Genomic DNA, 66,010 nt, shown 5'->3' with positions numbered 1-66,010 from the left:
GATTTGAGCCTGGAAGAATCGCTATTGCACTGCTTATGATTATGAATCTAAGTTTTCATCGTAATCTCGTTTATGCCGTCGATTAGGAGGGTCCTGTCGTTTCGTTGTGTGTTTATTTTTTTCATAATATCCACTGAGTACAAAAAGAGTAGCAAATATATTTTCCTGGACAAAAATTCTATCGATTCGCATCTATGGCGCCAGATTCAAACTCTGGACCCATGGAACTATTTCAACCCAACTATCTCACCCAGTTTACGAACACATGGTTTATACATGTTTTATGTGTTTATAATTGTTTAGAGACAAAAATCATACACGTTAAGGTCGCGCTGGACGGTTCGAAGAGGAAATGCGGCTGTCAGTCTACTAAGATGGGCACATTACTACAGTCCGCATTCGGTATCGCATCCGCAATCATAGACCGTAGCGAATTACAAAGTCATTATGTTCTATTGCCATTGCTATAGAAAGCTCTCGATTCCTATGTAACGTTGATGCATATAATTTCACCAGAGTGACGTTTTACGTAGGATTAACGTATGAAAAACAATGTACAATATATTTCTTGCGATCTCGACGACATCGAAGCGGCTAAATAAAGTCAGGACCGTCAATTCAACAACATCTGCTAAATGGTATGTTTCATAGTTTTTTTGTTTAATGTTGTTTTGAATCTACATCTTGGGTTTGCATAACCACCGTCACTATTTAGAATTCGTCACCCGATATAGTTAAGTTACGGAATTTACGGAATAAGTTAGTAACAGGCTATAGTCCATATTAAACATAACAGAGCCAGCAGATAGATTATAATTGACCACAACTAACTTCGTCCTTCGTATTCGCTAGTAGCACCTCTAAGCTGAGCTGGGATACTACCATGACAGTCCCTAATGCTAACAATAATTATAGTTCGGGCATAATGGTAGTTTGTTAACCGATTGTATCAAACAGAACAAACCAATATTTTCGCTGAGACCTACTCGTAATACCGCAAATCATTATTCTTTCCTATTTTACGCACACGCCATATCACGACAGCCTATACACCATACATATAATAACAGCCTCTTCTGCGTTCGACAAGAACCTTCGATGACACATCATTGTCAGCTTTTCGACCGGTACTTTTCAATAGTAAGCACCATAAACTGCCAAAGATCTTCTCGAAATCTTCATGACCTTCGTCATCGTCGATCTCAGTCCAAGAGGCCGTTCGACCGTAGGTGCGACGATTTAGAGCTCTTCCAGGGCCCTGTTTCCTATCAGGCAGCTATCGTTCACCAACAAAACAAAGAACTGGTCAGTTAATTGATTCAAACGTTCAGGTGTCTTAGCGACCGTCTGTGGCTATAATGGTCATGACTCTTCTTGCCAATCTTAGCTTCTATGACAATTTCTTCATGTCTGTTCATCTCTTCCTCTTGAATAACAGTACACTGTCATTAAATTTCCCATAACCAGATGTTCCCAAGCCGTCTATTTGGAGGGTGATTAATTTTCTCCTACAACGGGCATCAAACATAGCGGGAACAGACCAAGGGAAAAAAGGTTTGTAACTATTCTGAGTGTATTGCGCCGTCAGAAACAGATGTAGCACGTACCTTCGCTGAGCCTAACTGCTCTTTCAGCCACTTGAAGTTTCCGTTGGCATCGATCAGACACAACGGTAGACAGATACTACCTGTGATTATTGGCGAAGATACGAATAAACTTAATAGGCTAATGATCATTCCATAATAATTGATATAAAAAATCGTCGCCAACTGTTAGAAGATTCGGTTGGCGTCATGACCAAGACCAAACGACATAAAAGGGCAAGTGCTAAAAGCACGTGATACGTTCAAACTGGGGAAAACTTTAGTGGGCTGTTTATCGTCACTGGCCATCTGTGCATTTGCCGCTCAAGATATGAGAAAAAGATCAGTTCTTTCTAGAACAAAGTAAGAAGCTCATTATGACAAAGAACAGCGCGCAGTTTTTGGATATTAAAAAAAGGTCAGTTGTTATTTTATCTTTTCTCGTTGGACGAACCCCCCGCGAAGATTGAAGACATCCCTTTTACACGACCAATTACGTTATTGACAGTTCCCATACACAATTTAAAAGTTCATTTTCATAAGGAAAGCCGCAAAACCCTAGATGGAGGTTAGATCTAAAGAACTCCAAAAAAAATGGCTCGAAAATTCATTTTTGTTATGCCTAATTATACTTCATTATTACAAGCTGTTTTTTTTTTATAACTTTTTGGCTGTTTTAAGATTTTGAATTTCAAAAACTTCCAGCTTTTTCACTGTTAAGTGAAGTGTAATTCCGTTAGAATTTCTTTGTATATTGCTCATTACATCAACAACTTTATACCGGCCAGAATCATGAAACTTATGATTACCGTTAAAACACGATACATAAAACGTTAAAACGAATCAAGGAACGAGTATTTCAAAGTAGATTAGTTAATAGTTTAGTCCTAATTTGAAATTGTAATCGCTGTAAATGGCGGTAGCATTGGGCAGACATGATGGTTAGGAATAAAATTTTTGGCACACGCAAGAAATTTCGTTGAACTATTTGTTTTTATTTAGATCGAATTTTATACATGAAAGATAAGAGATATTCATATTTGGGAAGAGCTAGGAAAAGATTGGAAAGTTGGACACATCAATTACCTGGGCTGTAACCATGTTTATGAATGAGCTCGCAAATGTAATCGTGAAGTGTTTTGAAGGTCTATGCCTTTCTTACACTGTAGCATATTGTTGAATTGAGTGGGACGAATTAACGTAAGCATTTTAACAAGCTATTGTATACTTTAGTATTGTCCTTATGAACGGCTACCCTGAGGACAGACAATTCTTGTCTCGTTTACAGGTTCCTATTGAATTATTTATTGCGGGTTTTATATATTGATTCTAGCGCCTTTTCATCAATTCGCGCTCTGATAACACCATTAGGTAATTATTAAATTGTCCGGAAATGTACCGGTATTTCTGTTAATCGTTTTTCTGTGTCGGGCCATTTTTGGGTGGTGGCCAGGCGTTACATGGCACTGCAAAGTTCTCCCGATAGACCTAATCCAGTAATTTTATTTGTACCACAAAACGTCAAGTTCAATTAGGTAAAGTAAAAAAAAAGGATGTTTCGAGTGGACAAAAAAAAAGTCTTCAATGCCGTCTTATGTCTTTTCATCAACGTCAAAACTGCCGAAACAATGGGCGTCAGTCGTCGTATATGTGACTTCGCCGTAGATGCGAGTTCTGCACGGAAACGTCTAATGAAGTTTATACGCTTTAGGAAAGGTTTTAGAAAAATAAAGAAAAGCTATCCGTGGCTGCTGCAGTCTAAAAGACGTAGTACCTCGTCTTTCCGAGTTCGTCAATTATCGTGTTAAGGATTTTTCTAACAACGATGGTTACCGAATAACTTCGCGTCTTTTAGCTCTATCTTTAGATCTAATATGGAATAGATTCACCTTCTACATCGGCAGAAAGTCACTTTTGTTTTTTTTTTGCAATCAGGGTTACAGTAAAATGCTGTAATATAACAAAAAACAATTTCAGACAACACATTTATAAAATCTATTCTATAATATATATACACTTATGTAAAGCAGTACATTTCAGTTAGAATAATATGAAAGTAAAGGATGTCAAAGTCCATTTGCCATTTGTATGGATTTTTCTCTGTTTAATAGCATAACGTTCGTTATTAACAACTACCTGTAGCATTGACATCGAATTGGGTGAAAGCTGGCCAGGCTATAGAAGCAACAGAATTAACACGGAGAGAAGCCTTATCATCCTTGACCAAAATAGATACTGGCTAGGCTCATATAGGCGTAACAATGGGTGGCACTTGCACTCATTCAAAGCAAACAGCTAAATCGAAGGCCGCGAAGATCCCTGTCGCGGTCAACTCCTCAGCCGAAAGATCTTGAAATAAGGGACATGGCCGCATGTTGATCATACGACAAGTACCTAGATAACTTTAACATAATACGCTTTTCACAGGTCTTCGGCATTTACTTCCGATTCAGGAATCAGAAGTTAACAACATCGACTAAATGTTTGCTCTATACGATCGAAAGCCTGGCTGGGACCTATCACTGTTATGATGTACACTCTTGTTAAAATTGTACTCCTCTACTCCGTGTTCGCTTCACACAACATATAATAATATCTGGAAAATCAGCACCGGAACATAGTTTCGGAAATACGTGTCCGGTAGTTTTTTGCTGCTAAAACTATTTAGACAAGCTTTGAAGAACGGTTCAGATTGATCGAGCGCCGTTTCGTTCACAAAGTTCCCACTGCAGGAGTTCCTGTAGGATGACCTTTTAAGCGATATACGTTAGTCAGCTAGTAATAACAAAACCAATGTATTATTTCAAGGGTTTTGTATCATCAGGTGTTATTATCAGCAGCAGCCAGAGCAGCTCTAGCTCGAACAAGGGGTCGCGACTGTCGTACGAACAGCATAATTTCGAATCGGCCCTTGACACTTACCGTAGTAAATAGCAGCAATGCGGTGTTATACAGTACGCGTGCTTAACTAAGCATACAATAACTACCGCACCTGTCAACGGTCAAAGTGCTAGCAATAAGTACGTATTTGAATGTTAGTAAGCATTTACGGAAACCGGTAACGAAGCCTGTTCACGCAACAGAACCACACCAGTCAACACTATTATAGAATCATATTGATGAACGCCAACAGCAACCGCACCGAAGCCTATAATTTCACGTTTGTATTTTGCATTTATTTCTAGTCTGCTTTATATAGGGAACGCTATTGACAAGCATGCGCGGCAATCTAACTACTCTCGAGCTGCTTCACGTCTTTGGAAGTTTTTCTCAGTCACGGTTTTTTTTCTGACAGTGCACATTTGCCATGGGAGATATCGCCATCAAATCAGAGATCCTACATCGTCGAAGGAAAAAACGAAGACCGAGACTAAGGAAAACCTTCGAAGATGTGATGCAGCTCGAGGTAGTTAAATTACCGCGCATGCTTGTCAATAGCGTGCCTTATGTCCGCCGCCAGCATAATTGCTTTGTTTTCGTTGTTTGGGAATAGAGCTAAACACTTGCACTATCATGGCCATTATGAGCAGTACGTAAGTAGTCTAACAGGGAACTTGGAACTGTTCATGTTGAATACTGATGTTGCAACGGTCAAGTGGATGGGAGAACTTAATTTTTTTTTTTATCATTTACTCTTTTTTGAAGATTATATAGTACTACGTAGTGTGGGGTTCGTTAGCGTCGTCATGAATGCGCGATTCATTGAAAAATGGTGCTTATCTTCAAAAGGTAGATGTACATGGCATATTTAATGTAAGTACGTTCATCCAAAAATTTTGCAAAATCCGTATGTAGCGTCTTCTATCTGGAGTACTCGATCCGACGATGTTTGACTGACCTAACGTCTGTTGCTCTGTTCGGGCAATAGAATCCTTAGTGCAATTGAACCTACCATAAAAGCTTTTATAGTAGTTTTTATGTACTCGATAATTTATTCTGTTGACTGTTGTTAGATTTGCTTGTTGGTTTATTGGAACTTGGCAATAAAGTGAGTTCTCATGTTTGCAAGCTAGTTCCTCAAATAACCGATATCCTTGCTCATATGCCCTTAAGCAGATATGCAATCATAGAATAACCAAACTGAGGGCAAAATGCCAACCATGAAATGTTACGATGACCGGTAGGAGCTTCTGATATCTAAGAAATAACTCAAACGAATCTCGGCACGGTCGTTCTTTCTTCTTTTATAATACGGTTCTTTTAAAAGTAAAGAACGCGTTTAGAGTGATCGAGTAGGCCAAGGGGCCCCGGGCTGTGAACTGTAAATCTTTACGTAATCTATTAATAGATAATAATAGTCCAACAAGAAGATAATAACGTTACATTTGTCGATAGTTACATTACTAGTTAGAAACTTCGCACTCTAAATAGTAGAAACAGGAAAATTTTGAAATTACTTCCACTTATTGATTGGAATGCATTTGAGTAGCTGCCCTTCATTGTTTCTAATGCCGTTCTAGTAAATCATATTTAGGTAATTTACGTAGATAAAGCTTCACTGGTTAAGTGGTCGTGTCTTCGATGTGCCATTAGGGGGGTAGCAGGTCATCGCATCAGGAACAACCCCCTACGCGTTCCATTACGTACATTCGATAAAAGTTCTGACGAGTATTAGTTCCAGTCGACACCTATGCATAACGTGCACACTCTAGCGCACGTTACCATTACTACTAATACGAATTGTTTAAAGAATTGGTCGGGTACGAAGACGTAGCGATTTTTTTCAATACGTCTCCTTTTGAGCATCGATGCAGTGCGGTGCTTCCTTATACTACCCCATTTTCTCCTATACTGGATCCAGCGATTACGGTCAGTTATTAAAATCAATAGGGACGGAGCGGATTTGTAGTCGACAGTCAAACGTCGCTGATCATTTTCATTTGCTGCTTTACCAAATCAAACGTTCACTATGCATATATGCGCATATGGATTCAAGCATGGCTTTTAGAACACAATTTCTACTAGGTATTTCGTGGCGAAGCTCTTTAAAAACGCGCTGAGTAAGAGCGTCGTCGAAATTGCGTTTCGTATTATAAATAAAGTCCAACGGACTATAATCAGTGACGCTCATAGCGTTGTGCACACGCGGCGATTACCGGGAGCCTACCGAGCGTTCGTGCGTGGGCTAGTGCGGCCATAGCTGCGATTACAAGAGTCTTGTACGAGTCTGAAGAAAGGGGCGCAGTTGCCCTTGCCTGCTTCGGCATTGCGACCGTATAGTTTGTTTAAGATATAATCCTATCACGGCGTGTCAAGCCGCTTCATAGCTGTGAGGTGCGTGGTCCCGTGCACGCGGAAAACCGGTAAAACGGTGAGTTAACCTCACGAAAACGAGTGTTATCAGCAGCATAACGATTTAAAAAAGGTCAAAAACTACATTAAAGAAACCGAATAAGAAAATTGCTGTGTTGCTGAGTTTTGATCCACTTCGAAGATCCTTCAGGAAGACCAATGTCGAACTCACTGATATCGACTTCAGTGAGCTCGGTGGTCTGTGTAGGAAAGCTAGAAGCGTACCTAGGCCGAAAAAAAATACACGCCAACATGGGAACGAAACGAGTTGAATGGTATACGACACCAGCAACTGCGGCGTTCCCCGACGGCAACAATGACTGCTGTCATTAAGATCTACACAATGCCAAAACTCTATCACACAGTGGGACGATGGTCATAGGACATCTATGGTGCTTAAGTGTTTCCGCAGTGCGGCTGAAAGGATACTTGCGTGTGTCGTCATCGAGGAGCTTAGGATACAACAGTCTCAACGGCAGTGGCATTTTGCGGCGGCTAAGGGCTGCCGCACCAATGGATAACAGATAAATACAACGACGATTTTCGTGTTTTCTCTAGTGTAGTCGAATTTAATGAGCACTTTGCCAAAGCTGAAGCTTCAAAACGGATAATCTATTTGAAGTGGTCGGTGAAATTTGAAAGGATAGCTTTCAGGCGGCAGCAATAAAAGAAGCAGAGCAAAAAGGTGCAGAAATATTATTAGATTTATGAGGGGTTCGTGTTTTTGCCGCGTTTCTCTGTTCAAGCTCTATTAATTCGTTCAATATCGACTGCTAAACTAGTTAGATTTTAATTTGTTAAAGGAACATCAACGAATTAAAGGCAATATATATAAAAAGACTTTTAGCTACTCGCGGTACGAGGCTAACGTACCACAATGACGAATCTGCAATGCCAACGAAAATTGTACGGTAATAAATGCGAACCCCCTTATCGTTTTTCGGATCCGCTCAGATTCGTCGGTGACGTGCTGAAAGAAAAGTGCTGCCCCAAAATCCTCGATGACCGGACGCATCCTCAAGGCCGGCACTGATCTGATACTACCAGCAGCTAATTTCTCTTTCGGTTTCTTTACTTCCATCTATCTATTATTATTAAGCTTCCCAGGATATAGACATTTAGTTTAGAAACATAGGAAACATGTTGTTTTGAGTGTAAGTTCAAATTCTAACATTTTTGCAGGCCTATTCTTACAATCATCACTGAATAGTTTTGAATTCTACTAAAGACATTCTAGCAGAGTCTGCTAGAATGTTTTACTACACATATATATATCTTCATATCTTACTTTAGGTGTCCTTAGTGCATTTTTATGCATAGTTAATCTGTGTCTGAGCTCGAAAGCTGTTCAGCGGCCCTTTCAAAGCTCTCGGGAGCTTTCCTCAATCGAAGTTTTAATGACTCACTCATCCGTGTTAAGACAGCATGACAAAACTAGTCAAATGATTGCCAAACACGGGCTGAACTGCTACCAGTTCTGCTAAACCGTATTTTTCTTGACCTCGTATTGTAACATCATACACCGAAAATTAATTTTTGTCGCGTCTATAAAATTCTGTCACACATGACGGATCACCCGCAGTGTCTATGATAAGTTACGTCAATGATCAGTGAAAATAGTGCGTCTTCCGCAGATGGAGAATTGACTTAAAAAGTTTCCGTAAAAAGATCCGAGGAATTACGAAAGGAGAAAGTGAATCTGAATTTGGGATTTCAATTAACATCGTCTGATGCCGTAACTTTCTGCATGGCTATTCAAGTAGCCATGCAGAAAGATAGTTCCTATCTAAACTGAACCAGTTAACGAAACTTTCTAGATGAGTGAAAGTGCCGAGCGGTTTTTCGGACTTGTCATAATGAACACAATAAGGAAAATCGTATAATAGAACAGTCTTAACTCAAATTGTTTCTCACGAAGATTTTGCAGTGGATAGTTAAATTTAACAACTATTACTTTGATAAGTTTTCTTTTTTTTTTTTTTGATAGTAAACTTTACTTACTATAAAACGTACTACCCACCACTGATAGACCTCTTTGATTCACGCGTGTCCTTCAAGACAGTGTGAACTATTTGTGTTTTGTCATTCAAGCAGAACATTTCTATATTAAGAACCATTTAAAGCGCCGATTCCGCAATATCGAAATCGAAAACGCTAGAATAACCGAGATACCGGTGGGGTTTTAAGTGGGACCTAAGTTAGCGCCGTTAAGGTTAACACATATCCAAACTTATATTGTCGGTAATGTATCCCGTAGTAAAATACAGCATACGTTAATTCAAGAGTAGGCCAAAGCTACGTTTGATAGCACACAATATTAATTCTCTGGTCTATGATGTATACTATAATAACGGTCTACGATCTACGGTAAACTGGTATCCACACGGACGAATGCTATGCTTTCTCTGTTGTTATCGATCACTCTTTATTTGGTAAGTCCCAATGGCTCCCGCGACCTGCGTCAAATGTCGGACGCTTTGTCATTTGGTAATATCTGCTCTTCTGAAAGTGGAAACATTAGCTATGGCCGTCTGTTGCTATTGCTCGACCTAGCAAGACTCATTAGCTAGTAGTTAATAGTCGTTAGTGTATGAATGAATCAAAGTAGGTCTATTTGTTCTTGTGAAACGAGCCTCGCGAACAATCAAACCGACATATTAGGACGCGACGACCGTAACAAGTGGTAGGCAGCTAAGCAGCGTACCGATTTTATTATTGGGGCATACCGTCGTGGGATCTTGCTCCGCCTGTGATATCTTCAATGTAATGAATGCCGCATTGTGGACAAATTTACCGAGAGTAACTAGCACTATTTCGAATAAGCACACGTTTTACGGAATCGACATGCTGCGCACAAAATGTAGCGAGCTCAATTTTTTTCAGTTACATTTCTGTCCCCTATATTGAAATTGCCGGCAGGTACCGACAGCTTTTCTGGTTTAAAAAAAACGTTAATCAATCAGTCAGCCACGAACTGCAGGTTTACGAGGGTGTTCCTACCCTCCTCTACCCCGGCCTTCCCCCCCGTTTGTCATTGTCCAGTCGTTACGTAGAACTAATGCATTCATGTGTAGTACGAGTTCTTAACGTTGTCGCTATCGCTACGACTAATCGTGGATCTCGCTAGAAAGACGTCAAGCGATCGCAATTGCCACCACTGCCATGGCACTACCAGAATTCTAATGATACAACACCTAACCAACATATTAACCAATATCTAATTAGTTGATTACCGTTCTCTATCAATCAACCGATAGTTCTAATTATAATAAAGTGGGTAAAGCATGGAAAGCAAGGGTTGCACGTTCGCATCAATGGTGCCGCGGTCCGTCTTGCCCTCTTGGCCAGAAACGGGTCACAATTCCACTGATTCCATTGATTTTGCAAAAGAAAATAATACCAAAATATTGGTCACACATCGCCTTTGTTACCTCTAGTGCTACTTACATTTCTCACTATTGCTATTAGGTACGCTCGCGCCATCTTGGTCGCACCCGTTCGGGGGCAATCCGCTAAGCCAATTTAGCTCCTGATTGTTTCATAAACGAAACGAAAGTTCCCAAACTTCCTGACATCGAATATCTGGATCGAGCAGTGCAGAACGATGTGGTTACTTTAATTACTATTATTATTACCTATTTACCTGTTGTGGTTAAGTTGATCCATTGATGACAATGACAGCTGATTATTTTCGTCGTGGTTTATCGCCATTGAGCTTCCAAGGGGCCATGTGCACAATACGTTGAAAATTTCCTTTCTACAAGGAAAACAATATAGTGAGTATGCTATTCTGTACCATATAGCAATAATCCGGCATTCTACATCGATTTACATGAATATATAGAGACTAACAGGCTCATCTTTCGGGTTATGCAGACAATAGAATCGTTGGCTTGTAGTTGACCTTAAGGGTTAGTAGAGACATGCTTTCGAATTCGATTTACGTCTATATTCCCCTGGCGTTTTCCACATAGCATACATAAAAAGTCTATTATAAGCGTATCGGTTTATTTATGTAGGATATTCGCTGTAAGGAAGTAAGGGTCACCAACTGAAGAAGAACTAAATGAAGCAATACCCGAGAATCCTTAGTTATCTAGGCTGTAACAACTGATCACGATGTTGGACGTGACCTGATAGCTGAGAAATTATTCGCTATTGAAAATTGCACCTTTTCTTAAAATGTACAACATCAATTTTATGGAACGAAGTTTTCCAGATACGAAGCAGCTGGATCGCACTAATCCATATTTCTCTCTGGACCCTTATCCAGACCCAGCAAGAGGTACCTGGCGGAACAGTCCTAAATAATAAATCATTATCAATTTGCACAATTACTAAAGCTTAGAAATACAATTATTTTATCAAATGACTAAGAAATGTTTTTTCTTTTTTTTTTTTTTCTTAATATTTTCTGCGAATTCTGTAGAACAAGCCCTATAAACGCAGTAAATTGTTTTTGCTTTAGTTGGCTTTGCGCATCTGTTAATGTGGGTAACGTTGACCACAACGAATATTTTATTCAGCCAAGCGGCACTGCTATATAATAATATGAATGGGTCTGATAACTGTTTGTATTGTTTCTTATGGAAAGGTGTTATCCGTGTATCGCAAAACCTATAAGTTCATTGATACGCATTTTATTTCACGTCTCTCTATTTGGCTAGAATACCTAGCACACGTTGGACGGAGAGAGACATGTCTGTGACGACTGTTGAGATAGGTGAACGGTAAAACAGCCAGCCAATCTAACGCATTAGAGATGTATGATCAATCTCTTACTGTCAGCTGTACAGCGAAATCTGTCTTTAGCACCTGTCCGTGCAGCTCTTACCATGTACACCTCTCTATGGCAGTTAACTAGTAGTAACAAATGGGTACGACCTTGGTTTCGATAAAAATATAGAGTACCTTATCTGGGGTTTTACTTTGTAGTTGTCTTTATCTGTCCGTCCACATCGATTTTGAAGGAAAAAAATACCATGTCCGTCTGCGGTGGTCGCTAAGCGCGCTTCTTAATGGAATCACCAAATTAACGGTGAACTATCTCGAAAAACACTGAAGGACAGAATGCGAAAGGCTGCTATTAGTTACAAGGTTTCAATGATACCTGAAAAGAGCCATGCTAAGTTTTTTTCCTGCAACTCAGGCCATTGTTTGCAATAGCAGCCGTTTCTCTTTATTCGTTATACCGTTTCTGCGCTTAAAAGTATAGTACCCTGAAAACAGTGAGCTAGCTTCTTTTACTGGTAAACGTGCTCATCGCATGATACATTCACGACTGTGACTTGAACCGTATCTCGATTTAGTCATCCTCTCCGATGGCTATTTACCGTTTCCGCAGACAAAAAAGACCCTTACGTACGTACCTATATATACATATCCAGTACGTTCTGATCTGCACACTTAGTGCTTCATGGACGCTTGCCTTCAGTGCGGATTCTCCTATATTACTGTGTATGACAGGCAATCAAGTTATAACGGTCTGGCAAAAAATTTTACCTACCTACGACACCAGATGCGTGGTCACGCCCGCAATTTTCGCCGCGACGTGAGCCGTCAAACGAATTCCGTTTAAAACGGTCGATATTCGATGGACTGCTGCTTCAGCCTGCCGAGGGGGACATTTCTACCATTTACGATCTTACCTACGATACAAGCCGGAGGGGCAGCTGCAGCGATACAAAAACAAAGGCTATTTGGCAACAATAATTGTATCCTCGCCGACAACGTTTAAAGTAGCATGAGCGGGATATGAAAACGTAATGCTCGGGGTGTGCGAAACATGAGGAACGACCTTTAAGTTCACAGATTGTCAAGCTTAATACTAACAAACAGACGCGACGCATATTATGGCCAACTACGTCCCGTCCCGTACTTCTGTCCACAAGTAGCAAGGATAACAGTACAAACTTACTAATGATTTTTAGCGCTACCTTAGCGGTTAGAGATCCCGCCCGTCGTAGATACAAAAATAGCTGCGATTCACTAGCTATGATCACACTAATAGTGAAGGCATTTTCCAACGTGTATTTCTTTTTACCGCTGGTAAGACAGAATCAAAGGCACATGCATCCATCTTTGTTCATTAATTTTGTTTTGTATTACGTTGATAAGGAGATATTAAACGTTGAAAGGTCTAGTCAAAGCTTCAGGCACAATTTAAGTATTGAATTAGGAACACTATCTCTTATTAATGTGAGTTAAATTGTGTTTTGAGAGGAACTTTCGTTCCATTAGATAACCAAGTGACTAGTTAAGCACTTATGGCTTTAGCGGAAATATTGAAAAATTCAAGAAATATGGCTCCTTGTTGAGCCGCAAATGCCACGTCACGTTCCATATACAAATATAAGAATAATAATACATCACAGCTGCAAAAATACACGCGTTAGAGTTCCTTAACAGTTTTGCTTGAAACATCAAGCTCTTCTTTTTGTGTTCATAAAAATCTTTTTGTGTCACTAAATGTGTTTCTTACACGAAATGTGTGCACATTGCGCATACGAATCGTCTTTTGGCCTGTGAAATACGCAAACATAATAACACCGACTTATAAATTAATCTCCATGACAACTAGGCTCATTGTCGCTAGAAAAGCATCTAAGGCTTCGTTTAACCTCGCCTCGTTCCGATATGAGCGACTCAAGAAAAAATCCAGCAAATTATTTTCAGATTAAAAAAAAAGGACAAAATCACGTAGTATGAGAATTCCCAAAGGCCCAATCGAACTACTATACAACTCGATATAAATAAGTCCTTTTGCATGGAAAATAATACTTATTATGAACCCGATTCGGTGGGTTGATTTGCCCAATCCAACATTTCACCGCTGTTAGATTAACCATAAAAGTGCCAATATTTGGCTGGGTAACGGCGGTGTAGATAAACATCGCAAATTCTACTTCCATATATATTTCTATCCAAATCGTACATTACATGCAGTTATGCTACGCAAACGACTACGGTCGACTTACATACAACTGATGTATGCACGAATGTAGATATTCCGATATGATACTATAATTTTCTGTTTCGAAATTAATCCTGTCACAGCTGGATCATTGTCGTAGTGCCCAACCTGTCAAGTAGAAATTCTGATGTGATGAAAAATTATCTGGATTACCTGACCACCTAAGATGGTGCCCATTATTAGAAGCCCTGATGGTTGTTATAGGCTTAACATCTTCGGCAAAGTCGTGCAGCCAGGATAGCTGCACGTAATTCCAACAATCTGTTTCTTGTTCTCGAACGGACACGCTCTGATTACCGCCGATATGACCATTGGCAGTGTCATCGTTATGTCATAATCTTTTCCACTGCGCATGAGAAAACAGCAGGAACTGACGATACCTAACGCAGTACATGCTGACCTGTGGCGGGCCTGTATCACCAACATTGCTTCACGTTCACTGATTTCCCTCTCACTGATCTGATTGTCCTCTATCAGTTCTATCACTGGAGCCTGTGCCGTCTCCGTTGTACCGGCTCACAGATTCTGCAGCTTTACCGGCGCTGATCTGTTATCATTGCACTGCGTTTACGTAAGTGAACGCCTCGAAGTGACCAATGATTTAAATTCGATAGGTGGATAAACACAGCTATTCCGAGGGTCGCCACCGCTTCATGTCAGGTACCATCTTGTGACAGTTGCTGCCATGATGATCATCGGTTTTAGTCAAGCGACCGGATCGGCAGATGGTGGTGCAGACGCCCTCAGTTTCCATTGTAGCTAAGTCTATTTCAATCACCAGTGAGTTTGAATTCAGAGCACCTCGTAGCTGTAACGGCTCCAGAAAGAGTCGTTCATATTGCCACGTTCGTCTTCGTCCTTGTACGATGTCATCGAAAACATGCAACATCCTATATCCAATACAGAATCCGCTGATGAAGCAAGGGCTTCGGTGATGGATCTATGCGACGAAACCTGCCGGGATACGTTAGCATTTTTTCCCCAAATTTAAATATTGGAACTCGTTTGAACGGAATGAAGTAAACACTTCACCTAATCTAAATACTACAATGATCGGATGTCCGTAATTGGAGCTTCTGCAAGAAAAAATTGAAAGGAAAAGACAACGTAGCTGCCGTGCCAAGTATTTGTGGGGCACCTCATTTGGACATTTGACGAAGGACATGGAGAGCCTCACGGACTTCGTTGTTGTCAATGGGCAGATTATAAAGAAAAATTAACTGGCAAGAAGCTGATAGATGAAGTCTATCTTACGCCGTTAGTCTAATTAAAACTGATTAACAATCCTATAGATAACATGTGAGAGCATGCAGTGATGCCATGAACGAACGCCACGGCGAAACACTTTTCGCGTTTTTTGACGCTAAGCACCGTCAATGGGCAACGCTTTGAAACATAAATTCTCGTTCTCTGGCATTCATTAAAATATTAAATCGCTCACTACTCATGTATAGTGTATATATATATATATATATATATATATATATATATATATATATATAAGATAAGCACACAACAGTTTCTAATAGCATAATATGCTATGCTATCTTATGCGTTCGGCGGCTGCAGGAAGGGTAGCCGCCACGACCCAACGCTCGGTAAAAATCCACTCCGTCGTCAATCCTACTATTGCGAGAGCTATCACGGCCAAGATGATTATTTTTATCTTATTATAAATATATTTAGTCATTCAACAGCTAAATCTAAGCCTATTCCATTCACTGCTACTGATAATCGACGATCCGGCAGTTAAATTAGTGTGATGTACGCGTCTACATGGCCAAATCGGCTAGCGCACTGCCTACTTTGGCCTGTGAGCACTTGTCTTTCGAATCGTTGAGGCCAGCCCCATACCGTTGTGCCGATAACAGGGACGGTCATCGCCGCCCTATGCCTCAAACTTGCGCCGCCATCGACAGCGCGTACGAGCCTCACCGGGCATCATCACAATCAGAGTCGCGTAATATTATTCCATTAAATTACAAGCGGAATACTGAATTCTCTCTGCCCACCCATTTCGCTCTTAAGACAAACAAATAAATACGTACCAGTGCACACGTATACGCGTTCATAGAGAAGTGTGCGAGTTACCCACAAACGAATCAAAAGGTTTACGTGACGCTTCGCCAAGTGATCACGGTGGTATTGTTCTTTTTCTGCTTGATAGCTAGTGCACTGGTGAACCGGAAAAGATTGTTAAGGATTGTCAAATATTGTTACACAGCGTGGTACAAGCGGTTTAAGTGCGAAGCTGTCATCACTATAACCACCGTAGACCTTACCATTTACTTTGGCTTGCCTTCATGCTTAACGGTTTGTTACGGGAGTAGCTGATAGCATTAAGTTATTTGATTTTCTTTAGAATACGGCGCTATACAAAACCGAGACAGAGATAGTACGATAATAATAATAGCAATAGGGTAACCAATAATAATATATTTAAATCTGTTCACTGTGTTTCCTTATACGTATGGCGGGTGTCGTAAGAGAGGCTAGACCATTGGCCCGATAGAATAGATTGGATAAAATGGTGCGATCGAAAAACGCCAGCTAAATGATATATAGCTAAATAACTTATCAATTATAATAAGCTAACTGGGAAATCGTACATGAAATAATGATAATGCGGCCGGTAAAAAAGAAAAGGAAAGGGGTTACATCACACTATATGTGTACACTTACCCGCATATAATATGTGCATCCGTACAGGTTGGGCAAACTGTATTATAGTCTGAGAAAACTCATTGCACGGTTCACCCTTTTACCTGATTTCAAACTATCGAAAGATTTTTGCTTCTGCATAATGTAGCTGATTAACTCCTAACTTGTGTCCGAAAAAAATGTTCTAACACATCGCAGTAGAAGCAGCATCTCTATAATTCCACTATATACTGAAGCATATAGAGAATGCACACATGATACATAAATCACTGGTGGTCCTGCCCAAGGACTTGTCAGAAAGACCTAGTTTACGCAGCCTGAAAGGCGTAACCATGGATGTGACGAATGGTCGTTGTTAGCGCTTTCGCAAACATAAAAGCACCCGTAGGCGGAATAAAGCAAAAGCATTTTGATGGCTTTTAAGCACATAAGTACGTCTAGTTAGAATAGACAAGCAGTTGTAGGACAGAAAGTTCATAGGCTGCGACGCACCGTTATAATCCCGTAGAGTTGTACCGTTTTCTGGACGATGAACCTCCTGGCGTGCCGGGCGTCAAACGTAAGGGCTGTTGATGATGATTATTATTACTACTGTTTTTATTTAAATATAAGGATTAGATGGTGTTAAAATATAATATATATATATGAGCGTTCGTCATATGTGCAAAATCATTTCTGTGACAAAAAAAAAAAGTCCATACGGAGGCATTGATCATTTGGTATAAATACCTATTAAATAATATAGTGCAGAGATATAACTAGCGTGCGCCGAATCCCGTTCACATGCAGCGATATCGTGCTTTCGTATGCTATCATTTGATTACATATACAGAAAAATTATTTATTGAAGTTCGCAGGCCCTGAGCGGGCACACTGCGCTGGTATAAGCATAACATAATTGCCAGAAGAAAAATCTAAACTATCAAAATAGTTCAAGAACGGTGTGAGACAGATTGTGATAACCAGCTGTGAAATGGTGAAACTAACATATCTGGCCTACAGTTTAGACAGTATCTGGCCCAGCTGCAAACTTACTTGTTTCCATAGATATACTTTTTATTTGTATATAGATCTAAACTTTCGTTTCCTCATTATAGAAAGCAGGCAAACGGGTAGTATATTAAGGCTATATAATTTAGCCGCTGTACCACGCAGTGTCAAGGAACACTTACATAACAACCTATGATTTTTTTTTTCTTTTTTACTAGAACGTAGCTAGCCTTCTGCATCCTTCAGGACTTTTGCTTTGTGGAATTATTCAATATCATAAGTTACCCGCTAACTTTACAATCTGCTTGCAGGCACGTACGGCCTGATCTCAATTAGAATCAGTATCACAGCTAACTGCAAATCGTTAACTCGCCAGGACGATTGCAATAGAGGACAAGCTAAACATTTAGTCGCGGTCGTAAACGCAATGGTAAAGAAATATTCTAGTATAATGATTGCTACAAACACACTACATGTTTCACACGGTTATACATATGCGTGTGTGTTTTTGTCCTGCTTATCTTAACCGCTCTATGATTGTGGTTGTTGCTGACATCATCGTAAGCACGGTCCTTGTGCATGTAAATGGACGAGGGTCGCCGGGAAGGCAGATCGGGCAAATACTAAAACTTTATGCCATCCTTTTCGTGCCGGTGATTATCTACTGCTGCAATCAAACATTATACTAATTAATCAGCATGTAAGCTTCTGCGACTGCGTCGTCCGCTAAGTACAGTCGAGCAGATGGCGTAAGTGAACGACGAGTGCCGGAATGAAGAGATTTACACCTTATTTGTGCTGGGTCGTCATGACCCGTGTCATCCAGCCTTTTTCGAGCAAGCGCAGAACAAGAAATCCTAGTCGAATCTAACTCGGGGTAACGAAACGTGGCGGTGAAGGGAGAGGTTAGCGTTTTGTGGCCATGAAGCGGACTCGTCGCCTCTCTCGCGACGCGACAGTTGCTTTGACAGCGCTCCCTGCTAAAATGGTGGAGCTTACCTTTGTCGTCATGAGTGCGGCTTCTACCACAATTGTCATGGAAATAAAGATAGCAACATCTAGCAAAAGTAAGTAGATTCGGTCCCTGGGATATTCCATTCGCCATATTGACACTATACGAATCGTAAAGATAGTGCCAGATATGGCCGGCAGATTGACTAGTTGCATATATCTGTGGCATAAAATTGCGACAGATAACAACCCTAATTGTCGTATGAGTAACAACGCCACTCGGGCTATATAATTTCGGTGAGCGTCACACAATAAAACGAATGAACATTACCTCGTTATTTTCGCCACATATTAATCACTTTAATAATATTACGTTTATTAAGTCGGTGCAAGAAATTTTTCGAAAAACATATAGGAGGACAAATTCTTCGAAGAGGAATTTTCTTGTGTGTTTAGTAACCTAGTTATGTACGACGCTGGATAATTTCGATGGCAGACAAATACATTTCATTTCTAGTATTTGTTTACCTACTCGGGATTAACTTCTAAATATCATCATGCGGGTGGCCCATCGGGCGTGCCTCGGAGCACGGATGGAAACGAAAGTACGTATGAACTGGAAATTTTTTAAACGTAACTACATCATTGAGTATAGTATCTAACTGAGAAGATTATTCGGTAGCGGCGACTTGAAAACATAACGGAGTACAACTTTAACTAACAGCAGTAATAACGGTTATCGCTTGACAGGCTCGGATCACGATAAAGAAAATAGGCTTTAGGTGAGCATTGTTGTTACTTCTAGTCACAAAGCAAGACGCGGTAGTTCCGTAACAGTCTTTAGCAAAAGTCGAACAAATTGAACGAACGCCGAAACAATATGTCGTCGGGTCCGGATTTTTCTTCAAAAATCTCAGCTCTATGCTACCGTTTTTCACTTAGCATCTATTGACGCCTTTGTGTGCCTCAGTCACGATGCTGGTCTGCCGCTCCAACGGGTTTTTCAATAAGAGTTGAAAAAGACCAATGAACGAAGTAGCTTGCTTTGGCTCCCGGACCGACGCCAAAATTTTCGTTCCGTTTGCTCCAGACGATCCGGTCTCTCATCCCCGCGCCGGCAGGTCCGTCCGACGTTGGCAGGACGGCAAAAAAGTACCCATTTCAACTACGATCGCTCAACAACGAATAGAACATCGTAAGCTTATCCTGGCCGGCTCAAACAGTTGCATACACTGCCCATATCTGCCGAAGGTGGAGCAGTAAGCTAGCTAAGGCCAATTGAATGGCGCAGACCCCCCAACCGGTTGCTGAGCCTCTTGCATCGATATTATCTTACTGCTGCCTCACAAGGACAAGCAAATGATGAGACTAATATGACCGAAACGCTTCCCTGCAAACAAGTCCGGAGCGTAAAGGAAGAGGGGAAAAATGTCTAAAACGTGATGACCTACTAAATTCGTCTGTAAGCACATCCGCCCTCAAAGCTGCTCCAGAACACCTGGACAGCAGCCCCGGGATTCGTTGATTGCTTTTGTTAAGGCGTGTTAGTGTTTACCTGTGGACTCGGATGCTAACAAGAAGAACACCGGTCAAACGAAGTAGGACAGGGTTTTCGGAAGGTGCGGAATATGCAAAATGCTGACTTTCTCGTAAACTGTATCGGTAATGAGAATAACATCAGTTATTTGGGGAAGTGAAGTATAATAATATAAAGAGCATGAAATAATATAACATCGTATTTACAGCCATTGTGTATGGCCTTCCAAATATGACAAACGACATGATAAATCGTGCAGCCGGTTCTGCTATGTTGTGAGCTGGAAGACTTCAAAACAGTACAAGACTTCATCACATTTGGAATTGACACACATCTCCAGGCTATCATATATTTCATTGATCGGGATAGGGAGTATTATTTGTAAACGATTGTATGGTACCGAAAATAAGTAAATAATAACCTTATGATGCAATAACATAGATTGGTATTTTTTTTTTTAATTTTCCCCTAGTAACCAATCGCTATATTTATTCTCTGAACTTCATTAGTCTTTCTCAGACAAAAGTACAAAGATATTATTACGGCGGGACAAAGTTATTCATTAAAAAAAAACATCTTTCGGGCCAGTCCCATGATTATTGCATAAAAATAATCGGGATGCAACCTTCACGATGCTAGGAATCAGCCAGATCTACTGCAGTCTTACCCCTCCCCCCATTAGCATAGGTTCATCTGGCTTAATGAGACGTCCCCGTATGCTTGGTGGCAAATGCGGGGTACCAACACGGGTAAGATTTTTGCCCTCAACAATATCTAGCCGAACCAAAAGCAGCCATCACAACATAAAAAATGAAATTTGTCAATATTACGCCATGGGTACGAAAAGCAGATGATTACCTCCCTGTCAAACTAAAATGTGACTGTCAAGACGGAGGTTCAAAGCGTAAACAGGGGATTGCCAGATTAGCGGATCCACCCCCCGAAACGTGAAATTCAGTATTCAACCGCAATTCCTGCCAGAGAGATTAGATAACGCCTAACTCAACGAAACAGGTGATTCGTCCCACCACGTCTGCTTCTAGTTGCATTTCTGTAGGCAATTTATGATGATGATATGAATGTTAGTTGTATATATATATATATATATATATATATATAGTACTATCTCTAATCGGCCAACTTAGTAGATTTCCGCAGCATCGATCCGACCAGCGAAAATTGACCTTTGAAAAGATCCTAAGCCTAACAGAAAAATTTTATACAGTGTTTATCTCTAATATAAAGTGATTTTGTTGACAAACTACAGACCAGGCCTCTATTTGCGGGGCTCACTGATCGTACGTTTTTAACATATAGCAGCACTTCACGAAACCAATTTACCAAAGCAAAAATTCGAAAAATGAAGATTCCTTCAACAACTCAATACGAACTGCTATTCCTCCCCTAGTTGACAAGTCACTTATCGAAGTACTCCATTATCATCACTTTCTCTTCAAGCTTAGATATGATAAAATCGCTTAATAGTATTGCAGGACTTCCTTTGGCAGCACGTGGCTCGGTAGTGATCGAGCTGATCTTGTAGAGGAACCTTTACATTTGAATAATATGTTGATAAATCGATGACAATCTTCTCCATACCTATTACGAATAGGGTAGGGTAAACATGAACTATATTTGTTTTCAAACTGCTTGTTATGTAATAAGATTGGGTCTCCCATCGATGGATAATGCTACATTGCCAAAAGTTTTTTTATTTCTATTTGCCAACATCCTTCAATATATGATGTTGCTTTTAATATTCTATTAGTTTCTTTCTATTTGTACAAAGTCCTAGTTATATTATCAAGCTAATTTTAATTGGTTGTGAGTTCCGTTCAAAGGTCGTGACACGTGTGGCCTTAAATCGAAGTGACAGCTTGAAGACAACCTAATAAGATACGTCAAGCCTTTGTTAATCTATTTTAGGCGGGCTGATCAAAACGCGAAAAACATATTCCTTACAAACTAATACTTGTAGTGATCGGAAAATTGTAATATACCGTTTTCGCCAGTGGTATTAAAGAGCTCAATCCCGTTTCGTTGACTCCCGCTATTGAACGCGCCTAAGAGACAGTACCGACTATTCGATCGATAGCCATTGTGAATTTTATAGTAACATCACCAGATCCGACGTTTCGCCAAAGATGCTCCTAAAAGACAAAATGGGGAACATTATTCGATTTGCCACAACCGACTAAGTTTTCGTAAGCCTTTGATTCTCTCACTGCCGTAGTTCAAGTCTGCAACAACTTCTGAACTGCTCTATTCAAGTTACAGACACGCACTGAACGTATCGCCGAGTCGATCAACTAGACCCGGTTATAAAAACAGCTCGCTACTTCGTGCCTCATCATCCATACAGTCGATTAAACTTTCTTGAGATGAGCCACGGGACAGTTTTAATTAAGCTGACTTCCCGTACTTATCACGTTCTGGTTTATTCTAAACGTCCTGCAAATACTACGGATACGTTCTGTTGAATTATTGACACGCTCCAACGTAATTTTTACGGGACGGTAGCATATTTACGTATTTTATTTAGGTGCATGCGAAATTGCTTTGTGTTAGGGGTCTGACCGCATGGGCTCTAGCTACTCAGCTGTTTCTTCTGTCACCAACCGAGATGACAGGATATTTACGAGACTTTGGTTACACGAATGCAACTTATATACTATAGTATTCGTAATTAATTTCTTCATGCACAAATAGATGCCGCCAATATTTCTTTATCCGTTCTAGCTACCAGCACATATCGTTACTTATAAATTATTTAGTGCCCTATGGCTGTATCGATTTTGGTGTGCTTAAATCCGACCCTTTAAACCTTCGGCGTAATTACGCTAATAAACAACATGCAGTTACGGTCTGTGTATAGCACCCCCCACCTCCGCCCCACTCAGAGCTGATTTTGCGGCGGATAGCTAGAAAACTGTACTGAAAAGATATCTGTGTCAGATGGTCAATTGGCACGACAGGTAATAGCATATCATAATGTCTGTGAGCTCAACAGCAATACTTTAGGCGATAAACAAGGGCGGGGCACCTTGTCCTATCGGCGTGCGACTGGAACCTGCTAGCTTCAAGAGTCTATACAAAAAAATTCCGTGCGTGCGTGCGTGTGTGTGTGCAAAGCAGGTGCTGCAAGAATAACGTCGTCCTTGAATTAATCAAGCCCCTATCTAAAATCTGTGCGCTTCAAAGCTCTGTTATTGTAAATGAAAAAACCCAATGCTCATGCAGCTAACGCCGGGCAACGAAGACCTCCGGCTAAATAATTGAGTGCTATATCGAGCTTGGCGATTCAGCGAATCTGCCATGATAAAGAGGCGGACTTGTCACCGACCTAGGTGTAGTGTGATTATAATTACTATAATCACCATATGTTTACTGGAAATATGACGCACCGTACCATGTTCAACCGAGTTGTTCCGGTGGACCTTATCGATCATGAGAGACTTCACAGGCAACAGAGGCAGATTTTTCTGTTTCTCTAGACTAATCCTTCACCTGCAGTGTCAGCTTATGTCTTCGGGGCAGAAGGGGCTACATTTGTGGGCCGCCAGAGGGCTGTCTTTCAGCCACAAACTCCTAAAATACATAAACTGCTAGGTTAACGAAAGTAACCTTTTTAAATGAGACGTCGATTGTTTGCATACAGCTAGTGTGTACATATATGCATACATATATGTACACTGATGCAATGAGACCATCTGTATATGAGTGCTTCCTTCTCAGATCCTGCCAGTAATATCATTATTTTATCTAACTAATAGCAGAGCGCTCGTTGATTTGTTCATTATTGACCATTATCATGTATTACGCCATGTTTATCGACAGTTAGACCCGCATGCGAAATGCCACTACCCAGGGTCGTGTATTGTGTTGGGTTTCGTATATGGATCCAGTAGGGGGCGACCGAGTAAAAAAGGAAATTCTGACATAATTTGTTTAATCAGCTGTGCCCGATAGAACATCATGAATCACATTAGAAGTATTATGCGCAATTTAAATCTACCTCCATCAGCGAACAACTACAGACGGCTATTTCACCTGGTATCTTTCCTTCACCCGTATCAGCAGTCGGTCTTCCTTAGACTCTTTGACACACAGAAGTTCCATTACTACCAGCGCACACTTCAATAGGCAGAATAATTATTGTGATTCCTTTTATTTTAGGTATAAAAACTAGCGATAACGATAGCAAGTCAGTGGTACGATACCCATCGATATAGGCCAGATATTGGGTAAGCGATATTAGCTTAATTGCAGCTTGCGGTCGTCTGGACATTGATCAGCTTCGATGCGTATATATATATGTGCTAAACTTTAATTACGTACGTAAACACTCAGAGCTTACTGTCGTCGGATACAGATACATCTATGATTATTAGTATATGGAACAAAACGAGCAGTCACCGTTCAATTCTCAATGCGTTTTCATATGTGTGGGGAGGGTCTCGATACGTGAAAGTCTATCGAACGATATATCGCAAAATGATTGGCACAGATCTTGCAGCCGGTGCCGCTTTGACCATCAAAAATTCCACATAATATTTAACTGTGCCTATGGATGTTTTCCTGAATCCGCTGCTGTCGGTATGTTTGTTTATTATCATTATTAAATTCGCTGTAATGGTTGTCGGCGAGATAGGTCTTGGTCCTAACTGGCAGTGGTAATCGTGATAACGATCATAATTATTTTATTACTAGCGCCCGCCATCTTTAGAAATGTGCCCACCTTTATGATACATAGTGGCCGTGGCCGAAAGCAACAGAATCAACGGTTTGCTTACGTGGGGCAGTTTGGGCGCTTTTTTTTACACGATTAGGCTATTGTGATCTTTTTTGCGTTTCGTGGTTTTTCTCACACTTGTTTCATTGAATTACGTTTTGACTTTAGCAATCGCTAACTAATTCGTTACCCAGCATATCTTGACCGCATGCTTCTGATAAGCAAACAGCAGCTATCAACTTTCAACGTCGAAAATCTTGCTTGATTTCCCTTATTACATCTAGTCAATGATTTTTTCCAATGCGTCCGTTGTTTGCCGCGAGCTTGGTTGGCTAGAGGTTTTTGACATTAGTATATATGTGCGTCAGCCATCGTTGCTTGGGGATCCATATGTTTCGAAGTCCACGTCAATGCCCAGCCCAGAATAATTCTAGGTTCATTCGTGTGTCCGTCTGTCCATCTATCGCCTGTTGTTAATGCGACGGTTGATTGGACGCCAGTGCACACGTACACTGGGACAGAACGCTTTAAAGGGTCAACAGCGTCCTGATTGATCTCTTTTAGTGATTTGGCGATTGTTGCATCAATCGTAGAGACTTAGCAGCTGCGACAGTTCCTGCGACTCCTGCTGCTGGCCGAGTAGGACCGGCATTTATCAGGACAGTCAAGCGTTCGATCGGGCTGGGCAACGGACGTATTATAGTCTGTGTACGTCTGAGTTTGTCTATCTGTTTCGGTGCGAGCACAAATTGCGTTGCTGAGAGGTATAAGCAAATCGGCTCCTGCCGCTGCTATGTGCTCGTCTATCATTACACTGTTCAATCGTCACAACTACTTTTACCCACTACTATCTGTATTAGGCCTGGGCTTTTTAAAAAAAAAGAACTCTTTTTGCCTCTACCATTGCCTAAATGGCGTTGTTAATTTAAACTAAATTAGAAATTTATTCAAGGGCTAGTGCTTAAATTTTCATTAGACTAATTCACGTTATTACAGAGTACTGTTATTGTAAAATTCAGCCCGTTCAAACGGACTAGGTGCTCGATATTAAGGGATACCGTCGAAATCGGTGCCTCATAAAGTGAACTGAAATAACGCGTGCACTAGCTAACGTTTCTCTCGGTTGATCGACAATTGATATCGACCGGAAGAAAGAACTTGAAGGACGGCGCAAGTTTAGAAAATTGTATGCTTGTGTATCGTCTCTATAAGGATCATAAAGAAGTGTGTGACACGCTTTCTTCCAGTCAACTAGATTATTAAGGGGCTTCGAATTTGAGATCGGCTATGGTGGTCTACTGTATTATGGCCATAGAGAAAAAAAAAAAAAAACGTATGCCATTTAATGTCGTATTGACCATGTAAACTTAAATGCACACTAACTGGCGAAAAACTTATTTGGGCGTTGTTCACACAAACATGCCGACCCGGTTCGTAGCAAAAACTGTACATGGCCTGCGGACTAGTTCTGTGCCCTATTGGGCGGCAGTTACTTCACTAGCAAAATAAACAACTATATCACGAAATGATAACAATAGAACTTGATTGATATCAATTAAGATACTAATGGCGCAATGCTGTCAGAGGCTTGTCAATAGGAAAGAAGAAACATGTTATCGCTTGCTTTGCGGGACCCCATTGAAGCTTAAGCTAACTTTTAGAAACCCAAGTTAGCTCCAGCTTTGTGAACCGGAGAAAGAAATACATGAGTTTCCTTCTTTTCAGATCCTTCCCCGCAACTACATGATTTCAAATTAACAATTACATGGCGTATTTTGAGCATTATAATCTGTTCCTTCGACACGCGGCTTGCGATCCCCTTGTCAAACATGTTTTTGATTTCGTAACTAAGACACCTCGCACAAAACCTAAGGCCTATATACACAGTCGTGCATCATGAGGCTGTTCATTGTACAAATAGGCATTTAAAGCATATGCAAATAATGGCTTTTACAGAACCATTTAGATCTATTTACAATATTTGGTCTATAAAAGATTACCATTGATTCTCGATGTCATCTTGTCGTAAATAGTTGAAACACCTCCTTCTTGTTGCTTTGCTGATTACCTAATGCGTTTGCTATAGCCATCGCATATTTAACAACTCTTTACTATTTTTCCGTTATGAGATATGTAAAGAGGATTTGCCGCAAGAGGGCCTAGTTCCCAAAGTCGTATGCAGTATAGCCAGTATCTCAATAACTGCCCTGCAATTCAGGTAAGCATAGCTCCGATCACTCCGCCTTAATGACGGACCATTAGAAGGCCGCGACATATTCAATGGTGCTGCACTGTCACTTCATTGGCCAACTAAGTCCCTACCTTTTCACTCACAGCTGCTGCGTACGATAACCTGGCGTCAAATTATGCGATCAGTTTTTCATACCATTGACGATACTAGTCCATATTTCGACTATCGTAGCGAGCAATATCAAACCGTTGGATCGCTCGTCTACGTAAATACAAGGAAAACCCCCTACTTTTTTTTTCTGAAAAATATCTTCAAATCTTCTTGTTCAGAACCCCGAATATCGACGCAAAGTCTCATCGATTGGGCCCTCATTTACCTCCAACAAACAATCGTCAATTGTATTTTTCGGCTACTTAAATCACTCCGCCTCACAGTTCCCTGACCCGCTTTGAACGAAGCAACAAGAAGTTTCGTGGTTACTTCGTTTCACGAAACTTCAGGCACAAGTTGATTGCTACTTCACGTGGCCCGCCTGAAACAGTTATTTGCCATAGCGATCGGGTTTTGCCTGACAGACGCAGGGAAATTTGCGAAGAGTTTTTAGATAGCCGTCGCTGGCGTAAAACTGTGGCGCTGGTTAAAACAAGCGTACAAGTGGCGGCTGACGTCTTCACATACCTTTTATCGCTTGCAACTATAACGACAGCAACAGCTTCGAAGCAGTGATTATCGGTAATGTTTCACCTGAAACTCTTTACCTAAAACGAGTGACTACTGCCAGAAGCCGAAGTCGATGGTGCCTCAGCAAGACGAACATCTATGGTACCGTCTTATTAACAGTACAAAATCATGCTATAGCCTACGAGATACCACTCACAGATAACGGGCTGGCGTGATCCATGGACGACGTCACCATCGTCGACTATAGGACTGGCTTCGAGGGCTTTGCTGGCTGTATAAGCCTGAGGAAGCAATGGACGGAATGGCTATTGGCCAGTGCCACAGAGATTGGAGGTTTAAAAAGTTAGAAAGCAAACATGGCAGAAAGTGCTGCTTCACAGGGGCGAAACTTCGTTTGTTGATATATAACGGAGAGTGCCTTTTTCGTTTGGGACGATAGCAGTTTTTGCTTTTTCTGCCTTTTTTTAATCGAAAAAAGAAAGACGCATCGATATATGGAAGGAGCGTTTATGCCGAGGAGCCTTCATTGTCGACGGGCAAATTATCAGCGGCATAACCTGGCGACAATGACGCTTGGTACTATACCATCAATGACTAGTAAACATAACGACGGTTATAAATAACAACAACAAACGTCAATTGTTATCCTACTTTTCCAGGTCAAAATTGGCAGAGTTATAAGTGAAACATGGGTCGGTCACGATTGGTGTGGTCCGCAAAACATAAAAAAAATAGAGTCAAACATGGCATACTACATACAACAATACCTAATTATTAGTGTGGTGGAATAGATGAAAACAAAGCCTCGACAGGAAAACTATTTATAATGGATATAATAGAGTTAGATCCATTAATCGATTTTTCGTCTGTTGTGGGGCGCCTACTACAAGGAGGTACATGTAATACAAGGACGCATTGTACCACATATGTTACTTTGTAGAGTTGCAATTTTTTCCTACAGGAGAAAAGGGTCGTGAAATGTAACAGTTAATATAACTTGTGTGTAGTTTTCAGTGTACTTATGGAAACCTAATTATACCCAAAACAACTGATGAATATTCCTGAGGTAGTCTATAGCTTAGCGTGCATTGAACACCTGCTTGCCTGCAGTGACTAATAACTTCCAGTTTTCGTTTATAGTTTACCTTTTAAAGACTTGTTCCCGTTTGAGAAAGGAGCAATTACAAAATCAGGATACTATAGCCTTTTATAACTTCAAATTACGTACAGTTACAAATGCCATCTTGTTACCAGTGTACATATCAGTTACCTACTTGACAGTGTACCGGCTTATTTTCTATACATTTTCATCTTTTTGATGTTCTTATCCATTCCTCTAACCGAGCATCTGCCATCATTTTTGATGCTAAGAATATCCAAACTTTTTACATCTTTTGTTATAATGTGTTGTTTCTTTATGCAAGTTTACGGCGTGAGCAACTCCGCTTGAACTATACACACACACACATATATATATATATATACGCTAGTATATGTATATCTGTTGTCGATAGCGCGAAGTAAAAAGTAATATATATATATATATATATATATTACTTTTTAATCAAAAGCATTTTACATACTCGTTATATTAGTTAACTTCGCGCTGTTGTATGCGCGGGTATTTTAATTTTTTTAATCCAGTTGTAAAATACCTCGTAAATCATTCGGATGACAATAATAACCTATAAACAACTGACCAAAGTGAAAAATATGCGAAGGGAAATTATTTTGAACGTAAAATATTGCATTTCCGATATAAAACAGATGTTTTTTCCTTGCGTGTAAACTTTGGACCATGATATTGTAAGGCGCCAATTCGCTGGTTGATGTCAGTGAGCTTGAGGGCTGTGTTCTACATCAGCTTCTGATCTGTTCAAATCTAAACGTTACGCGATTACAGTGATTGGTTACAATTGCCATAGCACATGGTAACAATTCAAAATGAGCGCTTTTTTTGTTGTCTTCCCCGTTACTTATCGTTTTCTCTTCCGAATGCGACGGCGGCGTCACCGGCAGCCGCTTCCACAAAAACGATATTCATATATGGTAACGAACAGCGACCGCCCGGTGGCCGCTGGCGTCAATTACCGTATTTTTAATAACGATATCGTTTGCTACGTTTGCTATTTTAATATAGTGGTATTGTGTCGTCCCCTTGCGAACGTTAATATATATATATCTGTTGTCGATGTTCGGCTTATAACAGCTGCCCCGTTTTCTCGCGCGGGCATCGAGCGCCAAGCGCTCCGAGCAACTACTGCCCCTGTTAATACCTCTGTTCGCTACCGTTGCCCACTACAGATAGTGCCGGACTACCAGCGTAGTCTCGCCTTGTTACTCTCTCAGCCAGTCCTGTATATATATAATATATATACATATGATATAGTAGCTAGTTGAAACAATCATTTTCACACGACGCGTGCCGCCGCTACAAACATCACCAGCACAATCTGTAGTGGCAGATGAAATCAGCTACCGTAGTGATTAGACAACCGACTGACTCTCGTACTTTTTCCCTCTTGCTATGTGCGTGTCCGTATTATTTATACTATTTTTATAAATATTTCTGCATATCGATCTGTTTCTATCCATCCTATGTTTTGTTGTTTCTATATATAGGTAAATATATATTTCGAGTTTTACGTCCGGTTCCCAAGCCGTTAAGCATTGTTCCTCCGAACACTAGGCGAAGTGTGTCTACACCGGGTCTCGAACCTAGACCACCCCATATCCCTAAGCCCAAGTAGGTAAATCAGTGCGCCATAACGGAGCAAGTTTGATCCGTCTACAAGTCGATGCAGATAAGATGCGCGAATGAAGAAGGACCTAGAACTGTGCAGTTAAAGGCTAAAAGCATTGATGTCAAAAACTGCACAGATATAGCCTGATGATAATCATATAGAAAAACCGAACGTGTCAATATGCTGTTGCCTGCTCTCATGGTGATGGTAATGTGGCTATCGGATTGATTGTTTGATCCACGGCAGCAAGCGTGATGCGATCGATCGGGCCGATCTTTTCCTTCGTATTATGTGCAGCGTCTCCAAGCAGCTCTCTTGCGTTCTGTAGCAGTTTCGTGCGCTTACAAGTTCATTCCTAAAACATCAAAGATATACGATTCGACGACGACGACGACGACGACGGCGACGGCGACGGCGACGACGGCGGCGGCGGCGGGAACGGCAACAACAGCAGCAATAGTTCTGAGGGGTCCGCCCCGCCCGTATCATGTAAACCTGGCACAGATCATCAAAATCTTCCATTTGTCATCTGTTTAACGCGCACATATATTACAAATGGTCAGCTAACGAGCCTTAAATATATGTCAGAAGTTTGGTACTAGTATAGAAAATAGCGCCACTGAACGACAGTAGGAATTTATCACGGTCGGAAATACCAGACAAGCGACAAGTGTTCGTTATAGTGAAAAGTGAGCAAATAGTGACTTTACCGGTGCCGGTACTGAGCGGTGGTTCCACAGAGCAACAACAACGACGACTTTATGCGACAGTTATTGGAGCGTCGAAGACTACATCCCGTTGGGCCCACGTTTGTCGGCCCCTTAGCGTCTAACGTTTGACCGGCTTTCCTGGCGTTTTGCTATTACCAGTCAGCATCGGCCAGTAAATCGTTTCTGCGATCGAAACTGATCCCGTGGTCAATTCTGACCGTTGTGGCAACGTCATTAGCTAAACTGCCATCGCTAGAGCTGAACCAACATGAGCTTTTAGCTATCCAGTAAACAAGTGAAGCGGTACTTCTTTAGCATCCCTAGATTCCGCCCTTGCTTTGCAGTTTGATATTTATACTTTGCCTACATTCTGCTGTACTAAGCAACTGCAGCATGGTTGCTCACTAACCTCATCGGGCGTCCGACCCCCCGTGGGAAGTGTACAGACAGACCGGTTGAACTTCACGTTTACTTCGAGCTTGGAGTTGGAAACAAAGCGCTTATAACGGAGAAACGAGCGCGCTTAATGCGAAAAGTTTTCACTAGTGGACTTTTATGGCGTTCGTTTTACAGTGAGTAATACACACGATAAAGATTTTACTTTTAGATTCCAAGCGAATAATCGAAGAAAATAGGCAACCAAATTATAAATGCCAGTGGTCTGCTGTAGTAGGTAATAAGCGTAGACAAATTATGCAGAGGGTATCTGTTACGTTCGTTATGTTTAACAGGAAAGCCTGCTCATTCGTATGAGCTTCAGGATCATTTTAACCACGAGCCATTGATAGGCATGATCATGGCGAAAGGGGCTGCACCCCTTCAAAAACAAGAATGAACTACCGTTTGGTAATTTAGATTATGCAGCGATAGCACATCATATAAACATGCTATAACAACAGATGCTATGCAAGGCAAAACAAAAATGAGCTAATAAGACGTATATTAAGATGAGGTTTCAAATTTGAGGTACATAGCACTCTCGCGAGCCTCACATAATGATTCGGGGCATGCACACGCCTAGAGTACCCTAGTGTTTATAAAAGTAACGTCTGTCCAGTTGAAGTGAAGGAACGTTAGCTTAAAGAAACTGAATTTGAGATTTGCCGTATTTGGGCTCATTCCGGGATGCCTTCTACCTTTTGGGCTTTTCGTTATGCCGTTGTTTTCTGTTAGAACTACTTCCCTAACGAAATGCTTATCTGTAGTAGTGGACGTGAAATTGGAAGCACCTATTCCGACAAACGTGTTCTTTTTCCAAACGTGATAATATATACTACATACGTCGTTGTGGCCACCTGTTCCTATTTCTATGAATACGAGGCATTTGCCTCCTGCGACTGCAAGAACAACGGCGAGAGTACTCCGCAATAGCGTGCAACAAAACACAGCTCTGTAAGTTTTTCCTTTTCCTATTGGTGAAATTATTTTCTCTACCGTTAAGGCCAAAACTAGAGAATTAACGTGGCCTTCGGTTTACTATTATCAAGGCCATAGCGATTTCAAGCGTTTATCGATTACGATAACTGTGACGGCTTGACTTCGATCTCAGACCCATAACCAACATACAATATCCTTTGTCAAATATTTATGTATGACGTTGTCGCCTGACAATCAGCGTTGACTGCCAATCGACCACCAGTTATCAAAACAAGTAAGATCAATACTTCATGCATTCATCATGAGATGCTCGTTATGCGGACTATGACAGCACGAGCACTCTCATTATATTGTCACAGACGACTGCTTCCGCCCCTTGTGTCCGCTGTTAGATAACTAAAAGAAACCTTTTTCATTGTGCCGTGTCGTACATTTTGTGATGACAGGTCCGTCAATGTGACTTATCAATAATTGCTATTATTGAATTCGTCTGCCTGGTAGTCTGACTAGAGGTGCGTGGTACGTGTGCGCCTGGTCTTCAACTACGGTGAACGTGCCATACGTTTCCATGGCAGACACATATACGATAAACTTCGTGTTTATACTGACATAATCTAGTAATTGAGTTTATTCTAAAAGTACCACAGTGACACATTGGCTAATCGATGTCACAGTATGCTTAATTTTTCGCTCCATTATTCTAAAAAACGTTTCTAGAACATGTTAATAAACACGATACAAACAAAGACTATTATTACAAACTCTTAGACTGTCGCAAGGGTAAGACCCTAACAGAAATGTTATAAACGTATGGGCACTAGTGCACGGAAGGGAGATGTTCGATCGCTAGTTGTTTACCTATCTATCTATCTATCTATCTATCTGAAATATATCCATAGCACCAACTGAACGCTCTCTTAATAGGAACTACTGTACAGCAAGTAGAAAATGCGGAAAATTAAGCACGCTTGGTTCATTTGTTGTTTAGGCTCGATTACAAAAGTGTAAACCTGGCACCGCTAAACGATGCAGTTTGTTTGTAGGACCAAGCTCTTCGTTATTTTCATACGCATACAAAACACACACACAAAAACCATATGCTTTGAACCCCTTGGCTCTTTCCCCGGGCCGCCCTAACCGTCCACTGAATTACGCTCACCTATAACGGAGTCCACCGTCGCTGGCATCTTGATGCTCATTCATTGTTGCTGTCTCTTCTAGCGCCCCGTGCTTTATGCCCCGTGTGAGAATAGATTTTTAATTCAACGCGAACAAAGCTATCGACTCAATCAGTGCGTAAATGAATTTAATCCAAAGTGAGTCGCAACTGCTTGCTCTGAAAAAAGAATGAAAAATATTTTATTTCTAGGTAAATTGTTCATCTGCTGTGTAATATAATCACCAATTACAGTTATTTATATCATACCATAAGTGTCAGTGGTAAAATATACATAGTGCGAACAAAAAACCTTGATATCTTCGTAGACAATAGAACACACAAATAGAAAATGAAACCCACGTAAGCCATTTAACCCAACTCGTTTCACCTCGTTCGTCGCCATATTGGATCTTCGCGTGCGCGTGTATTTGCGTACCATTCCTAGGTCCCCTACCCGACTCGAACGGAGCGTCACATAAATCAAACTTCTTCACCTAATACTAACATTGTTATAATCATCAACAATAAGTTTATCTGACGTCCGCATATTTACGACCATTTCAGTAGTAGTAGTAGTAGTAGTAGTAGTAGCGTTAGCTTTACTAAAAAAAAAAGCGTCGTCATTGCCACCTCGCGCTGCTTTGCCCCCACAATAGTCTGGCGCGCGCGTGTGACAAGACGGCGACTAACAACTTCCTTTACTTTTACAGCGTAATCGAGACTAAGTAGTGGCTATGGTCGGCCTCTGTACAATACGGATGTTGAGCTGGATGTCATCTATAGACTTTTTGCATTTGGTTGCAATAACAACAAAACGCACCGTAGCAGCTCGGGTATTCTTATGTCCAGGATCTTGAGATAGCCCAAAGATGACCCATACGCATACAGCGTTGACTGGCTCAATGTCTTAAATATATCTTAGATAACAACAATCACTGCTAACTAAGCAGAGGATAGATGAAATCATCATGTTAAACGTCTTCACGTTCCGTCTCCAAGGGAGCTTTAACCATCGAGGAGCTGAGCATTGCCGCTCTAACAGCACCGAACAAATCAGATCCGCACAAGCCGAAACTGTTTCATTTGCAGAAAATTGACATTGCAAGTTAGTGTTTATTCGCTGCTGCTGTTTCTGCTATGGCTTGTTTACCAACGCAGTGAGTCAAACAAATGCTGGTGGCATGACATCAACAACAACTGCCAGTGGGAAGCGGAGGGAGCTCGCAGCTATTGGCTTCTCACAATATACTGCAGTGACTGTGTAAGATACGTCACTGACGTCCGGTCTTAACTCGCAAGCACAGAGTCAACATTATTTTTGTCCTTGCTTTGCCATTGGTGATCCCTGTTGTTTGTCAGTCTACCTGGAATCTTCGTACACCGTGTTCTTTTCTAACTAAAAAAAATACGTTTAAATAGCCGCGGCGATAATAGTACTTCCGCGCCGTTGAGCTGAACCCGAGATAACGTTAGGGCGGCAGCTGCTAAAGCAACAATGTAGGAAGATAGATCAATTGAAAAGAAACTTTGTGTCCTTTTTTTTTTTTTTGTAAAGTGACCTTTTCACGAATGAGATAAACGTGCCGCCCTTCTGAAGGAGCTGAACAATAAGACGCTTTTTGTTAAATGAATAGAAAGAAAGCATTTGTTGTCGTCGCAGATTGCTTCGAGGCTTCCATAATAGCTTAGTGGGTTATGTGTTTGCCTGCTAACGTTAGAGGCATGTTCTAGGTTTAGGTTCGAATCCAAGCATAGACACACTTCGTTTCATGCTGGGGCCAAGCCTTCTGATGGAATGCCCAACGGAGACATCAACGTAAAATTCGAGACAAGGAAGTTGTTTCAAGGTCGTAATTAATGCTCGACACCAGAGATGAATTAATAGTTGTATTGCTGACGAGCATATAATCAGCCCAGCTTAGTTGACCCTAGGTTGTCAAATTAGTTAGACATCGGAATTGTGAGAAGTCATGGTGTTATAATATTTTGGTGCGCAAGGCCGTCTTCGGTGCTCTTTTTTAATGACGGTGGACGTAATGCTATAGGGTGATCATGTATTCAAAAAATTACTACGTATTTTAGGCGTATATGGAGAAAAAAGGTAGTCCTACTGCCCATAATGAACGTTTGATGCATCCGTTGCCGTCACAACACGTCCCTTAACCTAGGTTTTAGCCATATGATCGTGCTATCTATTTCGAAATGATTTTTTGTTTTCAAATTAGACTAGATATCGCGGCAACTTTTCATAGACGAGTACACTATACATATGTCTGACTGAGTTAGTGTCTCATTTTCAAAAGAAGTCCGTAATACCGGCGATCGTAACATTATTGTTTGTCTAAAGGCCTATTGGTAAAACTCACCTTTGTACAAGGTACCCGCTACCGTTATATAACAGCCGCGATCCAGTTTCTTTCGGTGGCACTTCAGTGAAACCTTTTTGGCCAACCGGCTGGTAACGAAAGAAAATCTCCATTGTTTATTTCTTTTTCACAAGCTTTGTGTAGCATTGCTTACATCATGTGGCAGACTTGATTGAACAGCTACTCATGTCGAACATTTCCGCCCTATGCGTCCCATTTTACTGAATCTTTTAGAAAATGAAGTGGAACATGACAGTGTCCTTACTCGCGATGCTAGTCCTGATGATGGCAGTACTGCCATTGGCTCATTGTCAGCACATCGCCCCCGAGGAGCTCGATCAGGCGTTCGCTCAGGCCGCCGCAGATCTTGCCGAGAACACACGGCTACAACAGAGAGCTGTCGATCTCGGCAAAATCGTCAGTGATATGGAAGCCTCAGCATCACGTAAACATCAACGGACGACGTATGCCGCTAAACGGGCTAAGGCCACCATCGATCAGGGTTTCCTCTTCAACGCCGCTACGCTTGCTTTGTTAAAAAGGTAAGTATGATTCAGAATCGTTTGTTGTTAGAGGTGCAAAAGCTACTCCTGGCCTGCCTGTCTGCCTGCCTGTAAATGTACGTTATCAAGTCTGTACGGCCTTGCCGCGAACCAAACAGCGCGTCGTCATTATCAGCATTCTTCAAACTGGCGCGTAACGTTCGAAGTATTTCGGAATTATTAGTTTGCTATAGCCGAGATTGTTGTTGTTTTTTTTTTTTTTAACTACATTTCGTTATTGTTTATATGTAGTCGTGAAATATACTTAATTTGGAGTCATTGAGTTCAGTTCTTCTTGAAAAACGCTGTCGACTTATCAGCTTAGGTACACGTCTGTTCGCGCGTGTTTGGGCTGGGATAATTGGCAATTGGCCCATCCAGAAAGCGTAGAAGCTGCCTAGCACTCAGCAACGGCTGGTGTATACGAAATTATATAATTATTTTATACCGCTGTTAATATTAATGTTATATTAGATTTATGCAAATGCGCAATTAACTAGTAAATAACGTTTATATGGCGATGTTGATGTTGGCTTTCTTTGCCACAACCCGTTCGCAACGATAATGCGGTTGACCCGATCAAGGGATCAGCCATTACTCCTGATCATAGTGAAAGCCAAACGTCTAGACAGACGGGTTAAACTTCCGCAAACGTTTACGCGGTGCAGTAACGACAAGCTTTATACGTCAATATGTTACCGCTGGCAATCATCCAATGCGGTGATTATCTCAAGTACAACAGTCTTAGTACAGCAGCCGGTAAGTCAAGCTGGTCAGTATCAATGATAAAAGAATTCTGTCTATCCAGCCAAAACAGTTAGGGCAATATAATTATAGCGTACGATGCCACGTACAGCCCCTATTTGTCTTAACCGCTCCGTTTACGATTTAGCGGAACTTTTGGAAACGTGCAAACGATCCAATGGAGAAAATTAAGCAAAGAAACGACGACGCCTGTGAGTATCGTTCTCTAAGCAGACGAGATAAAAATGTATGATCTTCCGCTGACTTTTTTTTAGACTCCGTTAGTCCTATAATTTGGTTTTCAATAGCTCAGTGTTGCCCGGGAGCTATTGCTTCAGGCCGATGTTGCTATATTGGCGAGCGCGATCTATTAGGTATGCTGGCATAAGGAATCATTTAACTAACGACCATATACCCAACAGCGGCTCAATTCTCTCATCTAATCGAGTTGCAAAACAATAGCCGAACCAATAAACAAACGCTATATCGAATAATAGGTCTCGCTCCGAACATAATCGAGGGACACAAAAAAAATTTCACAGCAACTACGATAAGATAGAAATTAGATTGAAATCGTAACATATACAATATATCGATACAATATATCTCGTGGCGCGTTCAGACCCAATTTCTTATTCGTAATAGAACGCTGTAGGTGATTCCAGCCCCACGAAGCTCAGGCCTTCCCAGATGTCACCTGTGATCTTGTCTATGCTGTAGTAGATACTCAAGACAGTAAACAATCTGTCGCTAATTGCTCCCCACGCCGCACTACAACACGTAGGTGCATTGTATACATCTAGATACCACGAGCTGTTAGCGTTTTATACGCTTGACGTTGTATCATACGACGGGGGCAAGCAGAGAGCTGGATAGTCACGGATGGACTCAGAAGCGCTCGCTCTTAAACGAAACAAAATATAATAGGTACCTTTTCCGAAGGCAACTACACAAACGTACCCCGAAATTGTAGTTGTCAAACATCTGTATGTCTCTACGACCATGGCACCGGTATTTGAGTAAAAAAACCTGGCCCGTCGCAGGATCGTGACATGTAGGTGTTACACGTGCAATTGTATGTATTGCGTTAATGACCACCAGTGACAATGATTTAAGACATAGGCGTCAAAACAAACGGAAGAATAAATAAAGAAAGAAGGGGCGTGAACATTGGCGGAGACGTTGCACGAAGCGCAGCCGCCCTTGGTTCCAAACTAGTTAGAAGAAGGCAGCTTTTTGCGAATGTCTCCGTGAATAATTTTCTGTGTGTCTAAGGGTAGCATGTTCTCCTACAGAATCATGCAAATATATGCCACAGTGGAAATGAAAACCGGGATCTGGTGAACTGCCAATTCGACGGCGTTTTGTCTAAGACGTGGCGAGATCGAGAAAATGTCGCGGACTTTCTTTCGAAACATTAATATCTATTGCTACATTTTGTGGAAATAATTCGTCTTTTATTGAATTTTTTCCTCATTTTCTTTCTTCCGTATCATCAAACGCTTACGACGTAAAAACTAATCTAATATCTGAGATTTTAACGATGTATGTTCATGTTGGTCGACGACGACGACGTTTAATCCAACCTTACCCGAGGTCCTCGCAACAATAAGTGCTTTGATATAGGTTCGATAAGGCATTTTCCGACACTGCTCTAGTATGATTTTCACCACTAACATCTCGCACCGTAAGCGTTATTGCTGTCAGAACACAGCACCCTTTGATTTGAATGTTGACTTGGCCGGAATTGGTTATGAACATTAAGGAGCTGTGCTAGAACGAACGTTCCAACTTTTTAATTCAATTTTACTACTGGTAAGCCTCTCTGGCTTGCCAGTAGTAAAATGTACCTGGTTAGCTCCCAGGGCAAGACGAAGTGTGCTTGTACCCAGTTTTAGACATAAACGAACCGCCTGTCCTCAAATTTAGGAAGAAAACACGTTGCCACTATGCCATCATCATACTATGACACACGCCAGGACTTCTACTAACTCGACCTGACCAGCAGCGTGTGAGCAACTGCCATACTTTTCATCGTAACCTTTTTGACCGCCAGATCTACCTACGGTCGATCCGCGCTGTTGGCAACGCGATTCCATCTATTTAGACTGAGGGGATAATGACGAGGCAAGACTAGGGGCGGAAGAAGCTATCTTGCACAATGATATACTACTAAATGTTATCGTTCTATCCTTACCCCCGTTACCTCGCAACCCCGTTTATAGAGCTGAGCAGTTTCTGTTCGGTCCCGTGCACTACAGTAGACTTTGTTGGCCGTAAACTATAAAACTACTGGCCACTGTTGGCGCAATTGGCTGTTCAGTCCTCAGAGTGTCCCCGACTGCCGTAGCCGGAAAGGCTTTAAGTAAATAGTGAATACACAAGAAGAATTTCGAAATTTGTCGATATACCGGTGGAACCTCGGGGGTTGAGTTAGCGTTTGTTCGTGAAAAGATGTTGCCCCTCCTTTGTCGATTGCGCAATGCTCGATAGCGGCTCACGTATATCGTACGATTCGATAGACGCGGATCGGAATCGGGATCTACGGTTTTTTTTCTGATGAAAAATAGCACTCAATTTTGCGCTAGCTCGTTATTCCGGTCTAGAAAATATGATTTGAGCCAATCAAATCTGATCGAAAACGGTGTTAAGTGATTGTCAAGTACGGTTTATGGACACTGGCCAACAGGGTGAAAAGTTGAGCGCGGGAGATTCCGCCTCGCTCATTATTCGCTTAGCAGGAGTTATGTCTAATAATGATTTCTTTTTATTTGTATTTTGATTTCGTAAAATATGGACTTGCATGACAAACAGGGGAAATTTTGTTCAGCTACCCTATGGGCCTTAACAAGCCCAATTAGGCCCGATGGCGGCCACACAGTTAGAAAGTATTTTTCTGAAACGGTATCATGTTCCATGTAGTTAGAAGATCGCCAGCAATATTTGACTAGCTTCTTACTATAATGTACAGAGCGAATAGACCCTATATATCCATATACGTAAAATTGGAAGCATTTATATATATATATATATATATATATATATATATATATATATAATAAATTAGAGCTTCAGTTGTCTCAAATCCGTCCAAGAATTTTCGTTATTTTGTAACACGTTTTCCCTATGCCATCTAAAAGCTCGTTGATATGTTGTGTGTAGTAGAAGTGCTCGCCCGCCCTCGGAACTTGACAGCATCCTAATAATGTTCCCGTCCTATACCCAATACGACAGACTCGTAGATACATATAAACATCTATACAATAACAGTCAGTATTCCAAGCCACATACAAATGTACGTCGTGCGCTCTGTGCTATCTTTTTCCCGCCTGTTGTTAGGATAGCTATGGCTATTGGCATGACACTGTGTCTCGCGGGCACCCGGCATAGGATAGATTTCTGCGCAAATGAGCCGTCTATATTGGCCGTAGTTCTATCGAACGAAGTCATTGAAGTACTGATCACAATATTAACTAGTGACAGCCGGCGCAGCCATTACTGACGTACTTAACGGGAGAGTTGATGGAGAGCGAGGTAGCAGTAATTCACCTACTCATAAGCCTACAGCAGCAGAAAAAGAAATCATACAAGGTTCGCAAGCAACGAAGTCTTACCATTCAGTAAACGATTCGACCAGATTGAATTGAATCCATTTACTATGTCTCAATGTACGTTTATGTTCCACCAGCGCCGATCCGTACAGTACACCTCAACGTGCTGAATTACTTGTTGTTGTTGTTGTTGTTGTTGCTGCTGTTGCTGCTGCTGTTGTTGTTGTTGTTACTGTTGTTGTTGCTGTTGCTGTTGCTGCTGCTGTTGACGATGGCGATTGCTATGGTGATGATGGTAGTGGTGACACCGGCATTGTTCCGAAACAATAGCCCTAACGGAATGAGAAGTTTGAGGTGCGCCGTTGAGCGCTTGACTTTGTTCGCTGGCTGCTTGAAAGAATGGACGTATGAACAAAAGCGGATCAGAGTCGCTGTTTGGTCTAATGGTTCTCGCCTGCTGGTAGCAGACGCTTGACTAGTGCTACTAGAACTACTGTGATAGTCGCGTTTGCCGTAACGGCTGCGACTGTCAGCAAGGAGACGAAGCTACAATGCGGAGGCGACTGAACTAGGCTGCTGCAGACGCTGCTGCCGGGCCATGGGGCACGTAAGAAACGCAGCCAGAAATTCGGGACGGAGTTGAGCCGGTGCTGTGGTGCAGCTGAAGTCGATATTGCTACTGTAGTTTAGCAATAAAGTGTTGTTAAGATGCTAATGTTAATCAGGACGAAATGAGCGCCACCGTCACTTCAGCGGCAGAGCATTGCCGTTGAATGTAGAGAAGAGGACTTGATAGATGCTTAGTCAATTTAGTTGACGCTGCAAAAAGAACGACGCCACTACGCTATCTCGCTTGCTTCCATCGTTATGATCCGATGACGCCGCCGCCGCCGCCGCCATCTCAGCGTATCAATAGTAGTAATAACATGGCTAATAGTAATGACAGGTGCAATCACACTCACCATTAACATTTCATCACGAATGCCCCGGTGGCAGATGTTAGCAGTAATAAATAGGTTTACTAGGTGTGCCATTACATTTTCTAGCAAATGATGAAAATATCTACGGCCCCCAAACCTACTGTCCTATCGCGACTCGTTAAGGTCTCTCAATAGGCTATACCATGATAATAAACACACCATACGATGTCCTGTTATTAGCCAGTTGAGTGGCGTTCAAAAGCGGACCAGGTGTTACTCTGCAATTTGATCACAGTGTAGATTTTATAACGAAAAAAACAAGAAGTTTTTTTCTCTGCTTCAATAATAATGTAAGCTGCTCCTGTCGTATTAGCTAATTAGCGAAGAAAAAATCAAAGATCCTCGTCAAAAATTGTCGTTTCACATACAACAACGTCGCGTGTGTGTGTGTTACCCATTACGGTATTTTATCGCTGGCGAAAGTAGTTACGCGTATAGCGAAATCGATCGTCTGCTTCGTAATCTCCTAGGAAATTGATAAAAAAAAAACTTGATATAAGGCGAGACAGAAATCATCATTTACAGGTCGAAAATGACTATGTAAGCTGAATAAATGTCTCTGTCGTAATTCTTGACGTGAGTGGAAAATGGACGGCTGATCCTTCAGCGTCCAGGTTAAAGCTGGTACCGAGTCGTTGCCAAAAATGGCTTTTAGAGAGAGGGGGGACGATAATCGACAGAAAATTTGCTCAGACTACGCAGAGATGGAGGGCATGTACGCGTTCGTACCAAATAACAAACCTACAATTTTCTTATCCAGCAAGCAACGAATCCATCTTCAGAACGCTTGTCTGATTTCTCTCCCTCTCGATTATTAGCGAAACGTTATCAAGTGATCATATATAATCTGCGCATATAGTCTGCGTAAATACGTAAGATCCGAATCTCTTCAAAGTTGTTCTCATATGTGTACGCTTTAAATAGAATTCAATATAGTGATATTGACCTCTCTCTGGAAGATGATCATGTTGAGCTTTGTGTCGAGGTCGCGATTAGGTAACGTCATCTAGATAGAGTTAAAGAATATCTTGTGATACTTCGCTGTTTTCCCCATAAAAAGGTAGCTTTTATAGTCTAATGATGTTACACAATATGAAGGGTAAAAAAAGGTAGGAGGCCCAAAGTTGCTGGCATATCGTAACTTCACTCGGATTATGGCGAATGAACTTCTGTTCGTTACCTTGATTGTACTGAAAGCCGACGATACAAGACTCAAATCTATATTGTAATAATCGAAAATGGCTATTCGTTCTGTTTGCGTATTGCGTCCAAAATTCTAAACGTAAAGGCCGGTGATAAGAAGTCTATGGCATTGATTAGTTTTTATGAAAGTGACATTGGCAAAACAACGGAACTACGGAAAACGATACGGGTCAAAAAACAGTGGGCCATTTTTGGCAGTCACGCAATTACGTATACGTTCTGCAAGCCGATAAACAACAGCTCGTTAGTTTCGTGCCTTTAATGATAACGAGTCCAAAGTAGGTTATTAATAAGAATATTAACAACACTGATACACTACAGTTTCATTATGATGTGTAAAAAAGTTCGCACAAAACAACCTCGAAAAAACTATAGCTATTGCAAGGTCGTTCCGATGGAGCGCGAAATCGGCATCCCTAATTACCCAAAACATAGTCGTAAATAGCTGAGGGTGGCAGATTCTCACGCTTAAGAAATACGTTCAACGTCTATCCAAAAAGAAGACAACCCCACAGTCACAGAACCCCAGTTAGAAGATCACCGAATTCGAAAATAAACTTTTACAGTATCGGCTGGCGACCGCTTGGCACTTAGTCTGCCCACCAACTAATTCGCTTGTCTTCGATACAACCCGTTAGTAAGTTGTTTGTTCTGAATTATACGTTGTTTACACTCAGTTATTGTCAATAGCAAAGGTAATCTATGAGGAACTAGCTCGTAGCAAATCCAACTTATCTGACACAATCTACGGTTTGCGCGTATTGTCTAGACTAGAATAGATTATAACAAAGACAGCAAGCTGTTTCGTCTAAAACGGATCATGACGTTGGTGGGGAGGAAGATGGCGAAAGTACCAGCGCGTCGACAGCAAATGATGACCCAGTGGTTAAACCTGTTGCAACAATACATAGTCGCTTATTCCCACTGTTTAGGCAGTGTTTCGCGCCGTCGTAGCTGCTGGGCCTGTGGGTACTGCGGGAGAATTTGCTTTTCTCACCACCTTTCCATGCTGTCGTTGACTCACATACATTGAATATGGCTATCGTCTCAGCGACGCTTTCTCTAGAGATAAGCACAATATCGTGCTCTCCATCTAATGTTGCAGATGCGTCATGGTATTATTTACTTGTTATCGTCCCAACAAGCGACACTTCCCTCTCCCGCTATTGATGAAGAGGGTACGATAACATCAGTTGTTTCTACTGAAGCTGTTATAACCATTGACGAAGATAAACGGGGGCATTAAAGGATGTTCGACTAGGTTACGCAAGGTTAGTGTGCCCAGTCCCACGCCGAGAAGCCATTAGAATTCTCCCAGGCCGCATTGGAATTAGTGATTTTGGAATACCTTGCCGTCAACTTAACCTCTAGGTGAGCATTATCTGGGTAATGTCCGTGGCTCGCGGCCATAAATGGCGACCGTACGTGACATTATCGAAAGCCATCAGAATAGATCACGGCACGGGCACTTAATAAGACAGGCATGCAGTTTCCTTCTTGTTAAACATAATTATAGTTCTTAGCCGACTAACATCCCATGATTTATGTGCACCGATGCTCTCACAGCGTCTCCCGTAGCCAATGTTACTATGTGTATGTGGTGTATTATAAGGTCAATCTTTTGTTACTTACGAAGTAATTTAGCTGCTGTTGTTTGTTTTTATTTTGTTTTGCGATTGCTCGACAATATGGTCACATCCTACGTTATTAGTGGTCGAGGTTTTTTCTGACGGCATTACCCTAATGTACGCCACCGATTCGTGGGGCTCACAAGGGCAGAGCTTCGTCGCGTTACATCAATGTTGTTGCCCTCACCAATAAAGAAATCAATGAAGTATTCGTGCTTGTGTGCAGCTTGTGATATTGCCATGTCATTAATATAGTTACGCCTGTCTTTGTTATTTTTTCTTCCGCTGAAGATGTACTAATCTTCATGTCACATATGTTTAATAGAACGCTTTGTTTTTCAACTAAATACATCTACACCATTCTACTGAAAGCACGAAACAAGAAGTAGATAATCGCATATTACATTGATTGCATGATCTTTTATGTCGTTTATTCAACAAATTTCCTGGTCGACTAGTTATACTTCGGATGCCACTAGAGTTTTATAAAATCAGAATGTTTATAAAGATAGTTCAAAGTAAACGTAACTGTATGTATATATCCCGATAGATATGCCCAGGTGCATAACCTGTTATGATGACTGCCGCTTATCAAATTGTGCTTTTGTTGAATAAATTTACTAAACTCGATCTAAACTATAAAAAAAAAAGTCCAAAAGTTACTGATCGTAAGTGTATATGTGTCTCTGAATATTTCTTTCCCTGAATATCTTCCTTTAGTGAAGTTCTGTATCCGACTGTGTAACTGATGGGGCTGTATTAGTTGACCATTCATCTGACTATCATTGCAATGCGTGGATCTATTTTCGGGCTTTTGTTCTCTAATAGGGGATAAAGACTTGATGAAGAGTTGCGGCTTAGAAAGCCACCTTTGCTTGTCGGAAGCTCTTCCTCCACATGAAGCGCATGGCCTTGGCCAAGATCACGTCGGTTTTAAGCAAATCCTGTTTTGTATTAGTAAAAGTGTATTTAAAATATTTCACAGCAGAACGTAAATGCATGTTAACACTCCTTTGTTGGCAATGAGAACTTCTGAAGATGTTTGTCCTTCACATTTTATATCACCCAGCGCTTACATTAGGTTACCAAGCCGGCTATAGAGATTATATCGTCATTAGTGTTATCGGTGTTGCAGACCAATATATCACGAAAGTTACATAGTGAACTATCTAGTTTGAACAACTGAATGTAATTCTTATCTATTATTTACTTATGCTGCTAGTAAATTATATCACTATAGGAATAGAGTCAATTCAACGTAATCAGTAAAATATCGTTAGGGCTATTAATTATCGATCCTTGAATTGGGTTATTTGAAATTTAATTAAATAACATTTCTCCAAATATATCTTGACTTCGTTACTATTGAAGTGGTCATTTCGCCCGTGAGGATGTTGGCGGCCTGAGTTCGCTGTCACTTGACCATTCGTTATTGGCTAAGCAGGCTCAGGACAAGTGTAATGCCGAACAGGACATTGCGATCTGTCAAAAACAGGCGTTCCAGACCCACGATGGCACCTGCAACAACCTCCTTAATCCCCAGTGGGGTATGGCTAACGCCTGTCAACTCCGGTTACTTGAACCCGCGTATGAAGACGGTGTCAGCCTGCCTCGCCGTTTCATGAGTAACGGTGATGAACTTCCAAATCCCCGTTTTATTTCTGAAAAACTGCTTGAAATCTTAGGCGAGGAGGATCTCGACCCTCAATATACTCATCAGATTCAAGGCTTTGGACAGTTCCTTGATCATGATATGATTCTCACCCCTACGGCCCGTATCGGATGTAAGTAATCGATGAAGTATACTATATCGAAATAGCGTATTTACATGTATATTTTATCTCGTTTCTACAATCTACATGGATTTTTCACAACAGAATACTTCAAGCTTGCGTTGTTGGCCACTTTCTCTCTTTCGAGGCAATCAATCCTTGAAGAAAATTTAGAATCCATTGCATTTCTCTTTCAGCTAACGGATCTATGCCCCAGTGCTGCCCTTTCGATACCAACCAGATTTCGCAATGTTTTCCCATCTATATTCGTCCCGGGGATCGTTTCTTTAGTAAAGTGTCGAGCAAATGTATGAACGTCGTTCGTTCTGGACCTTGTCCCACCTGTACTCTAGGCTACCGTCAACAAATTAACGCTGAAACGTCATACATTGACCTATCGAATGTGTATGGTCTCAACGATACGCAGAACCGTCAATTGCGCAACCTTGACGGTAGTGGTGAGTTAACTTCGCAGGGAATAGGCCTTCTGCCGCCTACTGAGACACCTATTAACGATGGTTGCTCGGATCTGCAGACAAACCGTTTGTGCTTCCGAGGTGGCGATATTCGGGTCAACCAGCAGATTGGGATAACCTCGCAGACGACAACGTGGCATCGTCAACACAATTATATTGTTCGTCGCCTTCGGGCCAGACATCCCCATTGGGATGAGGAGATCTTGTATTTCACTGCTCGTCGAATCGTTATCGCCCAGATGCAGATGGTGACGTACAACGAGTTCCTGCCTAAGGTCATTGGTAAGGAGTACATGCGTAAGTATGCTCTTGACTACACGGGGCCGACCAAGTATAACCCAGACATCAACCCTGGAATTATAAATGAGTGGGGAGTCGCAGCTTACCGTTACGGTCATGCAACCATTCGTAATTCGTTCTGGGCCGTCGATTTGAAAGGCCGCCTCGAGCGCGAGATTCCTATGCGTGACTCGTTTAACCGGGTCCTCAATTTCTACAACCCACTTGAAAACGATAAGATCATGCTTGGCTTTTCGGTGCAACCAATGAAAAAGTTTGGGCCTTCGTTTGTGACTGGAGTCACCAACGACCTTTATCGTCCGCTTAACGTGTCTTTTGGCATGGACCTGCCAGCCATCAACGTCCAACGAGGTCGTGATCACGGTATTCCTGGCTATACCAACTATGTGAAGCTTTGTTCAGGACTCAATGTGCATTCGTGGGAGGACCTAGCGCCAATTTTCAAGCCGAAGTGCGCTGTGGCTCTTCGAGATCTTTACGCGTAAGTGATTAAAATATAGTTACTACTGTAAAAAAAAAAACGTGTTCCAGGGATCTCTTCAATTTTGCATCATCGTTGTTGTTGTTGTTGTTGCATCCAAAGCCATTCCATTGCTTCGGTTATGCCAGAATGTAACTATCGTAGTAATTCACCTTCTATTTCCCTGGCGTTCCTAGTAGGATATTATTACAGGTACAGCCGACCTAAAGTAGGCTGTAATAAATTTACTGGTCGACTGTTCTCTATCGCATTGCAGCGCCCCTCAAGATGTTGATCTTTTCATTGGAGGAATCTGCGAAACGCCTCTCCCCGGTGCCATTGTCGGTCCCACGTTTGGATGCATCATCGGTACACAGTTCCACAATGCTCGATATGGAGATCGTTTTTTCTTTACACACGAAGGCGAGCACACTTCATTAACGCCTGAGCAGCAGCGCGCGATTCTCGAATCGACACTCTATGCCAAAATCATCTGTGATACCTCTGAGGGCATCAAAAACATACACGAGGACGTGTTCACGCAGATTTCGGAACAGTAAGTATCAGTCTCAATTAGCGTAAGACGATACTGTTAACTTCTCTATAATACCACGTTACTTCTGTAACTCGCTTTTATGTGTAGAATGTTTATGTAACACTATGGATAGAGAACATATTAAAACGATGTTGTCAATATACATCAATTGTGAGATGCATTATTGAAATGTAGGGTCTACATGATAGATTAGTAAACTCATACTGTCGTAATCCTGGTTGCAAATTAGTTAGGCTTCCTTAGTAGAATTTTGATACTCTCGTGGTAGCTGACACGTTCTACAAAGAACCGCCTTATAAACAAAGCTGACATGTAAAACCTGATCCGTACCCGAACGTCAAACCAGCCTGAGGATTAAGCTACGTCCTATATTTCACTAACCTTCTACGATCTGTCCATTCTTTCAGCAACCCGATCAATCCATGCAGTAGCTACCCTAGCATCGACCTGACACCGTGGGACTAAACTATAGACTCTGCGCCACGCTTCATAGTGTTTCGTTCCCGTTCCGAAACCCAGAGGTTAATGAATAGATGTAGAAGGAAAACTGAACACATTCATATAAACCCGACCAACCAAAAAATAAAATAATCGAGCGTACGTTAAGCGCGCAACCAACCATGTGAACACCTTCCGCAAGGCCATATAATACGACGGGCCGATAGGACTAGCCAATTAAACACCAGCCTGACGCTCATACAAACAGTGATAGATTTCATTGTGACTGATGCGTTGCCTCGGCGTAACGGTTCGAGCTACGAATCAATTTCGAGATGTCGCCAATTATTTTTTGTTATTACTTTTTGACGTCATGGGCGCTTTGCTTAGCAACGATTTGCCTGTTGTTCTAGGTCAGCCTGTGATGGCCGTCTAGGGGTCGTACACCTGTTGTTACCTCGATTGTTATCGATCCGGTTAGCTGATGCTGGAGAAACTGCTTACGAATTGTCAGTGTCTTATTCAACCTATTTTTGGTCTAACGGTAGTATGTTACAGTAACAGCAACTAATGATGTTAAAATATTCATGAGTGGGGCCAAAGCTGCGCCTAGGTAGGTAAAGCAGGGGGATCTAAATGACGTCAGCATTAGCGGTAACGACGGTAACAAAGACGCTGAGGAACGACAAAATAATGATTGACATTGGTGCCGACGAATCTCTATATAATTAGGCATCTGCTATTTAATCGCATCGATATGTAGGTCAATTTCATGATCGGGCCGAAAGCTATTTTCGCTCATCGAAGTACATATAAAAAAGCACCAAGCATCTATTTGGCTAAGACACTGCTGAAAGCTTGTTAGGAAACATGGCGGCCGTTGCTAAGTGCAGATTTAGGCTAATGAGAAGGCCAGCATTAGTAAAAGTATTGACAAATGTATTGATTGAAAGCGAATTGTTTAGGGATAAAATAAGCAATCACTTGAAATGAACGGCACCCAACACCGCATCGACCTGATCGACAAAGTCCAAATCATCAGGTGCTTTGGATAAATCTTAACATCCTCAACCATTCCTTTTGTGCTGCCCTGTGACCAGCAGCCATCTTTTTGTAGCTCGTTACTTCGATTTGAAGTTTGCCTTCTTTCTTGTTCCATACGATACTGGCTCTATAGAACCCGGATTTGTGTTATATATTAAAACATCTATCGATAACGGCATAAAAAAGAGCGTTCAAAACACGATTCAATCGGCGGACAACATACAAAAGCAATTGGCCGAGGAGCAAAAAATTGAAGTGATCAGTCGGTACCGTTTGTCTTCGTGTGTATATATATTTTATTAGTATGACGATAAACATGAGGGCTAAGTAGATGTTGACCTGTTACCGTCAAAATATTATATTGCGATGAACCTGAATAACGGTGCCGTTACAAACAGCGAGGCACAACAAAATACAATTGCATAGTAAAGAAGAAATGAGATCAAGACGGATACCCCCCTTCTTTGAACGCTAAGTTGATAATATGGTGTGGGGGTTGAATCCGAATTGTGCCAGCACAAAGATAAGGACAATGAAGTATCGAATGTGGTTGACTGACAAAAAACCTATGAGATGAGAACGAGTCGAGCTGACGTTAATATTCAGTATAATAATAATAATAATAATAATAACATTAATAATAATAATAATAATAATAACGATGTTGAAGACTGATGGTGGTTGTAATGAAACATTATTTATGAAAAAAAGGACGAAAAATATTCTATAATAAAATTACTAGATAAAGTCGAGCTTCGTCTTTTCGTATTGCTTTTTGGTGCCTAGGTTTTTGGGTACGGCTGACTCCGACCAACTTATTTTGTGCAGCTCATTCCATTCGGTTCGATAATTTTGTAATTTAGATAGGGAACTAAAAATATCCACATGGACTTCCTAAACTGTCCAAAAAAAGGTATGTTTAATAGGTAAATTCGAAGCAATGCTGGGCGGCAGTACCAGACGTAAAACTCTGGAGATTTATCCAGGTTCGGTAAATACCTGGGAGTGTCCGGTCATACTAGACATGAGAAATGTTTCGTCCTTAAGATCCAACTCGTTTCAAAGTTAAAAGTGTCGTACATATTCGTCCGCTGCACCTTTCGAAAATGTCCCCAAAACTCCTCCTTAGTTAAACTAATTTCTGTAACTTCAAAACTTCCTTGTGGACCCTGTATATTGTCATATTACAATCTAGGTAAATACAGCGAAATTATACAACGCGTCAACTGGATAATAATAATTCTAAAATTCTTCCTAAACCAGAACGTCAGGATCGTTACGTAAAAGGAGTTAAGTGTTTCTAGAAAATTCTGCACAAATAAAGCTATTATTATCGATTGGTATATAGAGCTATTTTTACAGTTGACAAAATCTTTGGGAGTATATATTTTGGCATTAACACACTGTCTTAGGGGTCCTTACATTGAGAAATTTATAAGTTTTTCGCTTATATCGACCACTATTGCTCTGAATAATAAAGATCTTTACTGGAATTGGAAGCGCATTACTAATGAGTCGAATAAATCGAATTCTGAAGTTAATTAGATTCTGTTTTATTTAACTTCATCCGTTTCTCTGTACGGTTTATATAAAAAAAAAAAAACTTTGTTTTCAGGAAAAAATGCCATAATCGATTGCATGTATTTGTAAAACAACAATAATAATAACTCGATCATGCCAATAAACGGTAGTCATTAAAATGTTCAATGTTTAAGATGGTTATTACTCGTATATTATATATATACGATATTATATATATACGATATATTATATATATTATAGTTATTACTCGTAAAAAACTTTGCCCATTTCAACTTGAGCTCATAGTTAGAGAATGCTTTTCGTACTTTACGTTCGATACCAAAGCCCTCAAGCACAGCTCCCAACTTACAGTTGGCTCCCAGTACGGAGTAGAGTCCTTCTACGGCCAGTTTAAAGCTTGCACCACCACGCTCTTTTGACTTCAGCAGGTAAACACGTTACTCACTCCGCTATCACAAGGACCCAACCTAACACTTATGATAACTCAAGTGAGACTATGTACATTCTCTGACAGTTTAGCGTACAACTGTGTGTTTACACGTGAGCTATCGCCGAAGTGGCCATATTTTACTTTACGATCCACCGCTGATTGGTCTCTTCACACCTGAATGAATTTAACTAGCGCGACCTCGATTTTATTAAACTCCAGTATTCCCCACCTAGGGAAAATGCATAGTACTCTGTATTAACAGTCACCGGCGGACTTACACTCGACCATGATTATGGTGGAAAAGCACTTCAGTAAGCGGAAGGTCATGTCAACGTACTACAAACGAATTTCCAGGCGATTATCTTCAAGCTCTATAATGTCCAACACAGACGGGTCTTCGCAACTCGTCGTTTTATAGAAGCCAAGTTATCGTCACTACCGACCAATCAAAGGTTGAAGATTGTATATTTAAGGTTCACAAGCGCGCAATTAAGCGCTGAAGTTCATTTGGCTTCAGCGTTGCGATCAAATAAAATGAAAAGGACATTACCGTCGTCAGCATCTCCAATTGCGTCATAGAATGCTTTGTGGGATAAACCGATTTCTGTCGATCTATCGTATACAAAAAAATAGCGGAAAGCAATCTTGTCTTCGTTAAATTGGTCATTGGCCTTTTGCTGAAGGTCGCTTTTTTATACACTGGTAAGACTTCTTTAAGCTAAAAAAAGTTCGCGTTGTTTCTTCGATGTACGAACGGTCTCCAAGCGGTGCAATTTTATAAGAACGGAATACGTTCATGTATTGGGCCAGCTAGGCCAACAAGTGTGCGGCCTGTCCCCTCCCAGGCAATATTCATCTCTTGCCATGCCACCGGCTCTCCAGGAAGTGACCAAGACGGCAGCAATTAATTTCTCCGTTAGTACGGCTGATGTCGTTATTAAACATGACATCAAATAGGGACAATTTATACAGGCAAGCCAAACAGGAATTTGTATATTCGAGGCGCGCCTTCGCGGACATCTACTGATGATTCAAAAACTAGCCAGACGCCGCTGTAGCAGATAAGCGTTAATAAAAGGTTAAAAAGGCATTACTTAAATGACCCGGCCCTTTTGACAAGGGAATATTTGAGATTTTTGATTAGCAATATGCAAAAATATTTTGAGTCCATATTTGGTCCTGCCGTTAAGCTCAGACTGCCGCTCAGACCGTTGGCCTCTTTCAGCGCTAATCTAATTGTCTACGCACAATATCATGGGATTCGATTAGGAGCTCATTGAGACCGTCATCTATACTTTTGAAGTTCTTACGCTTTAACAATTCTCTAATTGCCACGTACTATCTATAATTCAACGAGAATCAGTCATAATATTGTGTAAGTCAACTAACAAAGTCATCATCAGCGTGCCAAAGTGAATTAGGTACTGAGTAACTTTAACTACTTTAATATGTTTCGCGAAAGCAAGTAAGCGTCAGGTGCGCGTCTAGTTTAGGACGTTGAGCCTGTCATCTTACAAAACCTGTGCATACAAACCTCTTAATCTTCTAACAATATTTAAGTGGCTTGCCGAGCTATAGGCATAGATCTCCTTTATGTCCCTCTGGGCTTCAATCGCCTCGTCTAGCGGTTCTTCTTGTGCTATTTTGCTATAAAGCCTCTCGATAGATTTCTGGTTTTCGGCCTGCAGACGCACCAATTGAATCTTTAGCTCATCAAGGCTTCTACCATTGTCAAGTATGCTCCGTATACCCAAGCAGTTTTGAGAATCTTCAACGTGTGTATGTGCAAATGAAATAAGATCGGAAGCTCGCAATAGGAAATCTGTTACAAGATTATTATCTCTCACAAGGGTGATGACAGTATTAAATTCTGAATCTCTCCATTTGTAATAAGTCGTGAACCCTTGTTCTAGTAGCCCTTCGGGCGACGGATCGACTCGGTTCTGTACGCCTAAGTAGATCATTAGTCAGTGTTCAAGCTTTCTATTTTAAAGAGTTCTAAGGCGTCCACTCAAAATATATCGGGCACGAAAAACCAGTCCACTGGGAATAGAAGTCCCTAGCGGTTGGTAAATCCCAGCCACGCGAGCGCCGCTATCCGCGATCGCCGATCGAACGCTGTCACTGATAGATGAGTTTCGATCTACTTGAACGCAAACTTTGTCGTTCAATGCCTTTTCACACTTAAATACAGAAACGTTTGCTCTCTTCAGTGTAATTTTTACACAATGTTTGGCCATTATCGAACATTTTGTCAACGATACCTTGGAGATCGCAGTCCTGGAAAAAGGCAAGCTTGGCGTTCTTGGCAGTTACCTTTTAAATTCGCCGAAAATGAACTTAAATCAAGCGTTCCCGAGTCCTGGAGATTTATTTCAGCAAAAGCTCGTCGTACATAGATGCGCTAACTTTATATTTATTTCGTATATGAACATAGACGTAGATAGACTTATTGCAGGGTAAAGTGTATAGAAAGCCTGATATGCTGTGAAAACATTTCTAATTATAGAGATGAATCAAACGATGCTCTTATTATGCAGAGAAAATGCTTTGAATATTAGCAGGGAGCTTTCAGGTGTTTATATGGGAAGAATCCGGTGTTTATCAAAACACCGGATTCTTCTCATACGTGGCAAGTCCGAAATGAAATGCAGATGGACGTACGACTTGTTTTACTCTTCGAGTGTGCACAATCGCTTAAATTAGAAATGAGAAGATTAAATAAATTAAGAGAAGCTTGCTTACTCTTGATTTATTATGAATTTAAGTCTCGACATTGCCTTAGAATATAGTTCAACACAAATCTAAGCTTCAATTCAAGGAACAGTATATTGAATTTTCTCTCTGCGTACATTTTTACGTTAAACTTTTCTAGTTCCTTTCAAGGTGTTAAGGCTAAATAATTTTCCCTTATTAATAGTCATGAATTTATATGTATTAGAAAAATATTATAACACAACACAACATTGTATGGAACGAAACGCTTATCTCGGAAGATCGAAATGTTTCAGATCCACCACCAAGCTTTCTATTAGGCTCAGACATTTTGAATAAATTTAGGGAGATTCAAAATTCATCAACGGAACTTTTTAATCGACTGGGGTTTGTTACAACTTTTTAAGAGCACCTTGCGGCGCAAACAGTCTTGCATTTACTCGCGATGGAGCTGTGATCATCAGGCGACTAACAGCAGCTCCACAAGTTTTCCCTCGTCATTGTCCATGTGAGTTGTCAGGTCGCGAGTTAGTTGTGATGGGATTTTCGCAAGTTTTACAACTCGCCAGAGGCATACGACAAATATCGTTCAGTTGTTTGTCTACGATCCGGCACTCTACCGGATATTTTCAATTAGGTAACATTCGAAACTCGTTCGGGCCTGAAATCACCTAATATTGGTTCCTATCTAATAACCTAACACCAATCTAGTATTAGAATGCAGAATATCGAGAACTGAAATTTTCAATGTTCTGCATACTAATATTTCGAATTTTCGAAGGACTCCTAAGACTCTGATCGTCTAGACTTTCAATTCCTATGAATGAAACTATTAGCTTACTTGACAATGCCTGACTAAGCTGTATTGTTTTATTCAGAGCACGTGTGATCTATGGTAAAAACATTTGATGTAAGGTATGATGTGAAGACAAACGCCCACCCGACTCAGTATTGTTGCAGAGGCAAACTCAGAGTGAAGATAGTTTCACACAGCCGATCTTCGTCTTTTATGACTAGATTACAGCAGTTATGCGCTATGGGTTAAGAGAATCACAAAAAAAAAGAACAAGAGGATTGCTTCATGCAGTTTGTCGAAATAAGCCTGCGATGTGAGAATACAAATTGCGGGGTTATAATGAGCAATGCACAGACTTACAGGTGTCAATTTTTTACCGTAAAACTTTTTTTGCGTTGCTTGTACTTCCGTTTTCCTCTTGTATGAAATGTTTTCCTCTTCCCAAAGACGGGAATAGAGCTGAAATCTGTTCGCCATGACCTGGTTCGAAGGTTGTTTCAAGGTATGCTAAGTTCGGCGAAAAAATATTTCAAAAGGCATAACTACCATTTCGATGACTGCACCATGTGCAATTGGTGCGAACTTACAGTATCGTGATTTCTTCGATCGAGTACATGTACGCTCTCTAATTTCCTTGTCTCAACTTATACGTCGAGTGAATACCGCGAGTCTAGATCCGGCTTTTATTCTGAGCCCCGCTGTCTCTTCCAGTTATCTAGCAATTCATAGGAATGATGTGGTACGTTTTGTGGCATATATTTGCAAAGCTTTCATTGAGACATCCATTACATCGGACTGTTAGTTCAGATCACACTAAACAAAAGCATGTTGCAGGTCAGACTTTTACATTATACGTCTAGATTGAAGGAACACGATAATGATAATTCCTCTATTCGGATCTGCCTCATTAAGCACCAAACAGTTATTTCGAAGAGAAAATTCAACGATCGACCGGTCCATCAGATCACTGAACAAATATTGTTATAGGACCAAAAATTTTGCCCTACTCTTCATGCGATATGGTCGTTAGCTATAGTCAAACCGTCGCCTTTAATTTGCACAGCTTTTTTTTTGTTTTTTTAAATACAGCTTTAATTTAGGTCAGAAAGATTGCTTTGAACGCAGTGCATCAACATTCATAGCAATTGTCTTTCTTCAATTTTTAAAGTATATTTAGCAAGAATCTGTATTACTATAAGTGTCAGTGGTTTATTGGGCTCGCCGTCAACTTCAATTCATCTGTAAAAATCGTCCACCATTCGTTAAAATGAATGAACAGAACGTAACTACTAAAAATCACCACGATTTTACACGTTGCAAGGCGGACTTAGCACTGTTGCGGCTCTGCGGCGACAACTTCGACTGACCGAAAAGTTGACGCACTTTTGCGTTTGTCGTGGCTAGGGAAACAAATTGCCTAAAGCGTACGCTTACAGGACCGTCCGTCCGTGCGTGACCAGCTGATGTCTACGTCAGCCGAAACAGCGATCGCAAATTGTGACAGGATCGACGCGGTGTTGAAGATCTTGATGTGGAACGCAGTCTGCAATATTTTCTAACATGCGCGATGGAATAGTATAGTCTAACGTTTAAATTCAAGTGTGAGAGGGGCCTGACGTTGTAGTTCCAGCTTTTGCGAGTGGTCTAATTTGCTGTAATGGAGACATGCGGCCAAAAAATATGGTGAATGAAGCCAGCGTGAAGCTAACTAAGTACGGAAGCTTAACAAAAAGCGAGCAGTGAAAGAGCCAGCCTGATCAGTGTACTCAAATGCTGCGGATAGGCCAAAAACTAGGTTAAAAAGAATGTATTTGAGTAGGATGCCTATGAAAGCTTGTTAAATTGCTCTGCATTTTGTCTTAATTGTTTGAAACGTTGGTATACATATGTCAAATATTGACAGACACAACACACGGCGGTAACGATTTATTTGACTTCCCCACGAAATCTTCGTTACATTGTTTACTATATATTGCTTCTATAAATTTGAGTATCTGTGATGGGCGCTGTATATGTAAAATATTTTGCACGTGTGTTCGGTCCAAATTGGGATAAAGTCTAACGGGTTCTTCATCTGAGCGGGTATGCATTCATTTCTCGGCGACAAAGAGCTAGCTTTTTCTAGAACAAACAGCAGACCTACCATCGCGGAAACAAAAAGTTCCTCCCTATCCTATGAGTGAGAACCAACTGTTCCGTAATGTCGTCACGCCGCACAACCATCACCGAAATAATAAGGTTCCGTGGTTACACGAAACCGATGCTATTGTTATTGAGTGCACGGCTTTTAGAGGGCGACAAGCACGCACCCGTATGCTAAAACGATAAAAATACGACACAACATAAGCTGTAAGCGCTTGGCAACAAGCTGAATTATAAACGTGCATTTTTTCCAGTTCTGGTATCTCAACGGGCACTTTGGCGGCACTATTGACATCAAGGTGACGCCAACGGTTTGAATTGTCCACGGAAACTTCAGCTGCCATTAATGATTAATTTTGCTATCAAAGTTAATTTCCAATGGTCTGAATATTTCTTTTCCCATTTTAGTATCCCTATATAGCGTCGTCAAGAACTGGTAAAACCGTAGATCGCTACTGGACCGAATAACGACCAGCCATACGACTTTCAGCATGACGGGGCCAGGATTCTAGGTCAGAGGTTGGCCTATTGCCAGCCTGTTCTGCAAACAACAACGCTTTTAGTTCTGCTCGAACCTATTGTGTGGGTGGTTCTTCATCTTAATTTTTTTTACGTATGCTTCAACTGTGTTTATCGAAGAGTGAACAACAGAACACGTAATGACACAAAGTTTTCTTTAACATTTTTGCTCGTACCCATTCTAAACCTAATTAGTGCTATAGGTTTACACGATTATTCACGTTTTATCTACAGGAATCTTGCCATTCTCTAAATTACAAGCCCGTCCTGTTACTTCGTGATCTTTCATGATGAAACAAAATATAGTAATTATAAGGATACGTCCCCTTTCACCGTCATATGTGCATGCATGTAAAGTTACTTGACTCGCCGTCGGTTCCATACCGCTACAGTAGATGTTTTAACTTACGTTGACGCTATTATTTCTGGAATAAATCAAGTCTGGCTACGTCTCTGAAGCCGCTCTTTATAAGATCCAATGAAATGGCACAGTTCCAGCTCATAACAAGGATCCGTCTGCTATAGATATCATCTTGATCAATTATATACTTAGTTTACCCTCATGTTACGAGACTGAATAGATATGCTGTAATTAAAATAGATATTTATATCAACCTATTTCACTATTTTATATCAACATAACTCTATCGTCTGAGAAGGCACAGTTAAAAACTGTAGCAGATTAAGCTACTTGTAAATAATGATTTCTTAATAGAAACATTATGCGTTGGGTATGACGGTCATTAGGACCTCGCTTGTTGTAACTGTCCATGAAGTCGAACCTGCTCATAGAAGGCTAATTACGCCGGCAGTGTTTTGTTCTACCAGTAACTTGTTTATACGCTCCAATTGCTATGCCCTGAGGGGGTCCTATACAAGCTTTAGGATGATACATACTTCCCATATGCGGATATGTATGAATATAAAACCAATAGTAGTTAGCACCACACAAACGTGGAATATAAATTAATTTCAGTTAAGTTTAAGTTGAAATACTTTTTCGCGTGGAACCAATCTTTGAGTTGTAAACTCAAAATTCGATTCTACATGCTGCATGGTACTATATGTATATTTGCAACGTTAATTAAACAATGTTGTATGCTTGACGTTGTCAGCGACCATTGCTTCGCAATAGGAACTGCCTCTGAGCGTAAACCCTCTATGTACGCATAAAAGGATCTAAATTTTCAACAACTGCTATAACAATTGTTCTAACGTGTCTACGAACGGACGAATTCAAAGGCTACATACACCAGCTATAAACCAATGAGATTCTAACGAGCGTTAGACTTATTAGAAACTATTAAGCTCAGCTACAAAAAATGCTCTGCTCTTCCTACCCACTTTAGCTCGATCTTCTGGCCGTTGCAATTGCCGCACCGTATACCGGTTTGTCGGATGTTACAGAGGTTTGGAAGGACACGATTACACCTATGGAATAGCGATTGAGTTGGCATAAACACGGATCGCCAAGCTATTGCTGCGCCCTTCTCTAATATACAAGCTGCTCCAGTGCTTACTTCGTTGTACTCTACGTAAACGAAGCATACTTCAAATGTCCCTCTTGCCGTAGCGAAGATCGCTGCCCCAACTCATATCAAATATGGATGTCATAGGTACAGAATGGTGCTGTTTCTCCTTTAAGTCACGGTTATGGATACCCGCTTATGTAGACGCAGCTGTTATTCGGTGGACTGCGATATTCCAGGTCAAATTAATGTATTAGCGGTGAACAAGTAATGATAGGCAGTAAATATTTTGCATGTACCTGTATATTCAGGATTCAAGAAGCCTTAGCAATAACGAATAGAGTCAATAAGGGAAAATGATCGCATGCATGCGCTCAGTTAGCACTGGAAACGGTATATTCATGGAAGCATGGCACGAATTGCTTCAAACCGTCATGCTCTACTATACCCTTCTGCTATAAGGATGGGGCTTCCTATTTCGGGTAGCGCCAATAAGGATAAGTTATGTATACGACAATATAATGAGCTGCGAAAGCTAACAGCATCGATAAAGGAAAAGTTAGGAGCATTTTCCAAGAGCTAAGACTACAGATCTGAAACATGGGAAACCTGCCATGACTTGTACACGATTGTACCTTCTCCTAAACTACAACTTGTGTCAGAAATCTCATTATCTCTATCAGCCTTTCGAGGCATCGATTAAAGATAAAGCTTAAGCAACGTAAGAAGCCTCGGGCCTTCGTTTCTTGGGTAGTACTAAATTCTGGTTAACTCTTTTTTCACGAAGAATATTGTAACGCCCTGTTCTTTAAAGTATACCTTTTTAATATGAATGAAGGGCGAATTAATCAAATAGAGTATCGTCCTACTCTGACTTTCCGCAGTTCTGATATTTATTGATAACGTTGTATGAAACGCGGGATTCAGTAAGGATTCTTGAATAACTGAAGGTACGGTTTGGCCATGTCCTTTTCAGGCAACTCAGACAGACTAGTCAATCTAACACTTTATTATAACGAAACATACCCACAAACTAAAACTAACGCTCTAGCAGCTCTTAACGGTTGTATTTGCATAACCAAAAATAATTTCCTTATCTACTGCTTGTTCGAGAAAATTGACGCTTGGCGTCACTAATTGGTCCCTATAATATATACAAACAAGAATTATTGCTAGCGTACAAGTGCGATAAATATAGGGGTTGAAATCGTTGCATCAAAATGAGTGTTGAAGCAGACAAAGTGTTAGGCTTATAATACTTTGTCGACAAATACCTTTTATACATTCAAGATACCGAAAACCGGGTTTTGATATAGGCTTCAATTTCAGTGCTTCGGTGTGATCCTGCAATGTCATATAGTAATCACAATTTGTACAGTCTATTGATTTACATTGTCCCTCGTTTATGGGTCTGTTCAGACTTATGTAAATATAATCTAAATATAAAAAAAAAATCTATTTCTTATTGTCGCAGTTAAACTATGGTTGGGTTAGATCCCTTTCAGACGGTCCACATAGACACACCAATGTAAGTTAATCATAATGAAACTTGACGGACGGGTACTTTGACAAGCGTATTTTTTTATACCTAATCGTAAAAGCTTATATCGATGTACAATTTTTATAGAAGTCTTTCACACGAACATCGTTGGTGATAAATAATTTTTTAATCAATTAATCATTTGGGCTCTATATACTCCCGGCGCTAAGCTTAATTTGTCCAGGCTTCTAGATACACTCATCAAACATTTCGTGTCTTATGTAGGAGACCCAAGTTACTCAATATCAATGTTCTTTTGTCTACCATTGGTATTATACTGCGCTTTTAAAAAGTTTCTTCATCACTATAAAATTGATGAGCTATGACAACTTATTTAGTAAAACTTTGAAAAAAATTTGCGCAATTTAAAAAAAATGTCTTTTTTTCTAAACAACCCTGGACAGCATACTTCCAAAATCGATACACTGTCACTCACATGTACGATCAAAAATAGAAAATTTAATTTAAATTAATTGCATCCTCAATGCTCAATAGCGCGACAAATATTGCCAAAATGGGTGTCTCATGCTTCGTGCCCTCCTATAACGCAGGTACATAAAATACAGATAGCTATAACGGGTTAAACAGCTAGATCTATTTATCGTCTATTAGTTGACGCAGGTTAAGATATTTAATAACATTATAGGCTTGGGTAGATTATTAAGCATATTTACCAGTGACAAAACGATGACCAGTCTAATAGCTGGAATGGTTCGATTTTTACTGCCAGTATTGATTCTTCTGGAAGGTCAATCGCGTTTAGTTTAGCGAGTTTTTTCTATTACGAACGGTACGACCGCAGTCGATGCTACGTTAAGTAAGGGCGTGCCACCGGGTATAAAAGTCCGTTCGCGATTTGGACTTCATCGTAGTTCCTTCTCACGACTGCATCAACATGTTCTTTGTGAGTGCAACTTGCTACTATGCTAAGTTACAACTTGAAGCGAACTGTTCACAGTACCTAATCTCACCGTGACCTCTGTAGACAGTAGACCAGTCTGTTTCTCAAACGTCATCTGTTGCTCATTTTCCACCGAATCCTATGACGAGACTTGTCATTGAATTTACCTTAACGATACCCTGACAAGTTTCTAAACAAGTCGTTCGTTTCAAGCTACGTACTCGAAAAACTCACCAATTCTTCTTTCTCTAGGTTGCCGCCTTTTTCGCCTTGGCTGTTACCGCAGCCCAGGCCACTTTCGGAGGTCACGGCCTCGGTCATGGATATGGCCACGCCTCTATCGGCTCCTCCTATGGACACGGATATGGCCATGCCATCGCCGCCCCCGTTATCTCCAAGGCTGTTGTTGCCGCCCCGGTCCATCACGTCGGCCACTCGCACACCTATTTCCAGAAGCATCACGTTGCCCCAGTCATTGCTAAGGCCGCTATTGCCACCCCTATTCATGTAGCCGCCCCCGAGGCTATTGGCCACGGGTACGGTTATGGTATTTCTTTTAGCCATGGACATCATGGGTATTAAGCGGAGATAGACTGATATATCTGTTAAAGCAAACCTAGTTGAATAAATCTAAAAAGCAGAAATTATCAGTAATAATACTATAGCCTTTTGATTTTCGCCAATAGCATCTATTACAGCCACTGAAATGTTTTATAAGGTCTTTCTTTAAGGTTTACTGCTAGTAAGACTTGAAATTCAACGAAACCAACCCTATAAAACATAAGGCACAGCTTTTTCGTTGACCGAATTAGCATTTGTTCCAGTGAAGCAATGCATCATCCAAGGCCACAATGGTAAATTCTTCACCAATACCTAATGATTTTTTAAGTATTGAGCTCCCATTTACTTTATCGAAATCGGCATCATTTGGTTGCCTCATCAGTTCTACAAAGTGGAGTTTGATCAAGGCCAAAGTCTGGTAACAAAATAAAAAACATTCCAGCAGCAATGCGTAGGATGTCATTGAATTTTTTTCTTATTATAGTTGTTAGCAATTCTACTTTCTTATCCTGACTGCGTATATGCTGTCGGAAACGGTTCAAGGTTATTAACATAACCCTAAATGGAACCGTCTGATCCACCGAGACCTGCGTTGTTAGTATTTATTATGTCTACGTAAATAGAATACGAGAATGAAAATTAGGTCAATTCACCTTTATCACGCCAAGGGGGCAGATTGTTGATATATTTACAATATTTCAGAAGAGTAAACACAGCGAGTATTTACGGTGGTATCATGTTAGAATTATCATACAGATAACATGATTCTATTTAGTGCATATAAATAATTGATTATGCTGTTGTAGTAGAATTTTCAATCTGACGATATTAGCTAACACTAAAAGGCAGTGCTCTTTCCGAGCTACAATACCGGTATCGGAAGTTATATTATGGAACTTAAACCTGCTACCGACATACTGCTAAAGTCGACATAGCATTTATTTAAGTTTTCTCAAAAAAAAGGTAGTTTTTTTAAATATGACCATTTTTTTAGGGAACTCAGAATAGGTCCTAATGAACTGGTAAGAATGGGCTTGTAGAAGCCTGTATTGCAACAGTGCGTTCTTTCTCAAGCAATTACACATATTTTTAGCAATAAAAATGTCATTTATTGAAATATCGAAATTTATCTACTTGTATTTAACAGGAAGGCATCTAATCCTTAGTTATCGATGCTTCACGTAACAGAATCTATATTGCGCGACGTAACTAAAACATTGTTTAATAAACAAAAAAAAAGACATAAAATATGCACCGTTACATCGTGGTGATACATCAGGTCTAATTAAAACTTATTAAATTAAGCCGTGCAACAACCAGTTGTTACAATAATTTTGTCATGTTCAATAGCTAATTGCCACAGTTTAGATTTCCGCCGATCTGTTTCGCCTCACGCAAGCAGTCCAAAAAGCTTTTCCAAATGAATAGAAGGCCTAGAGAATCGCTTTAATACGCGAAACATAAGATAACAATGGTCAATTCGCACAAAGTCAAAAACTACCTCTACACCTGAGATATTACTTAGCTCTGTGAATACTGAAAGTATTAGCATTTTTACACGATTGTTTGCGATGTTGTATTCTTGTGTTGTCCTCTTAATCGAGAATTATATAGATCGTGGTTTAATGATCTGTGTGCTACACCCAGCGGTAACAGATGCGCTATACAGATCAGTACAGACACGGCTAACCCCTCATAGCGAGTTTGCTCGTCGCATTGCTACGGCTGCCATTTATCGATACCTTTTTGATTTTAGCAGACGATTTTCAAACCTTGTTCGGGTTTTTCGTGTGGCTGGCTTCTCATAGCAAATCAACATTTGTTGGATCATGGATTACTTATCTCGGAGGATTGTGTTTCGGTGCCTTTCTTTGTGCTACCGTTGTTATCGCTGCTGTTGTCTATGTGTAGGTCTATGTCATAACTAAGATTTCATGTTCAGCATTTAACCGAATTAATCACTAATGAAAACCATCTCATATGCGTTCTATTATTTTAGCTCAGTACTTAAGCGGAACAGCCACTCCTAGCTTGTTATGTGCACAACTTGTGTATGTAAGAACCCTTTTAAATTAGCCACTCTAGACCACCCGTATGTCGGACTATGTCATATCTATTCCGTCCTTTGTCCAGCTAATAAAAAGTAAAGCTTTACTAAATCGTCAAATTGATAACTTTTTCTATCTAACACACTTCTACCGTCGCAGAAAATACCATTCTATTAGATCGGTTCTTGCGAATACAATACGACCGAGGCCATATGGTGCTCTGTACGTTGACGCATGTACGGAGCCATTTATGTTATACCTGGTCATTAGAAGGATTACAACATCAATCGTCATGTTTGTCATATGTCAAAGCTTTCAGTACAAACACATCAAGACTGTTTAATCAATGTTAAATAATGTTAATTGCTCCATCTGGAGCGCAACTTGATTATTACAATAAAGTTGTTACGGGGGTGTTCTCACACAATGCGAACTGTCTCTCAACGTCGACGTATCATTATGTTTTTTTGAATCAACCCTTCCTACCTACTTACAAAAATGTTTGACCTCCTAATTGCTACTGAAACAAATTCAATTGCATTTGTGATCGCGTGTCCACAAACATTCCCCAGATTTTAACAGGCTTTAGTAAAGTTAATCTAAAAGTATATCCCCTTCTTTCCGCTCACGTTTCTTGCTGGAGCCTACGCTGACGCGGTTGAAACTTCCAAGGGTTCGGCGGATCACAGTTACAGTCACCAGAAGAGAGGGTGCAGCAATCCCAGTTGCCCCACTTGCGGGCATAGACATGATATTCCTACGCTCCTCGCTAAGATATAAACTGCTTCAGTGCCTACTGCGTTATGCACTACTTAAACGAAGCATATTTCAAATGTTTCTATTGCCGTCACGAAAATCGCTGGCCCAATTAGTGTCACATGGACATTACAGGTATGGAATGATGCTGCTTTTCGATTAACTCGCGGTCGTGAATATTAGATTACACGGATTAAACAGTTTACGCCGCCTAGTAAGGTAGAATAAAGAAAGAAAGACATGTATTGAGTGTTTTATATTGAATAACTGAAAGCAATTTAGTTAACCTATAGGACATATATAGGAAACCGGCAAGCGACATCCCACTTACTAAAGCTGCTAATATGATTTAGTAGTGGACAAGACTGTTAGAAGGAATTACGTGCAAACTTTCGATGAAAAAATAATTCAAGTGGAGTTTCAAGATACACATTTTTTGCACAAGCTAAAACTATTCAGCAAAAATAGTTTCGCAAAATACCTGATCGGCGCGGCGTTATAGATGCCAGTTCGAGTACTTTACGGGTAGGAAAAGCTACGATACATACACTGGAAAATGTAAGCGAATGGTGATACGGAATTAGGAACTAAATGGTTTGGAAAGGTATACTAGTTGCTCTTTAGGTATATAGTCAATTCTGGAATATCGTGGTTATGAATCCGGAGAATGTGACATTCCTGCAGTCGCCATATTAAAATAGTCTTCTCAAATACCAATATAATTCGTTTGGATCAGTACACAATGATCGCCACATATAACCAAATCAGACCATTGTCATCTAATATATTTGGACACATTAAGATATTACACTGTCCTAGATTATATTTTTTCACTTTAGTTTTTGTATACTCCTTATTCGTTATTTATACGTTACTTCTTTATAAACAACTTAGCACTTCACTAACTCTTTTTGGAGAAACTTTTTTAATTATCAGTATACATAACAAAC

At 40.8% G+C, this 66,010-nt stretch overlaps 2 protein-coding genes across 2 annotated transcripts; both read left to right on the top strand.

Moving 5' to 3' along the window:
- Positions 1-6,834: 6,834 nt before the first annotated feature.
- LOC111271994 (peroxidase) lies at positions 6,835-50,393 on the top strand. Its single transcript, XM_022853108.2, has 6 exons — positions 6,835-6,894; positions 36,182-36,489; positions 45,967-46,379; positions 46,565-47,624; positions 47,881-48,159; positions 48,567-50,393. Exons 2-6 carry the CDS (start codon positions 36,185-36,187, stop codon positions 48,622-48,624), a joined length of 2,115 nt encoding a protein of 704 aa, XP_022708843.1. The 5' UTR covers positions 6,835-6,894; positions 36,182-36,184; the 3' UTR covers positions 48,625-50,393.
- Positions 50,394-61,597: 11,204 nt separating this feature from the next.
- Positions 61,598-62,354, top strand: LOC111271993 (uncharacterized). The gene is made up of 2 exons (XM_022853106.2): positions 61,598-61,698; positions 61,948-62,354. Exons 1-2 carry the CDS (start codon positions 61,690-61,692, stop codon positions 62,275-62,277), a joined length of 339 nt encoding a protein of 112 aa, XP_022708841.1. The 5' UTR covers positions 61,598-61,689; the 3' UTR covers positions 62,278-62,354.
- Positions 62,355-66,010: the final 3,656 nt, after the last annotated feature.

Source organism: Varroa jacobsoni, unplaced genomic scaffold, assembly GCF_002532875.2.
Source record: "Varroa jacobsoni isolate VJ856 unplaced genomic scaffold, vjacob_1.0 contig01388, whole genome shotgun sequence".
Taxonomy (NCBI): Eukaryota; Metazoa; Arthropoda; class Arachnida; order Mesostigmata; family Varroidae; genus Varroa; species Varroa jacobsoni.
Note: the sequence above shows the minus strand (reverse complement) of the source record. Positions and strands in the feature narration are given on the sequence as shown.

Coding starts and splice junctions, on each gene's coding strand:
- LOC111271994 (XM_022853108.2), top strand. CDS start 36,185: ATGAAGTGGAACATGACAGTGTCCTTACTCGCGATGCTAGTCCTGATG. Junction 36,490..45,966: donor ACGCTTGCTTTGTTAAAAAG/GTAAGTATGATT, acceptor TTACTATTGAAG/TGGTCATTTCGCCCGTGAGG. Junction 48,160..48,566: donor TTCACGCAGATTTCGGAACA/GTAAGTATCAGT, acceptor CCATTCTTTCAG/CAACCCGATCAATCCATGCA.